Source organism: Heptranchias perlo, chromosome 9, assembly GCF_035084215.1.
Source record: "Heptranchias perlo isolate sHepPer1 chromosome 9, sHepPer1.hap1, whole genome shotgun sequence".
In the NCBI taxonomy this organism is placed as follows: Eukaryota; Metazoa; Chordata; class Chondrichthyes; order Hexanchiformes; family Hexanchidae; genus Heptranchias; species Heptranchias perlo.
The window spans coordinates 3342664-3413793 of NC_090333.1; the positions used below are offsets into that span (position 1 = coordinate 3342664).

General features: G+C 48.4%; 9 non-coding genes and 2 pseudogenes across 9 annotated transcripts; 6 read left to right on the top strand and 5 right to left on the bottom strand.

Moving 5' to 3' along the window:
• Positions 1 to 9920: 9920 nt before the first annotated feature.
• On the top strand, positions 9921 to 10084 carry LOC137326062 (U1 spliceosomal RNA). Its single transcript, XR_010964080.1, has one exon. It is a non-coding gene; the product is annotated as a U1 spliceosomal RNA (small nuclear RNA).
• A 5294-nt stretch (positions 10085 to 15378) lies between these two features.
• Positions 15379 to 15542, top strand: LOC137325839 (U1 spliceosomal RNA). Its single transcript, XR_010964034.1, has one exon. It is a non-coding gene; the product is annotated as a U1 spliceosomal RNA (small nuclear RNA).
• Positions 15543 to 17502: 1960 nt separating this feature from the next.
• LOC137325847 (U2 spliceosomal RNA) lies at positions 17503 to 17701 on the bottom strand. The gene has a single exon (XR_010964040.1). It is a non-coding gene; the product is annotated as a U2 spliceosomal RNA (small nuclear RNA).
• Positions 17702 to 22982: 5281 nt separating this feature from the next.
• LOC137325850 (U1 spliceosomal RNA) lies at positions 22983 to 23146 on the top strand. The gene has a single exon (XR_010964041.1). It is a non-coding gene; the product is annotated as a U1 spliceosomal RNA (small nuclear RNA).
• Positions 23147 to 25131: 1985 nt separating this feature from the next.
• Positions 25132 to 25322, bottom strand: LOC137325786 (U2 spliceosomal RNA). Its single transcript, XR_010964026.1, has one exon. It is a non-coding gene; the product is annotated as a U2 spliceosomal RNA (small nuclear RNA).
• A 5110-nt stretch (positions 25323 to 30432) lies between these two features.
• On the top strand, positions 30433 to 30596 carry LOC137325723 (U1 spliceosomal RNA). The gene has a single exon (XR_010963965.1). It is a non-coding gene; the product is annotated as a U1 spliceosomal RNA (small nuclear RNA).
• Positions 30597 to 32579: 1983 nt separating this feature from the next.
• Positions 32580 to 32770, bottom strand: LOC137325787 (U2 spliceosomal RNA). Its single transcript, XR_010964027.1, has one exon. It is a non-coding gene; the product is annotated as a U2 spliceosomal RNA (small nuclear RNA).
• A 5147-nt stretch (positions 32771 to 37917) lies between these two features.
• LOC137325734 (U1 spliceosomal RNA) lies at positions 37918 to 38081 on the top strand. The gene has a single exon (XR_010963976.1). It is a non-coding gene; the product is annotated as a U1 spliceosomal RNA (small nuclear RNA).
• Positions 38082 to 40028: 1947 nt separating this feature from the next.
• LOC137325833 (U2 spliceosomal RNA) lies at positions 40029 to 40232 on the bottom strand (annotated as a pseudogene).
• A 3669-nt stretch (positions 40233 to 43901) lies between these two features.
• Positions 43902 to 44075, top strand: LOC137325820 (U2 spliceosomal RNA; annotated as a pseudogene).
• Positions 44076 to 46130: 2055 nt separating this feature from the next.
• On the bottom strand, positions 46131 to 46294 carry LOC137325683 (U1 spliceosomal RNA). The gene has a single exon (XR_010963928.1). It is a non-coding gene; the product is annotated as a U1 spliceosomal RNA (small nuclear RNA).
• Between the last annotated feature and the right edge of the window lie 24836 nt (positions 46295 to 71130).

A 71130-nucleotide genomic window follows, 5' to 3' on the forward strand; every position in this document is an offset into this window, starting at 1 on the left:
CGTAGTGACACTTTGGGTTTGCGTACTGAGGGTCTATGCACAGCTTGATGCAGCCGCACACAAAGGTGGCCATCAGGATGAGGGCCACATTGGGCACGCCTTTCCCCCCTTTCTCTGGACATTTGTACATCGTGACCCTGCGGACACGGTCCATTTTTGATCTCCAGACAAAGTGGAAGATGGCTCGGGTGACTGTCGCGGCGCAGGAGCGAGGTATGGGCCAGACCTGCGCCACGTACAGCAACACCGAGAGCACCTCGCACCTGATGACCAGGTTCTTGCCCACGATCGAGAGGGATCGTTGATCCCACAGTCCCAGTTTCTGCTTAACCTTGGAGATACGCTCCTCCCAGTTTTTGGTGCACGCCCCGGCCCCCCCAAACCAGATCCCCAGCACCTTCAGGTGATCCGACCTGACGGTGAAGGGGACAAAGGATCGGTCGGTCCAGTTCCCAAAGAACATGGCCTCGCTCTTGCTACGATTTACCCTGGCCCCCGAGGCCAGTTCGAACTGGTCGCAGATGCTCATCAATCTGCGGACCGACAGCTGATCCGAGCAAAAGACGGCGACGTCATCCATGTACAGGGAGGCCTTGACCTGAGTGCCTCCGCTGCCTGGGATCGTCACCCCTCTTATGCCCGCATCCCTCCTGATGGACTCGGCAAAGGGTTCGATGCAACACACGAACAAGACGGAGGAGAGAGGACAGCCCTGCCTGACTCCAGATTTGATCGGAAAGCTTTCTGATTCCCACCCGTTGATTGAAACTGCGCTACTGATGTTTGTGTAGAGCAGTTGGATCCAATTGCGGATTCCCTCCCCAAACCCCATTTTGGAGAGCACGTCCATCATGTACGTGTGGGATATTCTGTCAAAGGCCTTCTCCTGGTCCAGGCTGATCAGGCAGGTGTTCACCCCCCTGTCCTGTACGTAGGCAATCGTATCCCTGAGTAGCGCCAGGCTATCAGAGATCTTCCTGCCGGGTACGGCGCAGGTCTGATCGGGGTGGATCACCACCTCCAGGGCTGACTTGACCCGATTGGCGATGACCTTGGACAGAATTTTGTAGTCCACGTTAAGTAGTGAGATGGGTCGCCAATTTTTGATTTCTTCCCTCTCCCCCTTCTGCTTGTAGATGAGGGTGATGATGCCTTTCCTCATGGAGTCTGACATGCTGCCTGCCAGAAGCATACCCCCGTACACTTCCAGCAGGTCTGGGCCTATCCAGTCCCACAGAGCCGAGTACAACTCCATCAGTAAGCCGTCGCTTCCGGGAGTCTTACTCTTCTTGAAGGATCGGACGGCCTTTGTCAGTTCGTCCAGAGTTAGCGGGTGATTTAGACTCTCCCGCTTGCTGTCGTCTAGAGCCTCCATGATAGACGACAAGAAGGAGTGGGAGGCCGCGCTGTCTGTGGGCTTCGCGTTGTACAGTCCGGCATAAAAGGATTTGCAGATCCTCAGTATGTCGGGCTGCGAGGACGTGACCGAGCCGTTCTCTTCCTTCAGGCTGCTGATCACAGAGCTCTCTCTCTGCACCTTTTGGAAGAAGAAGCGCGAGCAAGTCTCGTCCTGCTCCACGGAGCGGACTCTGGACCGGAAGATGATCTTGGAGGCCTCGGAGGCAAAGAGCGAGGCTTGCTGGTCCTTCACCTCTCTGAGTTCCTCCCCGACATCGATCCCCATCGACTGCAGCAGGAGAAGATTCTGCATGCTTTTCTGGAGTCGGGACGTTTCCCTCTGCCTCTCTCTCGCCTTCTGAACACCTTTGAGGATGAAGAACCTCTTGATGTTCGCCTTGATGTCTTCCCACCAGTGCACTGGGGAGTCAAAGAGGGGCTTTACGGTTCTCCAACCTTTGTAATCCCTCGTCAGTTCCTCAATGTTTCCCGGGGTCAACAGTTTCACGTTCAGCTTCCATGTCCCCATGTGATAGACACCGACAGAGGGAGATAAATAAAGGTGAGACTCAGTACAGTACTACAGAGAGACACCAGCAGAGAGGGATAATGTGTGACTGAGTACAGTGAGTAATAGAGACAAACCAACAGAGGGAGTTAGTTCAAAGTGAGACTCAGTACAGTGAGTGACACACAGAGACACCAAGAGGGGCGACAGATAAAGGTGAGACTGAGTACAGGAGGTGATAGAGGGAGATAGATAAAGGTGTGACTCAGTACAGTAATTGAAACAGACACCAACAGAGAGAGATAGATAAAGGTGTGAGTGATACAGAGGGAGATAGATCCAGTTGTGTATTGGTAAATATAAAGACACAGAAAGGGAAGAGTTTGATCACGGTCCTGACCATTCCACCTGTTTAAATGAGGGGTGATGCAGTGCAGTGAACGGATCTGCACTGTTCTGTGTGATACATGTAGAAAATGAAAGTGTTCAGTAAAAACAGGTTGAGGCACAGTGACTCCCACAGACAGACAGCGAGAGCGAGACAAACAATGCTTGAAGCACATGCTTCAAGTGCAGAGGACTTCTGCACACAGATGTCTTTGTGAATGGAAATCCGTTTCCAGTGGTGTGCCACAGGGCTCAGTGTTGGGTCCCTTGCTGTTTGTGGTACATATTAATGATTTGGACTTGAATGTAAGGGGCATGATTGGCAAATTTGCAGACGACACAAAAATTGGCCGTGTAGTTGATAGTGAAGAGGATAGCTGTAGACTCCAAGAAAATATCAATGGTTTGGTGGAGTGGGCGGAAAAGTGGCAAATGGAGTTCAACCCGGAGAAGTGTGAGGTAATGCACTTAGGGAGGGCAAACAGTAAACGGGAACACGCAGTAAACGGGAATATATTGAGAGGGGTAGAGGAAGTGAGAGATCTTGGAGTGCGTGTGCACAGGTCCCTGAAGGTGGCAGTACAGGTAGATAAGGTTGTGAAGAAGGCATATGGAATGCTCTCCATTATTAGCCGAGGTATAGAATAAAAAGCAGGGATGTAATGATGGAACTGTATAAAATGCTGGTAAGGCCACAGCTGGAGTATTGAGCGCAGTTCTGGTCACCACATTACAGGAAGGATGTAATTGCTGTGGAGAGAGTGCAAAGAAGTATTACAAGAATGTTGTCAGGGCTTGAAAATTGCAGCTGTGAGGAGAGATTGGATAGGCTGGGGTTGTTTTCCTTGGAGCAGAGGAGGCTGAGGGGCATGGTACATTGGCGAGACCATGCAGACACTGCGACAACGGATGAACGGACACCGCGCAACAATCGCCAAACAGGAGGGTTCCCTCCCAGTCGGGGAACACTTCAGCAGTCATGGACATTCATCCACCGACCTTCGGGTAAGCGTACTCCAAGGCGGCCTTCGAGACACACGACAACGCAAAATCGTCGAGCAGAAATTGATAGCCAAGTTCCGCACCCATGAGGACGGCCTCAACCGGGATCTTGGGTTCATGTCACGCTACACGTTACCCCACCAGCGAACAAATGTTATCTGTTTTTAATATAATGGGTCATTTGCTGGCTCTCTCTGCCTTCCGGATGTTTCTGCCTCTTTCTGTGTTTTTTTTCTCTGTTTTTTTTCCCTGTTTGTTTTTTTGTTGAATGTGTATTCGGGGGTTCTGCAGGTGACACCTCTCTGTCTGAACACGGTGATTGCCTTGGCAACGGGCAGTTGCAGGGGCAGTCTGTAAACACCATGTATTGTTCTATATGTATAAATGCGTAGGCTTCAAGGAGCTCTTGAAACATTTGCCTGAGGAAGGAGAAAATCTCCGAGACAAAGAAGTAGCAGGTTAAAATAAAAGAAAGGAAACTTTTGAAATCAGACAATTGAGGTGAGTTTAATGAAAAGAAGGTGTGAGCAAAGGAGCTTTGCAGGTGATTGAGGGCTCCGTTCAGTTCATTTGCTCACTGCCTGTCTGCACACAATGGTGAAAAGAGCTCTGTCCTCTCCAGGTAGCAGACCTTAGACCTGGCTCCCAGCAGGAGGTCTCACCTCACACAGCTCCGGGAAGGAACAATCTGGGTCACTGCACCAAGACAAAATGCCCTCCCCCCTCACAGACCGACTCAACTTGGACCTTTCCACAGCAGGGGGCTGTTTGAGACAGAGAAAGCAGTTAGCTGGTAGGATAGGGGCTTTGGACTGGGAGGAGAGGACTTTTGACTGACAAGCTTCTGTTATATCAGGGCAGGTAGGTGCACTGACCCCTCTCTCTCTCACTCTTTCTCCTGGGATGTGTTATTGAAGACGGACTGGTGAGTGTAAGCATGTTTAAACTCTTGGTCCCTGTCTCACTGTACAGGTAATGAAAGTGTATTGTAGGATGGTGCGTGCGGGACTCCTTGCTCTAACAGTGATTGAGTGTGTGCGAGACTCCTTGCTCTGTGGATCTTGACCGGAGATGTGTGTGTGGATTTTGACTGATGGAATCGTAGAATCTTATTGGACAGGAGGATTTAAATAACAGGTGATGCAGTGCCCTGAGGAGAAGGGATCTGCACTGTTCTGTGTGGTACAAATGGAGAATAAGAGAGTTCAATAAAAATCCTGGGATGTGCTATTGCAGGCGGGTTGGTGAGTATTAGTGTGTTTAAACTCTGATCTCGGTCTCGCTGCACAGATAATGAAAGTATATTGTAGGATGGTGTGTGCGAGACTCCTTGCTCTGTATTTTTACTGATGAATGTGGATTTTCACTGATGTGAGTGTGGAGATTTACTGATGATGTGAGTGTGGAGATTGAGCACAGAGTTTGGGAAAGGCAGAGAGTGAGCCTCGAACGGAGTGAACACATTCAACTGGGAAATTGGTGCATGTGGGAATTAGGTGCAGAGGGGGAAGGAGGTGCTAAGTGATTTAAACCCAAGAACTGCAGATGTTGACTGAGCGGAGCATAAAGGGAGACGCAGGAGGAATCAAAACAAGGCAAGGAGGCGCGCCGAGGGCAGGTCAGTCAGTATTTAGTTCATTGGTTAGTGTTTTTTAGTGGTTGGTTCGTGTTTTACTGTCTGATAAACAGTAAAGTGCCTTAAAGCTAAAGAAACAGTTTCCATGGCAGGACAGCTGGGGCCCGTCCCATGCACATCCTGTGCCATGTGGGAACTCCAGAACGCACTTTGTGTCCTGGAAAACCACATGTACAGGAAGTGCCGCCATCTGCTGGAGTTCAAGCTCAGGGCTTCTGAGTTTGAGGGGCGGCTGGCGTCACTACAGTGAATGCGGGAAGCTGAGAGTTTTGTGGATCGCACGTTTCAGGAGGTGGTCACCCCCCAGCTGCAGAGAGTTCAGGTGGAGAGGGAGTGGGTGTCCACCGGACAGACAAGAAGGAACAGGCAGGCCGTGCAGGAGTCCCCTGGGAGTGTGGCACTCACAAATTGGTATTCAGTGTTGAGTCCCAGTGAGGGTGTTGACACCATGGGGGAGTGCAGTCTGGAGCAAATCCACGGCACCGTGGGAGACTCGGCTGCACAGGGTCGGGGGGAGGGGGGGTACAAGAAATGCAGCTGTTATAGAGGATTCGAAAGTCCGGGGGATAGACAGGCATTTCTGCAACCGGCGACGTGAGTCCCACATGGTGTGTTGCCTCCCTGGTGCCAGGGTAAAGGACATCACTGAGAGGGTGCGGAACATTTTGAGGGGGGGCAGGGGAACAGCCAGAAGTCGTGGTCGATGTGGGAACCAATGACATAGGAAGGAAAGGGGTTGAGGTTCTGCAGCGTTTCAGGAGCTAGGGAGGAAGTTAAAAAGCAGGACCTCAAAGATAGTAATTTCTGGATTACTCCCAGTGTCTCGTGCTGGTGAGTGTAGGAATAGTAGGATAAGACAAGTTAATGCGTGGCTGGAGCAATGGTGCAGGAGAGAGGGCTTCAGGTTCCTGGGGCATTGGGACCAGTTCTGTCGGAGGGATCTGTTCAAGATGGACGGGTGACACCTCAACAGAACTGGGACCAGTGTCCTCATGGGGAGCTTAACTCGTGCTGTGGGGGAGGGTTAATATAATATAATTTGAATATAATGTGGGAAAATGTGAAGTCATCCACTTTGGGAGGAAAAATAAAAAAGCAAAATATTATTTGAATGGAGAAATACTACAAAATGCTGTGGTACAGTGGGATCTGGGTGTCCTCGTACATGACACACAAAAAGTCAACATACAGGTGCAGCAGGTAATCCGGAAGGCAAACGGACTATTGGCCTTTATTTCTCGGGGGATGGAGTATAAAAGCAGGGAAGTCATGCTACAACTGTACAGGGTGCTGGTGAGACCACACCTGGAGTACTGCATACAGTTCTGGTGCCCTTATTTAATGAAGGACATACTTGCATTGGAGGCAGTTCAGAGAAGGTTCACGAGGTTGATTCCGGGTATGGAAGGGTTGTCTTATGAGGAAAAATTGAACAGGTTGGGTCTATACTCATTGGAATTCAGAAGAATGAGAGGAGATCTTCTTGAAACATACAAGATTCTGAGGGGACTCGATAGGGTAGATGCTGAGAGGATGTTACCCCTCATGGGGGAATCTAAAACCAGGGGGCATAGTCTCAGAATAAGGGGTGACCGGTTTAGACTGAAATGAAGTGGAATTTCTTCTCCCAGAGGATCGTGAATCTTTGGAATTCTTTACCCCAAAAAGCTGTGGAGGCTGAGTCATTGAATACATTCAAGGCTGAGTCAGACAAATTTTTAATCAGCAAGGGAGTCAAAGGATATGGGGAAAGGGCGGGAAAGTGGAGTTGAGGTAAAAATCAGATCAGGCATGGTCTCATTAAATGGTGGAGTCGGCTCGAGGGGCCGAATGGCCTACTCCTGCTCCTATCTCGATGGTCTTATGGTGAAAACTAATTTGGCAGGGGAATGGACACCAGGAGGAAATACTTGAGGGGCGAAACAAGATGCTCAGAGGACTGGGAGGGACACGTAGCACTAGATTAAAGAATAGTTCAGAAATAGGGATCAGTCAGGGGGAAAATGCGAGGCAGTTTAAGATGAGATTGTGGGAGTACCTTCATCACACGGACTGCAGCGGTTCAAGAAGGCGGCTCACCACCACCAGCAACACCCACATTCCATGAACGAATCAGAAAAAAGATTGGAGTGCATTTGCGTAAATTCACGTAGTGTGGTAAATAAGGTTGGTGAGCTGCAGGCTCAAGTCGCCACATGGGACAATGATATCGTGGCAATAACAGAGACCTGGCTCAAAGAAGGGGAGGATTACGTACTTAATATTCCTGGCTACAAGGTATTCAGGAGAAAGAGGGAAGGATAGAAAGGAGGGGGGACTAGCAGTGTTGATCAAAGAAACTGTTATAGCACTGGAAAGGGATGATGTTGTTGAGGGGTCAAAGACAGAATCTATTTGGTTAGAATTAAGGGACAATAGAGGAACTATTATGTTACTGGGTGTACACTACAGGCCACCAAATAGTGGGGAGGAGAGAGAGGAGAACATTTGCAGGCAAATTACAGAAAGATGCAAGAACTATAGGGCAGTAATAATGGGGGACTTCAATTATCCTAATATAGATTGGGATAGTAACAGTATAAAGGGCAAAGAGGGGGAGGAATTCCTGAAATGTGTTCCAGAGAGCTTTCTGGAACAGTGTGTTTCCAGCCCAACCAGGAAGGAAACAGTGCTGGACCTAGTTCTGGGGAATGAAGTGGGGCAGGTAGAGCATGTTTCAGTGGGGGAGCATTTGGGGAACAGTGATCATAATGTCATTAGGTTTAGAATAGTAATGGAAAAGGACAAGGAACAATCAAATGTGAAAATGCTTAACTGGAGAAGGGCAAATTTCAGTCAGTTAAAAGAGATCATGCCCAGGTGGAGTGGAATCAAAAATCGGCAGGCAAAACGGTAATTGAACGATGGGAGGCCAGTAAGGAGAAGTCTGTTTGAGTGCAGAGTAGACACATCCCAATGAGGGGAAAAGGGCGTTACAAAGCTAGAGCTCCCTGAATGACTAAAGATATCGAGATTAAAATGAAACATAAAAAGGAGGCTTATGATGAATGTAAGGTTCATAATACAGTAGAGAACCAGGCTGAATAATGGAAGTACAGTGGAGACCTTGTTTAAAATAAAGGGAATAATAGGGGCAAAGAGAGAGGATGAGAATAGATTAGAGGCTAATATAAAAGGGAACCCAAAAGTCTTTCATAAACACACGAATAGTAAAAGGGTAGTCAAAGGAGATCTTCTTGTGCAGGCAGAGGATATGGCTGAGGTACTAAATGAATACTTTGCATTGGTCTTCACTGGAGAAGAGGATGCTGCCATTGTACCAGTAAAGGAGGAGGTGGTAGTGATGTTGGACAGGATAAAAATAGATAAAGAGGAGATACTTAAAAGATTGGCAGGGCTCAAAGTAGAAAAGTCACCTGGTCCAGATGGGATGCAATCCAGGTTACTGAGGGAAGTAAGGGTAGAAATTACAGAGGCTCTGGCCACAATCTTCTAATCCTCCTTCGATACGGGGATGGTGCTGGAGGATTGCAAATGTTACACCCCTGTTCAAAAAAGGGGCGAGGTATAAACCCGGCAATTCCAGGCAGTCAGCCCAACATCGGTGGTGAGGAAACTTTGAGGCAAAAATCCAGACAAAATTAATTGGCACTTGGAAGAGTATGGGCTAATAAATGAAAGTCAGCGTGGATTTGTTAAAGGAAAATCGAGTTTGACTAACTTGATTGAGTTCTTTGATGAAGTAACGGAGAGGGTTGATATTGTGTTTATGGACTTTAAAAGGCAATTGATAAAGTACCGCATAATAGACTTGTTCGCAAAATTAAAGCCCATGCGATTAAAAAGACAGTGGCAGCATGGATATAAACTTGGCTATGGGATAGAAAGCAGAGAGTACTGGTGACCGGTTATTTTTCAGACTGGAGGGAAGTATAGAGTGGTGTTCCCCAGGGGTCAGTATTCGGACCACTGCTATTTTTAATATATATTAGTGACCTGGACTTGGATCTAGAGGGTATAATTTCAAAGTTTGCAGATGACACAAAACTCGGAAAAGTAGTAAACAATGTGGAGGATAGTAACAGACTTCAGGGGGACGTAGACAGACTGGTGAAATGGGCAGACACATGGCAGTGAAATTTACTGCAGAGAAGTGTGAAGTGATGCATTTTGGTAAGAAGAATAAGGAGAGGCAATATAAACTAAATGGTACAATTTTAAAGGGGGTGCAGGAACAGAGAGAACTGGGGGTGTATATACATTAACCTTTGAAGGTGACAGGACAAGTTGAGAAGGCTCTTAATCAAGTCCAGGATCCCATATGCTTTATTAAGAGCATAGAGTACAAAAGCAAGGAAGTTAAGTTAAACCTTTATAAAACACTGGTTAGGCCTCAACTGGAGTATTGTGTTCAATTCTGGGCACCGCACTTCAGGAAGGATGGAAAGGCCTTAGGGTTCAAAAGAGATTTACTAGAATGGAACCAGGGATGAGGGACTTCAGTGATGTGGAGAGACTGAAGAAGCTTGGGTTGTTCTCCTTGGAGCAGAGAAGGCGAAGGGGAGATTTGTTAGAGGTGCTCAATATCATGAACGGTTTTGACAGAGTAAATATGAGAAACTGTTTCCAGAGGCAGAAGGGTCAGTCACGAGTGGGTACAGAGATAAAATGATTGGCAAAAGAACCAGAGGCGACATGAGGAAACATTTTTTTATGCAGCCAGTTGTAATGATCTGGAATACACTGCCTGAAAGGGTGGATGAAGCAGATTCAATTGTAACTTTCAAAAGGGAATTGGATAAATACTTGACTTGGAAAAAAATTGACAGGGCCATGGGGAAAGACCACTGCATCGCTGCAGTATTTTCTCTGAGTATGTTATCGGATACATGTTACAATACAGGAGCAAAATTAATCTCTGAGCATTAGCACATTGTGAGTGAAGAGGCAGTGAATGCTGTCAAGTGGCACTGTGTGGAGACATAAGGCATACTTACCTGGCAGGGGAGAATCTGTGATCCTGAAGGTGGATCTCCCAGGATGAGGCTAGCCCATTGCACGCGGGGTGCGCTGACGCCTGCGATGTCCCCAAATGCGGGATACTTAACTGCAAAATTTGTGGTAGTGGGGGACTGCGTTCGCGCTCTCCCCTGCATTGAAACTAAAAGTTTGATTTTCGATCCAGTCGTCCACCAATCGGATGGGAGGTGTTGTGTGTGTGTGTTGTGTGTGTGTGTGTGTGTGTGTACGTTGTGTCAGTCAGTGAGTCTCTCTCTCACTCAGAGGCTGCTGTGGAGGGAAAGCTTTTTAAAAAGAACTTTCATATTGAAAGAAAGATATGTCTCAAGCTGCTGGGCCCTGTCCATTGTCACATTAATGGCAGGGCGGGGCAGGACTGCTTTGACCAGGAGACCTGTTTTCTGGGTCGGAGGTGTGACATTCCAGTGGACCTGCTTTGTGCTGATTTCCCTCCCTCCCGTCCTTCTGAACACCTTTGCCGTTTTATCGAGGGCCAAAAGCCTGTGAAAGGGAAGGACCGGCCGGCCGTTTCCCTGCTGGTCGGTGCTGCCATTGGGGCCGGCGTGCATGTTCTCAGCCTCATGTACAGGTTCCTCAGGGAGGTCGAGGCAGGTCTAGTGGTTAGGACTGTAGGGTGCTTTGGGGTTGTTCTCACCCTATTGATCGGTGCAGATATCTGGTCCCCGGTCTAGCCAAGGAACACTTATACCTCACGGACCGGGGGTTCAGGAAGACAGGACTTTTGCTAACGCACCCGGTGATGGATCACGTAGCCGAATAGCACAGAGAACACACAAACTCGGTGTTTGAATTTAATTGGAATGTTGGTTTTATTATTCCATCTACACGAAGAAAATAACGATAAAAACGGTCCTACACAGTACATTGAGTTACACACACCCACTACAGTACCTTATCCCGCTGAACAATATGAAAGTTCTTTTTAAAAAGCTTTCCCTCCACAGCAGCCTCTGAGTGAGAGAGAGGCTGGTGGGGACCCTGGAGACACCTATCACACACACACACACACGTATGGTTGGGGCTCACCATTCCTTTGCACTCTTCGGTCTGGCTGACCGGTTCTCTCACATTGGTTTCGTTGGAAGCTGCTCTCCTCCCTGGAGAGCTCAGGTGAAAAAAAAGAGCGAGCAGGAACGAAGAGAGAGAGAGAGAGAGAGAAAGAGCTGGAAAAGGGATAAGAGCTAAGAAGCAAGAGAGCAAGAACCAGAGACAGCAAACAAGAGCATAAATCAAGAGACCAAAAGCAAGAGAGCAAACAAGAGAGAGAGAGGTTTCGAACTTCCACTAAAAGACCCTTCTCTTACAATAGTTTTCGTTGTTAAATGAGGCACTTCATGTCTGTTTAACAGTTCTTACAAAGTCGTTAAGAGTCTTTAATGGCTTTTGATGGTCTCTCATCATGTTGCAATTGCTTCTCTCGATGGGCCATTGTTCTTCGAATTCATTCCGATCGTCGAGCACTTGCCACACAAGGCTCCCTTTTCACCCCACGTCCTCGCTGTCGATTTGGTTTTGCATCAGAATCGAGGCCATGTCTGGAGCAGTTGCCTCTCTCAATGACCGACTGCCTCTCGAATTAGTGCTGATCGTTGACCACCTGCTGTAGGTTTTGCATTGAAACAGAGACTGGTGACGTCTCACCTATCCTTCCATCTTAGGATTTTGGTCAATGGCCAAAGTTTTACAAACTCGGAAGAGGAGGAATTCTCAGAATTCTTATAGGAAGCAACCTTTCAAACTCGTTGAGACCTGGGTTCGAATCCCCGTCGGGGGGAGCGACTTTCTGGTGCAGATTAATTGGCACCATCAAAGAAAGTCTCCTTTCCTGAGCGCGATGTTACTTGCCACTTATGAGCCCAAGCCTGGATGTTGTCCAGGTCTTGCTGCATGCAGGCTCGGACTGCTTCATTATTTGAGGGGTTGCGAATGGAACTGAACACTGTGCAGTCATCAGCGAACATCCCCATTTCTGACCTTATGATGGAGGGAAGGTCATTGATGAAGCAGCTGAAGATGGTTGGGCCTAGGACACTGCCCTGAGGAACTCCTGCAGCAATGCCCTGGGGCTGAGATGATTGGCCTCCAACAACCACTACCATCTTCCTTTGTGCTAGGTATGACTCCAGCCACCGGAGAGTTTTCCCCCTGATTCCCATTGACTTCAATTTTACTCGGGCTCCTTGGTGCCACACTCGGTCAAATGCTGCCTTGATGTCAAGGGCAGTCACACTCACCTCACCTCTGGAATTCAGCTCTTTTGTCCATGTTTGGACCAAGGCTGTAATGAGGTCTGGAGCCGAGTGGTCCTGGCGGAACCCTAACTGAGCATCGGTGAGCAGGTTATTGGTGAGTAAGTGCCGCTTGATAGCACTGTCGACGACACCTTCCATCACTTTGCTGATGATTGAGAGTAGACTGATGGGGCGGTAATTGGCCGGATTGGATTTGTCCTGCTTTTTGTGGACAGGACATACCTGGGCAATTTTCCACATTGTCGGGTAGATGCCAGTGTTGCAGCTGTACTGGAACAGCTTGGCTAGAGGCGCAGCTAGTTCTGGAGCACAAGACTTCAGCACGACAGCTGGGATGTTGTCGGGGCCCATAGCCTTTGCTGTATCCAGTGCACTCAGCCGTTTCTTGACATCACGTGGAGTGAATCGAATTGGCCGATGACTGGCTTTCGTGATGGTGGGGATATCGGGAGGAGGCTGAGATGGATCATCCACTCGGCACTTAGAATCATAGAAGAATCATAGAAGTTACAACATGGAAACAGGCCCTTCGGCCCAACATGTCCATGTCGCCCAGTTTATACCACTAAGCTAGTCCCAATTGCCTGAACTTGGCCCATATCCCTCTATACCCATCTTACCCATGTAACTGTCCAAAATAGAATCATAGAAGTTACAACAGAATCATAGAAGTTACAACTTCTGGCTGAAGATGGTTGCAAACGCTTCAGCCTTGTCTTTTGCACTCACGTGCTGGACTCCGCCATCATTGAGAATGGGGATGTTTGCAGAGCCTCCTCCTCCCGTTAGTTGTTTAATTGTCCACGATTGGATGTGGCAGGACTGCAGAGCTTTGATCTGATCCGTTGGTTGTGGAATCGCTTAGCTCTGTCTATAGCATGTTGCTTCCGCTGTTTAGCATGCATGTAGTCCTGAGTTGTAGCTTCACCAGGTTGGCACCTCATTTTTAGGTACGCCTGGTGCTGCTCCTGGCATGCTCTTCTACACTCCTCATTGAACCAGGGTTGATCCCCTGGCTTGTTGGTAATTGTAGAGTGAGGAATATGCCGGGCCATGAGGTTACAGATTGTGCTGGAATACAATTCTGCTGCTGCTGATGGCCCACAGCGCCTCATGGATGCCCAGTTTTGAGCTGCTAGATCTGTTCTGAATCTATCCCATTTAGCACGGTGGCAGTGCCACACAACACGTTGGATGGTGTCCTCATTGCGAAGACGGGACTTCATCTCCACGAGGACTGTGCGGTGGTCACTCCTACCAATACTGTCATGGACAGATGCATTTGCGACAGGTAGATTGGTGAGGACGAGGTCAAGTAAGTTTTTCCCTCGTGTTGGTTCGCTCACCACCTGCCGCAGGCCCAGTCTGGCAGCTATGTCCTTCAGGACTCGGCCAGCTCGGTCAGTAGTGGTGCTACCGAGCCACTCTTGGTGATGGACATTGAAGTCCCCCACCCAGAGTACATTTTGTGCCCTTGCTACCCTCAGTGCTTCCTCCAAGTGGTGCTCAACATGGAGGAGGACTGATTCATCAGCTGAGGGAGGACGGTAGGTGGTAATCAGCAGGAGGTTTCCTTGCCCATGTTTGACCTGATGCCATGAGATTTCATGGGGTCCAGAGTCAATGTTGAGGACTCCCAGGGCCACTCCCTCCTGACTGTATATCACTGTACCGCCACCTCTGGTGGGTCTGTCCTGCCGGTGGGACAGGACATACCCAGGGATGGTGATGGAAGAGTCTGGGACGTTGGCTGAAAGATATGATTCTGTGAGTATGGCTATGTCAGGCTGTTGCTTGACTAGTCTGTGGGACAGCTCTCCCAATTTTGGCACAAGTCCCCAGATGTTAGTAAGGAGGACCTTGCAGGGTCGACTGGGCTTGGTGTTTTGCCGTTGTCGTGTCCGGTGCCTAGTGGTCCGATGCCGGGTGGTCCGTCCGGTTTTATTCTTATTATGACTTTTCGTAGCGAGATTTTACAACTGAGTGGCTTGCTAGGCCATTTCAGAGGGCAATTAAGAATCAACCACATTGCTGTGGGTCTGGAGTCACATATAGGCCAGACCGGGTAAGGGCAGCAGGCTTCCAAAACCCTGGTTAGACCGCACCTGGAGTACTGTGAGCAGTTCTGGGCACCGCACCTTCGGAAGGACATATTGGCCTTGGAGGGAGTGCAGCGTAGGTTTACTAGAATGATACCCGGACTTCAAGGGTTAAGTTACGAGGAGAGATTACACAAATTGGGGTTGTATTCTCTAGAGTTTCGAAGGTTAAGGGGTGATCTGATCGAAGTTTATAAGATATTAAGGGGAACAGATAGGGTGGATAGAGAGAAACTATTTCCGCTGGTTGGGGATTGTAGGAGTAGGGGGCACAGTCTAAAAATTAGAGCCAGACCTTTCAGGAGTGAGATTAGAAAACATTTGGAACTCACTTCCCCAAACGGCAATTGATACCAGCTCAATTGCTAAATTTAAATCTGAGATAGACAGCTTTTTGGCAACCAAAGATATTAAGGGATGTGGGCCAAAGGCAGGTATATGGAGTTAGATCACAGATCAGCCATGATCTTATCAAATGGCGGAGCAGGCACGAGGGCTGAATGGCCTCCTCCTGTTCCTATGTTCCTAAACACAAGACGTGTTAAAGGCTGGTTAAACTGTTGAACGACGTTAATGTTTCAGAAGTGCATATTGTGAGTTGTGTGTCAAGCTGCTCCTGACTAGGCCCTGTCCATTGTCATGTTAATCCAAGGGCAGGGCGGGGCGGGACTGCTTTGACCAGGAGATCTGTTTTCTGGGACGCAGGCGTGACATTCCAGGCCAGGTCAGGGAGGGACCTGCCACCCACGTGTGACATTCCAGGGAGGCACCTGCTTTGTGCTGATTCGAAACTACTACTATAGCGACAACTTGCAGCTGGAGGCGGGACATTTCCCTCGAAGGGCGACACGCAAACAACGATCGCCGGCACCGCATCGCTGCAGTATTTTCTCCGAGAGTAATGCATCGGATATAGGGTCCAATATTTGAGCAGAATTAATCTCTCAGAGCATCAGCACGTTGCGAGCGAAGCGACATTTTGATTTTTAAAACCTGCCGTTGCAACCGTAAGAGGCAGTGAATGCTGTCAAGTGGCACTGTGTGGCGACATAAGGCATACTTACCTGGCAGGGAAGAATCTGTGATCCCGAAGGTGGATCTCCCAGGACGAGGCTAACCCATTGCACACGGGGTGTGCTGACACCTGCGATGTCCCCAAATGCGGGATACTCGACTGCAAAATTTGTGGTAGTGGGGGACTGCGTTCGCGCTCTCCCCTGCATTGAAACTAAAAGTTAGATTTTCGATCCAGTAGTCCACCAATCGGATGGGAGGCGTTGTTTTGTGTGTGTGTGTACGTTATGTCAGTCAGTCAGTCTCTCTCTCTCTCTCTCACTCAGAGGCTGCTGTGGAAGGAAAGGTTTTTAAAAAGAACTTGCATATTGAAAGAAAGATGTGTCTGAAGCTGCTGGGCCCTGTCCATTGTCACATTAATGGCAGGGCGGGGCAGGACTGCTTTGACCAGGAGACCTGTTTTCTGGGTCGGAGGTGTGACATTCCACTGATTTCCCACCCTCCCGTCCTTCCTTCTGAACACCTTTGCCGTTTAATCGAGGGCCAAAAGCCTGTGAAAGGGAAGGACCAGCCGGCCGGCCCCCTACTGGTCGGTGCTGCCAGTGGGGCCGGTGTGCGTGTTCTCAGCCTCATGTCCAGGTTCCTCAGGGAGGTTGAGGCAGCTCCCCTGGTGGTCTAGTGGTTAGGACTGTAGGGTGCTTTGGGGTTGTTCTCACCCTATTGATCGGTGCAGATATCTGGTCCCCGGTCTAGCCAAGGAACACTTATACCTCATGGACCGGGAGTTCAGGAAGACAGGACTTATGCTAACGCACCCGGTGATGGATCACATAGCCGAATGGCACAGAGAACACACAAACTCGGTGTTTGAATTTAATTGGAATGTTGCTTTTATTATTCCATCAACACGAAGAAAATAACGATAAAAACGGTCCTGCACAGTACATTGAGTTACACACACCCACTACAGTACCTTATCCCGCTAAACTAAGAGGCTGGTGGGGACCCTGGAGACACCTATCACACACACACACGTATGGTTGGGGCTCACCATTCCTTTACACTCTTCGGTCTGGCTGACCGGTTCTCTCACATTGGTTTCGTTGGAAGCTGCTCTCCTCCCTGGAGAGCTCGGGTGAAAAAAAAAGAGCGAGCAGGAACTAAGAGAGAGAGAGAAAGAGCTGGAAAAGAGATAAGAGCAAAGAAGCAAGAGAGCAAGAACCAGAGACAGCAAACAAGCGCAAAAAACAAGAGACCAAAAGCAAGAGAGCAAACAAGAGAGAGAGGGGTTTCGAGCTTCCACTTATATACTCCTCTCTTACAATAGTTTTCGTTGTTAAATGAGGCGCTCCATGTCTGTTTAACAGTTCTTACAAAGTTGTTAAGAGTCTTTAATGGCTTTTGATGGTCTCTCATCATGTTGCAATTGCTTCTCTCGATGGGCCATTGTTCTTCGAATTCATTCCGATCGTCGAGCACTTGCCACACAAGGCTCCCTTTTCACCCCACGTCCTCGCTGTCGATTGGTTTTGCATCAGAACCGAGGCATGGCTCCGCCATGTCTGGAGCAGTTGCCTCTCTCAATGACCGACTGCCTCTCGAATTAGTGCTGATCATTGACCACCTGCTGTAGGTTTTGCATTGAAACAGAGACTGGTGACGTCTCACCTATCCTTCCATCTTAGGATTTTGGTCAATGGCCAAAGTTTTCCAAACTCGGAAGAGGAGGAATTCCCAGAATTCTTACAGGACGCAACCTTTCAAACTCGTTGAGACCTGGGTTCGAATCCCGGTCGGGGGGAGCGACTTTCTGGTGCAGATTAATTGGCAGCATCAAAGAAAGTCTCCTTTCCTGAGCGCGATGCTCCACCCTCACCACCACCGCCTTTTCCTCTCCTTGACAGACAGACAGAGAGTTCAGGAGCACGCACACTTTAATCTCGCAGTTTTCATTTGTACGCACAAAGTCAACGACGTCAAGGTATTTTGCAGTTTGAATTATATCGCTGCGAGGGAGCGAGGGGCACTCAGCCCAGGAGAAGAAAAGAATAGCAATGAGCTGAGAAAGTAAGTGCAATATATCAGCTTTATTCTGAGTAATAATCCATACACACGTAGAGAGACACTGGGAAAGAGCTGTTTTTTCCTTTTGAATATCTCCCCAGAGGGAGGTGCACCGTTCCCAGAGACACTGCAATACTGGGTCGATGCGTGGAGTGGACGGAGCAAGCCCCTATTCCATCTCCCTGTTCCAAAAATCAATTTAATATATGGTCCCCAGATAGGGGACGTATCAGATATTAAACTGATAAGAACAGATTTTTTTTTTTTCTGACACTCTGGGGTGCCTTATTGCCTTACAGATTCATTCCAGATTCCTTGCAGTGACATTACATCAAGCCAAAGCTCTACACTCTGCCCGAGGGGATTTCTCCCTGACTGCATCCCCCCGGCATACAATGGCAGGAAGGCTCCAAATGGTTGCCTTCCCCCACTTGACCACTTGATCTTAGCCAAAAGACCGAGAAGCGATAACGCGCTCGATGTGAATTGATCTTGGGTCCTGTCTGCCCTCCCTCCTTTGACTCTGGCTGAATGTGTCTAAAGCAGTCTAGAACCACTGCCGTTCTCTCCCGCTCTCGGCACAATTTTGCCACCATTTCTAATTGCAACAGTGGATCGGCTTAAAGAAGTTGCCGTTTTTACCTTTCTCGCTCGGATTGCTTGAGAGATTTGTAAATTTGCCAGTAGTCCACCAATCAGATGGGAGAGGGTTGTGTCTCAACGGACCTCCGTCAGTCAGTCTCAGTCACTAACTAACTGCCGTGGAAGGAAACCTCTTTAAAGAAAACTAGTGACGTGATGTGACGTGTCTGACAGTGAGTGGAGTGAGTGAGATTACAACAGGCCAATTGAGAAAGAGGTGAGGTACTGACAATCAGCAGCTTGTGTTTAAACATTCGTTCCACAGCAGGCAAGACCAATGAAAAGAAAATACTGCAGATGCCGGCTTGGCTGGCTGGCTGGGTGGAAATGGGAAATAAAAACTGAGTACAACAGAGCACCGAGTGAGACAGCTGAGAGTTTGGTGAGTGTGGGAGTTTGGTGAAGTGGGGGAAGGAGGTGCTGCTTTGTCTTGCTTTTCCTAACTTTTTCCGCAGAGCGGCGGCGGACCTGAGCAGCAGAATACTGAGAGTGGGGAATAAAAGCAGCAGCAGACCTGCAACAAGAGAAAACTACTGTGCAACGTCACAGGTGAGGCAGGAGAGTCCGAGAGGTGAGCACAGTGTAAAAGGAGACAGAGAGCGGGAGGAGAGTCTGAGAGGTGAACGCAGTGTAAATCTAAGGCAAGTTATGGCAGCACAGCTCGCACCCGTGATATGTTCCTCCTGCCCCATATGGGAAGCCATGGACACTACCAGGGTCCCTGGCGACCATGTGTGCAGGAAGTGTGTCCAGCTGCAGCTACTGGCTAACCGCATTTCGGAGCTGGAGCTGCGGGTGGATTCACTGTGGAGCATCCATGATGCTGAGACTATTGTGGATAGCACGATCAGTGAGGTGGTCACACCGCAGGTAAAGATTACGCAGGCAGAAAGGAAATGGGTGACCGCCAGGCAGAATAAAAGGACTAGGCAGGTAGAGCAGGAGTCCCCTGGGGCCATCTCCCTCTCAAACAGATATACAGCTTTGGATACTGTTGGGGGAGATGGCTTATCAGGGGAAAGCAGCAAGAGCCAATTTCGTGGCACCACGGGTGGCTCTGCTGCACAGGAGGGGAGGAAGAAGAGTGGCAGGGCTATAGTGATAGGGGATCCAATTGTAAGGGGAACAGATAGGCGTTTCTGCGGCCGCAATCGTGACTCCAGGATGGTATGTTGCCTCCCTGATGCTAGGGTCAAGGAAGGTAGATCGAATCGGGCCAGGACCTACTCCGTTAATGGTAGGGCGTTGGGGAGAGTTATAGAACAAAGAGATCTAGGAGTACAGGTTCATAGCTCCTTGAAAGTGGAGTCACAGGTGGATAGGGTGGTGAAGAAGGCATTTGGCATGCTTGGTTTCATTGGTCAGAACATTGAATACAGGAGTTGGGATGTTTTGTTGAAGTTGTACAGGACATTAGTAAGGCCACACTTGGAATACTGTGTACAGTTCTGGTCACCCTATTATAGAAAGGATATTATTAAACTAGAAAGAGTGCAGAAAAGATTTACTAGGATGCTACCGAGACTTGATGGTTTGACTTATAGGGAGAGGTTGGATAGACTGGGACTTTTTTCCCTGGAGAGTAGGAGGTTAAGGGGTGATCTTATAGAAGTCTATAAAATAATGAGGGGCATAGATAAGGTAGATAGTCAAAATCTTTTCCCAAAGGTAGGGGAGTCTATAACGAGGGGACATAGATTTAAGGTGAGAGGGGAGAGATACAAAAAGGTCCAGAGGGGCAATTTTTTCACTCAAAGGGTGGTGAGTGTCTGGAACGAGCTGCCAGAGGCAGTAGTAGAGGCGGGTACAATTTTGTCTTTTAAAACGCATTTGGACAGTTACATGGGTAAGATGGGTAGAGAGGGATATGGGCCAAGTGCAGGCAATTGGGACTAGCTTAGTGGTATCAACTGGGCGACATGGACATGTTGGGCCGAAGGGCCTGTTTCCATGTTGTAAACTTCTATGACTCTATGTCGCGGAGCAGCTCCAGGACATGCTGGAGGGGGAGGGTGAACAGCCAGTAGTCGTGATCCATATTGGTACCAATGACATAGGTAAAAAAAGGGATGAGGTCCTGCAATGTGAATTTAAGGAGTTAGGAGATAAATTTAAAAAGCAGGACTTCAAAGGTAGTGATCTCAGGATTACTACCAGTGCCATGTGCTACTATTTATAGGAACAAGAGAATAGACCGGATGAATGCGTGGCTGCAGGGATGGTGTAGGAGGGAGGGATTTCGATTCCTAGTTCTGGGAAAGGTGGGACCCGTACAAGCGGGACGGGTTACACCCGAGCAGGTCCGGGACCAATGTCCTCGCGGGGGTGTTTGCGAATGCTGTTGGGGAAGGTTTAAACTAGAATGGCAGGGGGATGGGAACCTGAGCGGGGAGTCAGAAGGGAGTAAAGTTGAGAGCAGCATGAGAGGGGAAGACCCAGGGGAAATTTACAATACAAATAGTACAAACAGTTGTTCAAGAACAAGTGAAAGGGAAAAGCGTATAGCAGCAGAAACAAAGTGTACATTAGGAACTACAGATAAAGTGAAAACTAGAAGACGTAAGGAGATTAACCCAGCACCAAAGCTGAAGGTCAGGCTAGGGTGTGTGGCCCAACTAAGAGATCTATATACAAATGCACAGAGTATAAGGGATATATTAAATGAACTACAGGTTCAAATTCAAATTGGAAGGTATGACATGATAGCTATTACTGAGACATGGCTGCAGGATGGTCAGGATTGGGAACTAAATATACCAGGTTATAAAGTCTACAGGAGAGATAGGTAAAATGGAAGAGGGGGAGGAGTATCCTTCGTGATTAGAGATGAAATCACTTCAATGATAAAGGAGGATATAACGAGAGGTAAGCAGCCAACAGAGACCTTATGGGTTGAATTGAGAAATAGGAAAGGATCTAAGACTATGTGGGAGTTGCATATAGGACCCCTGGCAGCAGCTCTGAAGTGCTAGATTGTATAAATGCAGAATTAGACAAGCGTGTAACAAAGGCATAGTGGTCTTAATGGGGGAACTTCAACCTTCACATAGATTGGGAAAAGCAGACCAGCAACTGTCAGAAAGGTAGTGAATTTCTTGAGTGTGTCCGGGATAGTTTTCTACCTCGAGAATTTTCAGTTAATCAGAGAGAGCCAGCATGGATTTGTGAAAGGTAGGTCGTGCTTGACAAACCTGAATGAATTTTTTGAAGAGGTGACTAAAGTAGTGGATAGGGGAATGTCAGTGGATGTTATTTATATGGACTTCCAGAAGGCATTTGATAAGGTCTCACAGAAGAGACTGTTAGCTAAGATAGAAGCCCATGGAATCGAGGGAAAAGTACGGACTTGGTTAGGAAGTTGGCTGAGCGAAAGGCGACAGTGAGTATGGATAATGGGAAGGTACTCACATTGGCAGGGTGTGATTAGTGGAGTCCCGCAGGGATCTGTCTTGGGGCCTCAATTATTCACAATGTTTATTAACGACTTAGATGAAGGCATAGAAAGTCTCATATCTAAGTTTGCCGATGACACAAAGATTGGTGGCATTGTCAACAGTGTAGATGAAAACATAAAATTACAAAGCGATATTGATCGATTAGGTGAATGGGCAAAACTGTGGCAAATGGAATTCAATGTAGACAAATGTGAGGTCATCCACTTTGGATCAAAAAAGGATAGAACAGGATACTTTCTAAATGGTAAAAAGTTAAAAACAGTGGATGTCCAAAGGGATTGAGGGGTCCAGGTACATAGATCATTGAAGTGTCATGAACAGGTGCAGAAAATAATCAATAAGGCTAATGGAATGCTGGCCTTTATATCTAGAGGACTGGAGTACAAGGGGGCAGAAGTTATGCTGCAGCTATACAAAACCCTGGTAAGACCGCACCTGGAGTACTGTGAGCAGTTCTGGGCACCGCACCTTCGGAAGGACACATTGGCCTTGGAGGGAGTGCAGCGTAGGTTTACTAGAATGATACCTGGACTTCAAGGGTTAAGTTACGAGGAGAGATTACACAATTTGGGGTTGTATTCTCTGGAGTTTCGAAGGTTAAGGGGTGATCTGATCAAAGTTTATAAGATATTAAAGGGAACAGATAGGGTGGATAGAGAGAAACTATTTCCGCTGGTTGGGGATTGTAGGAGTAGGGGGCACAGTCTAAAAATTAGAGCCAGACCTTTCAGGAGTGAGATTAGAAAACATTTGGAACTCACTTCCCCAAACGGCAATTGATACCAGCTCAATTGCTAAATTTAAATCTGAGATAGACAGCTTTTTGGCAACCAAAGATATTAAGGGATGTGGGCCAAAGGCAGGTATATGGAGTTAGATCACAGATCAGCCATGATCTTATCAAATGGCGGAGCAGGCACGAGGGCTGAATGGCCTCCTCCTGTTCCTATGTTCCTAAACACAAGACGTGTTAAAGGCTGGTTAAACTGTTGAACGACGTTAATGTTTCAGAAGTGCATATTGTGAGTTGTGTGTCAAGCTGCTCCTGACTAGGCCCTGTCCATTGTCATGTTAATCCAAGGGCAGGGCGGGGCGGGACTGCTTTGACCAGGAGATCTGTTTTCTGGGACGCAGGCGTGACATTCCAGGCCAGGTCAGGGAGGGACCTGCCACCCACGTGTGACATTCCAGGGAGGCACCTGCTTTGTGCTGATTCGAAACTACTACTATAGCGACAACTTGCAGCTGGAGGCGGGACATTTCCCTCGAAGGGCGACACGCAAACAACGATCGCCGGCACCGCATCGCTGCAGTATTTTCTCCGAGAGTAATGCATCGGATATAGGGTCCAATATTTGAGCAGAATTAATCTCTCAGAGCATCAGCACGTTGCGAGCGAAGCGACATTTTGATTTTTAAAACCTGCCGTTGCAACCGTAAGAGGCAGTGAATGCTGTCAAGTGGCACTGTGTGGCGACATAAGGCATACTTACCTGGCAGGGAAGAATCTGTGATCCCGAAGGTGGATCTCCCAGGACGAGGCTAACCCATTGCACACGGGGTGTGCTGACACCTGCGATGTCCCCAAATGCGGGATACTCGACTGCAAAATTTGTGGTAGTGGGGGACTGCGTTCGCGCTCTCCCCTGCATTGAAACTAAAAGTTAGATTTTCGATCCAGTAGTCCACCAATCGGATGGGAGGCGTTGTTTTGTGTGTGTGTGTACGTTATGTCAGTCAGTCAGTCTCTCTCTCTCTCTCTCACTCAGAGGCTGCTGTGGAAGGAAAGGTTTTTAAAAAGAACTTGCATATTGAAAGAAAGATGTGTCTGAAGCTGCTGGGCCCTGTCCATTGTCACATTAATGGCAGGGCGGGGCAGGACTGCTTTGACCAGGAGACCTGTTTTCTGGGTCGGAGGTGTGACATTCCACTGATTTCCCACCCTCCCGTCCTTCCTTCTGAACACCTTTGCCGTTTAATCGAGGGCCAAAAGCCTGTGAAAGGGAAGGACCAGCCGGCCGGCCCCCTACTGGTCGGTGCTGCCAGTGGGGCCGGTGTGCGTGTTCTCAGCCTCATGTCCAGGTTCCTCAGGGAGGTTGAGGCAGCTCCCCTGGTGGTCTAGTGGTTAGGACTGTAGGGTGCTTTGGGGTTGTTCTCACCCTATTGATCGGTGCAGATATCTGGTCCCCGGTCTAGCCAAGGAACACTTATACCTCATGGACCGGGAGTTCAGGAAGACAGGACTTATGCTAACGCACCCGGTGATGGATCACATAGCCGAATGGCACAGAGAACACACAAACTCGGTGTTTGAATTTAATTGGAATGTTGCTTTTATTATTCCATCAACACGAAGAAAATAACGATAAAAACGGTCCTGCACAGTACATTGAGTTACACACACCCACTACAGTACCTTATCCCGCTAAACTAAGAGGCTGGTGGGGACCCTGGAGACACCTATCACACACACACACGTATGGTTGGGGCTCACCATTCCTTTACACTCTTCGGTCTGGCTGACCGGTTCTCTCACATTGGTTTCGTTGGAAGCTGCTCTCCTCCCTGGAGAGCTCGGGTGAAAAAAAAAGAGCGAGCAGGAACTAAGAGAGAGAGAGAAAGAGCTGGAAAAGAGATAAGAGCAAAGAAGCAAGAGAGCAAGAACCAGAGACAGCAAACAAGCGCAAAAAACAAGAGACCAAAAGCAAGAGAGCAAACAAGAGAGAGAGGGGTTTCGAGCTTCCACTTATATACTCCTCTCTTACAATAGTTTTTGTTGTTAAATGAGGCGCTCCATGTCTGTTTAACAGTTCTTACAAAGTTGTTAAGAGTCTTTAATGGCTTTTGATGGTCTCTCATCATGTTGCAATTGCTTCTCTCGATGGGCCATTGTTCTTCGAATTCATTCCGATCGTCGAGCACTTGCCACACAAGGCTCCCTTTTCACCCCACGTCCTCGCTGTCGATTGGTTTTGCATCAGAACCGAGGCATGGCTCCGCCATGTCTGGAGCAGTTGCCTCTCTCAATGACCGACTGCCTCTCGAATTAGTGCTGATCATTGACCACCTGCTGTAGGTTTTGCATTGAAACAGAGACTGGTGACGTCTCACCTATCCTTCCATCTTAGGATTTTGGTCAATGGCCAAAGTTTTCCAAACTCAGAAGAGGAGGAATTCCCAGAATTCTTACAGGACGCAACCTTTCAAACTCGTTGAGACCTGGGTTCGAATCCCGGTCGGGGGGAGCGACTTTCTGGTGCAGATTAATTGGCAGCATCAAAGAAAGTCTCCTTTTCTGAGTGCGATGCTCCACCCTCACCACCACCGCCTTTTCCTCTCCTTGACAGACAGACAGAGAGTTCAGGAGCACGCACACTTTAATCTCGCAGTTTTCATTTGTACGCACAAAGACACGCAGACCCTGCTCGTTTAAAGTCAACGACGTCAAGGTATTTTGCAGTTTGAATTATATCGCTGCGAGGGAGCGAGGGGCACTCAGCCCAGGAGAAGAAAAGAATAGCAATGAGCTGAGAAAGTAAGTGCAATATATCAGCTTTATTCTGAGTAATAATCCATACACACGTAGAGAGACGCTGGGAAAGAGCTGTTTTTTCCTTTTGAATATCTCCCCAGAGGGAGGTGCACCGTTCCCAGAGACACTGCAATACTGGGTCGATGCGTGGAGTGGACGGAGCAAGCCCCTGTTCCATCTCCCTGTTCCAAAAATCAATTTAATATATGGTCCCCAGATAGGGGACGTATCAGATATTAAACTGATAAGAACAGATACTACACTTGATCTTAGCCAAAAGGCCGAGAAGCGATAACGCGCTCGATGTGAATTGATCTTGGGTCCTGTCTGCCCTCCGTCCTTTGACTCTGGCTGAATGTGTCTAAAGCAGTCTAGAACCACTGCCGTTCTCTCCCGCTCTGGGCACAATTTTGCCACCATTTCTAATTGCAACAGTGGATCGGCTTAAAGAAGTTGCCGCTTTTACCTTTCTCGCTCGGATTGCTTGAGAGATTTGTAAATTTGCCAGTAGTCCACCAATCAGATGGGAGAGGGTTGTGTCTCAACGGACCTCCGTCAGTCAGTCTCAGTCACTAACTAACTGCCGTGGAAGGAAACCTCTTTAAAGAAAACTAGTGACGTGATGTGACGTGTCTGAGTGAGATTACAACAGGCCAATTGAGAAAGAGGTGAGGTGCTGACAATCAGCAGCTTGTGTTTAAACATTCGTTCCACAGCAGGCAAGACCAATCAAAAGAAAATACTGCAGATGCCGGCTTGGCTGGCTGGCTGGGTGGAAATGGGAAATAAAAACTGAGTACAACAGAGCACCGAGTGAGACAGCTGAGAGTTTGGTGAGTGTGGGAGTTTGGTGAAATGGGGGAAGGAGGTGCTGCTTTGTCTTGCTTTTCCTAACTTTTTCCGCAGAGCGGCGGCAGACCTGAGCAGCAGAAGACTGAGAGTGGGGAATAAAAGCAGCAGCAGACCTGCAACAAGAGAAAACTACTGTGCAACGTCACAGGTGAGGCAGGAGAGTCCGAGAGGTGAGCACAGTGTAAAAGGAGACAGAGAGCGGGAGGAGAGTCTGAGAGGTGAACGCAGTGTAAATCTAAGGCAAGTTATGGCAGCACAGCTCGCACCCGTGATATGTTCCTCCTGCCCCATATGGGAAGCCATGGACACTACCAGGGTCCCTGGCGACCATGTGTGCAGGAAGTGTGTCCAGCTGCAGCTACTGGCTAACCGCATTTCGGAGCTGGAGCTGCGGGTGGATTCACTGTGGAGCATCCATGATGCTGAGACTATTGTGGATAGCACGATCAGTGAGGTGGTCACACCGCAGGTAAAGATTACGCAGGCAGAAAGGAAATGGGTGACCGCCAGGCAGAATAAAAGGACTAGGCAGGTAGAGCAGGAGTCCCCTGGGGCCATCTCCCTCTCAAACAGATATACAGCTTTGGATACTGTTGGGGGAGATGGCTTATCAGGGGAAAGCAGCAAGAGCCAATTTCGTGGCACCACGGGTGGCTCTGCTGCACAGGAGGGGAGGAAGAAGAGTGGCAGGGCTATAGTGATAGGGGATCCAATTGTAAGGGGAACAGATAGGCGTTTCTGCGGCCGCAATCGTGACTCCAGGATGGTATGTTGCCTCCCTGATGCTAGGGTCAAGGAAGGTAGATCGAATCGGGCCAGGACCTACTCCGTTAATGGTAGGGCGTTGGGGAGAGTTATAGAACAAAGAGATCTAGGAGTACAGGTTCATAGCTCCTTGAAAGTGGAGTCACAGGTGGATAGGGTGGTGAAGAAGGCATTTGGCATGCTTGGTTTCATTGGTCAGAACATTGAATACAGGAGTTGGGATGTTTTGTTGAAGTTGTACAGGACATTAGTAAGGCCACACTTGGAATACTGTGTACAGTTCTGGTCACCCTATTATAGAAAGGATATTATTAAACTAGAAAGAGTGCAGAAAAGATTTACTAGGATGCTACCGAGACTTGATGGTTTGACTTATAGGGAGAGGTTGGATAGACTGGGACTTTTTTCCCTGGAGAGTAGAAGTCTATAAAATAATGAGGGGCATAGATAAGGTAGATAGTCAAAATCTTTTCCCAAAGGTAGGGGAGTCTATAACGAGGGGACATAGATTTAAGGTGAGAGGGGAGAGATACAAAAAGGTCCAGAGGGGCAATTTTTTCACTCAAAGGGTGGTGAGTGTCTGGAACGAGCTGCCAGAGGCAGTAGTAGAGGCGGGTACAATTTTGTCTTTTAAAACGCATTTGGACAGTTACATGGGTAAGATGGGTATAGAGGGATATGGGCCAAGTGCAGGCAATTGGGACTAGCTTAGTGGTATCAACTGGGCGACATGGACATGTTGGGCCGAAGGGCCTGTTTCCATGTTGTAAACTTCTATGACTCTATGTCGCGGAGCAGCTCCAGGACATTCTGGAGGGGGAGGGTGAACAGCCAGTAGTCGTGATCCATATTGGTACCAATGACATAGGTAAAAAAAGGGATGAGGTCCTGCAATGTGAATTTAAGGAGTTAGGAGATAAATTTAAAAAGCAGGACTTCAAAGGTAGTGATCTCAGGATTACTACCAGTGCCATGTGCTACTATTTATAGGAACAAGAGAATAGACCGGATGAATGCGTGGCTGCAGGGATGGTGTAGGAGGGAGGGATTTCGATTCCTAGTTCTGGGAAAGGTGGGACCCGTACAAGCGGGACGGGTTACACCCGAGCAGGTCCGGGACCAATGTCCTCGCGGGGGTGTTTGCGAATGCTGTTGGGGAAGGTTTAAACTAGAATGGCAGGGGGATGGGAACCTGAGCGGGGAGTCAGAAGGGAGTAAAGTTGAGAGCAGCATGAGAGGGGAAGACCCAGGGGAAATTTACAATACAAATAGTACAAACAGTTGTTCAAGAACAAGTGAAAGGGAAAAGCGTATAGCAGCAGAAACAAAGTGTACATTAGGAACTACAGATAAAGTGAAAACTAGAAGACGTAAGGAGATTAACCCAGCACCAAAGCTGAAGGTCAGGCTAGGGTGTGTGGCCCAACTAAGAGATCTATATACAAATGCACAGAGTATATTAAATGAACTACAGGTTCAAATTCAAATTGGAAGGTATGACATGATAGCTATTACTGAGACATGGCTGCAGGATGGTCAGGATTGGGAACTAAATATACCAGGTTATAAAGTCTACAGGAGAGATAGGTAAAATGGAAGAGGGGGAGGAGTATCCTTAGTGATTAGAGATGAAATCACTTCAATGATAAAGGAGGATATAACGAGAGGTAAGCAGCCAACAGAGACCTTATGGGTTGAATTGAGAAATAGGAAAGGATCTAAGACTATGTGGGAGTTGCATATAGGACCCCTGGCAGCAGCTCTGAAGTGCTAGATTGTATAAATGCAGAATGAGACAAGCGTGTAACAAAGGCATAGTGGTCTTAATGGGGGAACTTCAACCTTCACATAGATTGGGAAAAGCAGACCAGCAACTGTCAGAAAGGTAGTGAATTTCTTGAGTGTGTCCGGGATAGTTTTCTACCTCGAGAATTTTCAGTTAATCAGAGAGAGCCAGCATGGATTTGTGAAAGGTAGGTCGTGCTTGACAAACCTGAATGAATTTTTTGAAGAGGTGACTAAAGTAGTGGATAGGGGAATGTCAATGGATGTTATTTATATGGACTTCCAGAAGGCATTTGATAAGGTCTCACAGAAGAGACTGTTAGCTAAGATAGAAGCCCATGGAATCGAGGGAAAAGTACGGACTTGGTTAGGAAGTTGGCTGAGCGAAAGGCGACAGTGAGTATGGATAATGGGAAGGTACTCACATTGGCAGGGTGTGATTAGTGGAGTCCCGCAGGGATCTGTCTTGGGGCCTCAATTATTCACAATGTTTATTAACGACTTAGATGAAGGCATAGAAAGTCTCATATCTAAGTTTGCCGATGACACAAAGATTGGTGGCATTGTCAACAGTGTAGATGAAAACATAAAATTACAAAGCGATATTGATCGATTAGGTGAATGGGCAAAACTGTGGCAAATGGAATTCAATGTAGACAAATGTGAGGTCATCCACTTTGGATCAAAAAAGGATAGAACAGGATACTTTCTAAATGGTAAAAAGTTAAAAACAGTGGATGTCCAAAGGGATTGAGGGGTCCAGGTACATAGATCATTGAAGTGTCATGAACAGGTGCAGAAAATAATCAATAAGGCTAATGGAATGCTGGCCTTTATATCTAGAGGACTGGAGTACAATGGGGCAGAAGTTATGCTGCAGCTATACAAAACCCTGGTAAGACCGCACCTGGAGTACTGTGAGCAGTTCTGGGCACCGCACCTTCGGAAGGACACATTGGCCTTGGAGGGAGTGCAGCGTAGGTTTACTAGAATGATACCTGGACTTCAAGGGTTAAGTTACGAGGAGAGATTACACAATTTGGGGTTGTATTCTCTGGAGTTTCGAAGGTTAAGGGGTGATCTGATCAAAGTTTATAAGATATTAAAGGGAACAGATAGGGTGGATAGAGAGAAACTATTTCCGCTGGTTGGGGATTGTAGGAGTAGGGGGCACAGTCTAAAAATTAGAGCCAGACCTTTCAGGAGTGAGATTAGAAAACATTTGGAACTCACTTCCCCAAACGGCAATTGATACCAGCTCAATTGCTAAATTTAAATCTGAGATAGACAGCTTTTTGGCAACCAAAGATATTAAGGGATGTGGGCCAAAGGCAGGTATATGGAGTTAGATCACAGGTCAGCCATGATCTTATCAAATGGCGGAGCAGGCACGAGGGCTGAATGGCCTCCTCCTGTTCCTATGTTCCTAAAACACAAGACGTGTTAAAGGCTGGTTAAACTGTTGAACGACGTTAATGTTTCAGAAGTGCATATTGTGAGTTGTGTGTCAAGCTGCTCCTGACTAGGCCCTGTCCATTGTCATGTTAATCCCAGGGCGGGGCGGGACTGCTTTGACCAGGAGACCTGTTTTCTGGGACGCAGGCGTGACATTCCAGGCCAGGTCAGGGAGGGACCTGCCACCCACGTGTGACATTCCAGGGAGGCACCTGCTTTGTGCTGATTCGAAACTACTACTATAGCGACAACTTGCAGTTCAATATTCCTACAACAGCGCGCGTGTATATATTACAACAACAACAACTGGAGGCGGGACATTTCCCTCGAAGGGCGACACGCAAACAACCATCGCCGGCACCGCATTGCTGCAGTATTTTCTCCGAGAGTATATCATCGGATATAGGGTCCAATATTTGAGCAGAATTAATCTCTCAGAGCATCAGCACGTTGCGAGCGAAGGGACATTCTGATTTTTAAAACCTGCCGTTGCAACCGTAAGAGGCAGTGAATGCTGTCAAGTGGCACTGTGTGGCGACATAAGGCATACTTACCTGGCAGGGGAGAATCTGTGATCCCGAAGGTGGATCTCCCAGGACGAGGCTAGCCCATTGCACACGGGGTGTGCTGACACCTGCGATGTCCCCAAATGCGGGATACTCGACTGCAAAATTTGTGGTAGTGGGGGACTGCGTTCGCGCTCTCCCCTGCATTGAAACTAAAAGTTAGATTTTCGATCCAGTAGTCCACCAATCGGATGGGAGGCGTTGTTTTGTGTGTGTGTCTGTACGTTATGTCAGTCAGTCAGTCTCTCTCTCTCACTCAGAGGCTGCTGTGGAAGGAAAGGTTTTTAAAAAGAACTTGCATATTGAAAGAAAGATGTGTCTGAAGCTGCTGGGCCCTGTCCATTGTCACATTAATGGCAGGGCGGGGCAGGACTGCTTTGACCAGGAGACCTGTTTTCTGGGTCGGAGGTGTGACATTCCACTGATTTCCCACCCTCCCGTCCTTCCTTCTGAACACCTTTGCCGTTTAATCGAGGGCCAAAAGCCTGTGAAAGGGAAGGACCAGCCGGCCGGCCCCCTGCTGGTCGGTGCTGCCAGTGGGGCCGGTGTGCGTGTTCTCAGCCTCATGTCCAGGTTCCTCAGGGAGGTTGAGGCAGCTCCCCTGGTGGTCTAGTGGTTAGGACTGTAGGGTGCTTTGGGGTTGTTCTCACCCTATTGATCGGTGCAGATATCTGGTCCCCGGTCTAGCCAAGGAACACTTATACCTCACGGACCGGGAGTTCAGGAAGACAGGACTTTTGCTAACGCACCCGGTGATGGATCACATAGCCGAATGGCACAGAGAACACACAAACTCGGTGTTTGAATTTAATTGGAATGTTGCTTTTATTATTCCATCAACACGAAGAAAATAACGATAAAAACGGTCCTGCACAGTACATTGAGTTACACACACCCACTACAGTACCTTATCCCGCTAAACTAAGAGGCTGGTGGGGACCCTGGAGACACCTATCACACACACACACACGTATGGTTGGGGCTCACCATTCCTTTACACTCTTCGGTCTGGCTGACCGGTTCTCTCACATTGGTTTCGTTGGAAGCTGCTCTCCTCCCTGGAGAGCTCGGGTGAAAAAAAAAGAGCGAGCAGGAACTAAGAGAGAGAGAGAAAGAGCTGGAAAAGAGATAAGAGCAAAGAAGCAAGAGAGCAAGAACCAGAGACAGCAAACAAGCGCAAAAAACAAGAGACCAAAAGCAAGAGAGCAAACAAGAGAGAGAGGGGTTTCGAGCTTCCACTTATATACTCCTCTCTTACAATAGTTTTCGTTGTTAAATGAGGCACTCCATGTCTGTTTAACAGTTCTTACAAAGTTGTTAAGAGTCTTTAATGGCTTTTGATGGTCTCTCATCATGTTGCAATTGCTTCTCTCGATGGGCCATTGTTCTTCGAATTCATTCCGATCGTCGAGCACTTGCCACACAAGGCTCCCTTTTCACCCCACGTCCTCGCTGTCGATTGGTTTTGCATCAGAACCGAGGCATGGCTCCGCCATGTCTGGAGCAGTTGCCTCTCTCAATGACCGACTGCCTCTCGAATTAGTGCTGATCATTGACCACCTGCTGTTGGTTTTGCATTGAAACAGAGACTGGTGACGTCTCACCTATCCTTCCATCTTAGGATTTTGGTCAATGGCCAAAGTTTTCCAAACTCAGAAGAGGAGGAATTCCCAGAATTCTTACAGGACGCAACCTTTCAAACTCGTTGAGACCTGGGTTCGAATCCCGGTCGGGGGGAGCGACTTTCTGGTGCAGATTAATTGGCAGCATCAAAGAAAGTCTCCTTTTCTGAGTGCGATGCTCCACCCTCACCACCACCGCCTTTTCCTCTCCTTGACAGACAGACAGAGAGTTCAGGAGCACGCACACTTTAATCTCGCAGTTTTCATTTGTACGCACAAAGACACGCAGACCCTGCTCGTTTAAAGTCAACGACGTCAAGGTATTTTGCAGTTTGAATTATATCGCTGCGAGGGAGCGAGGGGCACTCAGCCCAGGAGAAGAAAAGAATAGCAATGAGCTGAGAAAGTAAGTGCAATATATCAGCTTTATTCTGAGTAATAATCCATACACACGTAGAGAGACGCTGGGAAAGAGCTGTTTTTTCCTTTTGAATATCTCCCCAGAGGGAGGTGCACCGTTCCCAGAGACACTGCAATACTGGGTCGATGCGTGGAGTGGACGGAGCAAGCCCCTATTCCATCTCCCTGTTCCAAAAATCAATTTAATATGTGGTCCCCAGATAGGGGACGTATCAGATATTAAACTGATAAGAACAGATACTACACTTGATCTTAGCCAAAAGGCCGAGAAGCGATAACGCGCTCGATGTGAATTGATCTTGGGTCCTGTCTGCCCTCCGTCCTTTGACTCTGGCTGAATGTGTCTAAAGCAGTCTAGAACCACTGCCGTTCTCTCCCGCTCTGGGCACAATTTTGCCACCATTTCTAATTGCAACAGTGGATCGGCTTAAAGAAGTTGCCGCTTTTACCTTTCTCGCTCGGATTGCTTGAGAGATTTGTAAATTTGCCAGTAGTCCACCAATCAGATGGGAGAGGGTTGTGTCTCAACGGACCTCCGTCAGTCAGTCTCAGTCACTAACTAACTGCCGTGGAAGGAAACCTCTTTAAAGAAAACTAGTGACGTGATGTGACGTGTCTGAGTGAGATTACAACAGGCCAATTGAGAAAGAGGTGAGGTGCTGACAATCAGCAGCTTGTGTTTAAACATTCGTTCCACAGCAGGCAAGACCAATCAAAAGAAAATACTGCAGATGCCGGCTTGGCTGGCTGGCTGGGTGGAAATGGGAAATAAAAACTGAGTACAACAGAGCACCGAGTGAGACAGCTGAGAGTTTGGTGAGTGTGGGAGTTTGGTGAAGTGGGGGAAGGAGGTGCTGCTTTGTCTTGCTTTTCCTAACTTTTTCCGCAGAGCGGCGGCAGACCTGAGCAGCAGAAGACTGAGAGTGGGGAATAAAAGCAGCAGCAGACCTGCAACAAGAGAAAACTACTGTGCAACGTCACAGGTGAGGCAGGAGAGTCCGAGAGGTGAGCACAGTGTAAAAGGAGACAGAGAGCGGGAGGAGAGTCTGAGAGGTGAACGCAGTGTAAATCTAAGGCAAGTTATGGCAGCACAGCTCGCACCCGTGATATGTTCCTCCTGCCCCATATGGGAAGCCATGGACACTACCAGGGTCCCTGGCGACCATGTGTGCAGGAAGTGTGTCCAGCTGCAGCTACTGGCTAACCGCATTTCGGAGCTGGAGCTGCGGGTGGATTCACTGTGGAGCATCCATGATGCTGAGACTATTGTGGATAGCACGATCAGTGAGGTGGTCACACCGCAGGTAAAGATTACGCAGGCAGAAAGGAAATGGGTGACCGCCAGGCAGAATAAAAGGACTAGGCAGGTAGAGCAGGAGTCCCCTGGGGCCATCTCCCTCTCAAACAGATATACAGCTTTGGATACTGTTGGGGGAGATGGCTTATCAGGGGAAAGCAGCAAGAGCCAATTTCGTGGCACCACGGGTGGCTCTGCTGCACAGGAGGGGAGGAAGAAGAGTGGCAGGGCTATAGTGATAGGGGATCCAATTGTAAGGGGAACAGATAGGCGTTTCTGCGGCCGCAATCGTGACTCCAGGATGGTATGTTGCCTCCCTGATGCTAGGGTCAAGGAAGGTAGATCGAATCGGGCCAGGACCTACTCCGTTAATGGTAGGGCGTTGGGGAGAGTTATAGAACAAAGAGATCTAGGAGTACAGGTTCATAGCTCCTTGAAAGTGGAGTCACAGGTGGATAGGGTGGTGAAGAAGGCATTTGGCATGCTTGGTTTCATTGGTCAGAACATTGAATACAGGAGTTGGGATGTTTTGTTGAAGTTGTACAGGACATTAGTAAGGCCACACTTGGAATACTGTGTACAGTTCTGGTCACCCTATTATAGAAAGGATATTATTAAACTAGAAAGAGTGCAGAAAAGATTTACTAGGATGCTACCGAGACTTGATGGTTTGACTTATAGGGAGAGGTTGGATAGACTGGGACTTTTTTCCCTGGAGAGTAGGAGGTTAAGGGGTGATCTTATAGAAGTCTATAAAATAATGAGGGGCATAGATAAGGTAGATAGTCAAAATCTTTTCCCAAAGGTAGGGGAGTCTATAACGAGGGGACATAGATTTAAGGTGAGAGGGGAGAGATACAAAAAGGTCCAGAGGGGCAATTTTTTCACTCAAAGGGTGGTGAATGTCTGGAACGAGCTGCCAGAGGCAGTAGTAGAGGCGGGTACAATTTTGTCTTTTAAAACGCATTTGGACAGTTACATGGGTAAGATGGGTATAGAGGGATATGGGCCAAGTGCAGGCAATTGGGACTAGCTTAGTGGTATCAACTGGGCGACATGGACATGTTGGGCCGAAGGGCCTGTTTCCATGTTGTAAACTTCTATGACTCTATGTCGCGGAGCAGCTCCAGGACATTCTGGAGGGGGAGGGTGAACAGCCAGTAGTCGTGATCCATATTGGTACCAATGACATAGGTAAAAAAAGGGATGAGGTCCTGCAATGTGAATTTAAGGAGTTAGGAGATAAATTTAAAAAGCAGGACTTCAAAGGTAGTGATCTCAGGATTACTACCAGTGCCATGTGCTACTATTTATAGGAACAAGAGAATAGACCGGATGAATGCGTGGCTGCAGGGATGGTGTAGGAGGGAGGGATTTCGATTCCTAGTTCTGGGAAAGGTGGGACCCGTACAAGCGGGACGGGTTACACCCGAGCAGGTCCGGGACCAATGTCCTCGCGGGGGTGTTTGCGAATGCTGTTGGGGAAGGTTTAAACTAGAATGGCAGGGGGATGGGAACCTGAGCGGGGAGTCAGAAAGGAGTAAAGTTGAGAGCAGCATGAGAGGGGAAGACCCAGGGGAAATTTACAATACAAATAGTACAAACAGTTGTTCAAGAACAAGTGAAAGGGAAAAGCGTATAGCAGCAGAAACAAAGTGTACATTAGGAACTACAGATAAAGTGAAAACTAGAAGACGTAAGGAGATTAACCCAGCACCAAAGCTGAAGGTCAGGCTAGGGTGTGTGGCCCAACTAAGAGATCTATATACAAATGCACAGAGTATAAGGGATATATTAAATGAACTACAGGTTCAAATTCAAATTGGAAGGTATGACATGATAGCTATTACTGAGACATGGCTGCAGGATGGTCAGGATTGGGAACTAAATATACCAGGTTATAAAGTCTACAGGAGAGATAGGTAAAATGGAAGAGGGGGAGGAGTATCCTTTGTGATTAGAGATGAAATCACTTCAATGATAAAGGAGGATATAACGAGAGGTAAGCAGCCAACAGAGACCTTATGGGTTGAATTGAGAAATAGGAAAGGATCTAAGACTATGTGGGAGTTGCATATAGGACCCCTGGCAGCAGCTCTGAAGTGCTAGATTGTATAAATGCAGAATGAGACAAGCGTGTAACAAAGGCATAGTGGTCTTAATGGGGGAACTTCAACCTTCACATAGATTGGGAAAAGCAGACCAGCAACTGTCAGAAAGGTAGTGAATTTCTTGAGTGTGTCCGGGATAGTTTTCTACCTCAAGAATTTTCAGTTAATCAGAGAGAGCCAGCATGGATTTGTGAAAGGTAGGTCGTGCTTGACAAACCTGAATGAATTTTTTGAAGAGGTGACTAAAGTAGTGGATAGGGGAATGTCAATGGATGTTATTTATATGGACTTCCAGAAGGCATTTGATAAGGTCTCACAGAAGAGACTGTTAGCTAAGATAGAAGCCCATGGAATCGAGGGAAAAGTACGGACTTGGTTAGGAAGTTGGCTGAGCGAAAGGCGACAGTGAGTATGGATAATGGGAAGGTACTCACATTGGCAGGGTGTGATTAGTGGAGTCCCGCAGGGATCTGTCTTGGGGCCTCAATTATTCACAATGTTTATTAACGACTTAGATGAAGGCATAGAAAGTCTCATATCTAAGTTTGCCGATGACACAAAGATTGGTGGCATTGTCAACAGTGTAGATGAAAACATAAAATTACAAAGCGATATTGATCGATTAGGTGAATGGGCAAAACTGTGGCAAATGGAATTCAATGTAGACAAATGTGAGGTCATCCACTTTGGATCAAAAAAGGATAGAACAGGATACTTTCTAAATGGTAAAAAGTTAAAAACAGTGGATGTCCAAAGGGATTGAGGGGTCCAGGTACATAGATCATTGAAGTGTCATGAACAGGTGCAGAAAATAATCAATAAGGCTAATGGAATGCTGGCCTTTATATCTAGAGGACTGGAGTACAATGGGGCAGAAGTTATGCTGCAGCTATACAAAACCCTGGTAAGACCGCACCTGGAGTACTGTGAGCAGTTCTGGGCACCGCACCTTCGGAAGGACACATTGGCCTTGGAGGGAGTGCAGCGTAGGTTTACTAGAATGATACCTGGACTTCAAGGGTTAAGTTACGAGGAGAGATTACACAATTTGGGGTTGTATTCTCTGGAGTTTCGAAGGTTAAGGGGTGATCTGATCAAAGTTTATAAGATATTAAAGGGAACAGATAGGGTGGATAGAGAGAAACTATTTCCGCTGGTTGGGGATTGTAGGAGTAGGGGGCACAGTCTAAAAATTAGAGCCAGACCTTTCAGGAGTGAGATTAGAAAACATTTGGAACTCACTTCCCCAAACGGCAATTGATACCAGCTCAATTGCTAAATTTAAATCTGAGATAGACAGCTTTTTGGCAACCAAAGATATTAAGGGATGTGGGCCAAAGGCAGGTATATGGAGTTAGATCACAGATCAGCCATGATCTTATCAAATGGCGGAGCAGGCACGAGGGCTGAATGGCCTCCTCCTGTTCCTATGTTCCTAAAACACAAGACGTGTTAAAGGCTGGTTAAACTGTTGAACGACGTTAATGTTTCAGAAGTGCATATTGTGAGTTGTGTGTCAAGCTGCTCCTGACTAGGCCCTGTCCATTGTCATGTTAATCCCAGGGCAGGGCGGGGCGGGACTGCTTTGACCAGGAGATCTGTTTTCTGGGACGCAGGCGTGACATTCCAGGCCAGGTCAGGGAGGGACCTGCCACCCACGTGTGACATTCCAGGGAGGCACCTGCTTTGTGCTGATTCGAAACTACTACTATAGCGACAACTTGCAGTTCAATATTCCTACAACAGCGCGCGTGTATATATTACAACAACAACAACTGGAGGCGGGACATTTCCCTCGAAGGGCGACACGCAAACAACCATCGCCGGCACCGCATTGCTGCAGTATTTTCTCCGAGAGTATATCATCGGATATAGGGTCCAATATTTGAGCAGAATTAATCTCTCAGAGCATCAGCACGTTGCGAGCGAAGGGACATTCTGATTTTTAAAACCTGCCGTTGCAACCGTAAGAGGCAGTGAATGCTGTCAAGTGGCACTGTGTGGCGACATAAGGCATACTTACCTGGCAGGGGAGAATCTGTGATCCCGAAGGTGGATCTCCCAGGACGAGGCTAGCCCATTGCACACGGGGTGTGCTGACACCTGCGATGTCCCCAAATGCGGGATACTCGACTGCAAAATTTGTGGTAGTGGGGGACTGCGTTCGCGCTCTCCCCTGCATTGAAACTAAAAGTTAGATTTTCGATCCAGTAGTCCACCAATCGGATGGGAGGCGTTGTTTTGTGTGTGTGTGTACGTTATGTCAGTCAGTCTCTCTCTCTCTCTCACTCAGAGGCTGCTGTGGAAGGAAAGGTTTTTTAAAAAGAACTTGCATATTGAAAGAAAGATGTGTCTGAAGCTGCTGGGCCCTGTCCATTGTCACATTAATGGCAGGGCGGGGCAGGACTGCTTTGACCAGGAGACCTGTTTTCTGGGTCGGAGGTGTGACATTCCACTGATTTCCCACCCTCCCGTCCTTCCTTCTGAACACCTTTGCCGTTTAATCGAGGGCCAAAAGCCTGTGAAAGGGAAGGACCAGCCGGCCGGCCCCCTGCTGGTCGGTGCTGCCAGTGGGGCCGGTGTGCGTGTTCTCAGCCTCATGTCCAGGTTCCTCAGGGAGGTTGAGGCAGCTCCCCTGGTGGTCTAGTGGTTAGGACTGTAGGGTGCTTTGGGGTTGTTCTCACCCTATTGATCGGTGCAGATATCTGGTCCCCGGTCTAGCCAAGGAACACTTATACCTCATGGACCGGGAGTTCAGGAAGACAAGACTTTTGCTAACGCACCCGGTGATGGATCACATAGCCGAATGGCACAGAGAACACACAAACTCGGTGTTTGAATTTAATTGGAATGTTGCTTTTATTATTCCATCAACACGAAGAAAATAACGATAAAAACGGTCCTGCACAGTACATTGAGTTACACACACCCACTACAGTACCTTATCCCGCTAAACTAAGAGGCTGGTGGGGACCCTGGAGACACCTATCACACACACACACGTATGGTTGGGGCTCACCATTCCTTTACACTCTTCGGTCTGGCTGACCGGTTCTCTCACATTGGTTTCGTTGGAAGCTGCTCTCCTCCCTGGAGAGCTCGGGTGAAAAAAAAAGAGCGAGCAGGAACTAAGAGAGAGAGAGAAAGAGCTGGAAAAGAGATAAGAGCAAAGAAGCAAGAGAGCAAGAACCAGAGACAGCAAACAAGCGCAAAAAACAAGAGACCAAAAGCAAGAGAGCAAACAAGAGAGAGAGGGGTTTCGAGCTTCCACTTATATACTCCTCTCTTACAATAGTTTTCGTTGTTAAATGAGGCGCTCCATGTCTGTTTAACAGTTCTTACAAAGTTGTTAAGAGTCTTTAATGGCTTTTGATGGTCTCTCATCATGTTGCAATTGCTTCTCTCGATGGGCCATTGTTCTTCGAATTCATTCCGATCGTCGAGCACTTGCCACACAAGGCTCCCTTTTCACCCCACGTCCTCGCTGTCGATTGGTTTTGCATCAGAACCGAGGCATGGCTCCGCCATGTCTGGAGCAGTTGCCTCTCTCAATGACCGACTGCCTCTCGAATTAGTGCTGATCATTGACCACCTGCTGTTGGTTTTGCATTGAAACAGAGACTGGTGACGTCTCACCTATCCTTCCATCTTAGGATTTTGGTCAATGGCCAAAGTTTTCCAAACTCGGAAGAGGAGGAATTCCCAGAATTCTTACAGGACGCAACCTTTCAAACTCGTTGAGACCTGGGTTCGAATCCCGGTCGGGGGGAGCGACTTTCTGGTGCAGATTAATTGGCAGCATCAAAGAAAGTCTCCTTTCCTGAGCGCGATGCTCCACCCTCACCACCACCGCCTTTTCCTCTCCTTGACAGACAGACAGAGAGTTCAGGAGCACGCACACTTTAATCTCGCAGTTTTCATTTGTACGCACAAAGTCAACGACGTCAAGGTATTTTGCAGTTTGAATTATATCGCTGCGAGGGGCACTCAGCCCAGGAGAAGAAAAGAATAGCAATGAGCTGAGAAAGTAAGTGCAATATATCAGCTTTATTCTGAGTAATAATCCATACACACGTAGAGAGACACTGGGAAAGAGCTGTTTTTTCCTTTTGAATATCTCCCCAGAGGGAGGTGCACCGTTCCCAGAGACACTGCAATACTGGGTCGATGCGTGGAGTGGACGGAGCAAGCCCCTATTCCATCTCCCTGTTCCAAAAATCAATTTAATATATGGTCCCCAGATAGGGGACGTATCAGATATTAAACTGATAAGAACAGATTTTTCTTTTTTTTTTCCTGACACTCTGGGGTGCCTTATTGCCTTACAGATTCATTCCAGATTCCTTGCAGTGACATTACATCAAGCCAAAGCTCTACAAGCCAAAGCTCTACACTCTGCCCGAGGGGATTTCTCCCTGACTGCATCCCCCCGGCATACAATGGCAGGAAGGCTCCAAATGGTTGCCTTCCCCCACTTGACCACTTGATCTCAGCCAAAAGACCGAGAAGCGATAACGCGCTCGATGTGAATTGATCTTGGGTCCTGTCTGCCCTCCCTCCTTTGACTCTGGCTGAATGTGTCTAAAGCAGTCTAGAACCACTGCCGTTCTCTCCCGCTCTCGGCACAATTTTGCCACCATTTCTAATTGCAACAGTGGATCGGCTTAAAGAAGTTGCCGTTTTTACCTTTCTCGCTCGGATTGCTTGAGAGATTTGTAAATTTGCCAGTAGTCCACCAATCAGATGGGAGAGGGTTGTGTCTCAACGGACCTCCGTCAGTCAGTCTCAGTCACTAACTAACTGCCGTGGAAGGAAACCTCTTTAAAGAAAACTAGTGACGTGATGTGACGTGTCTGACAGTGAGTGGAGTGAGTGAGATTACAACAGGCCAATTGAGAAAGAGGTGAGGTGCTGACAATCAGCAGCTTGTGTTTAAACATTCGTTCCACAGCAGGCAAGACCAATGAAAAGAAAATACTGCAGATGCCGGCTTGGCTGGCTGGCTGGGTGGAAATGGGAAATAAAAACTGAGTACAACAGAGCACCGAGTGAGACAGCTGAGAGTTTGGTGAGTGTGGGAGTTTGGTGAAGTGGGGGAAGGAGGTGCTGCTTTGTCTTGCTTTTCCTAACTTTTTCCGCAGAGCGGCGGCGGACCTGAGCAGCAGAATACTGAGAGTGGGGAATAAAAGCAGCAGCAGACCTGCAACAAGAGAAAACTACTGTGCAACGTCACAGGTGAGGCAGGAGAGTCCGAGAGGTGAGCACAGTGTAAAAGGAGACAGAGAGCGGGAGGAGAGTCTGAGAGGTGAACGCAGTGTAAATCTAAGGCAAGTTATGGCAGCACAGCTCGCACCCGTGATATGTTCCTCCTGCCCCATATGGGAAGCCATGGACACTACCAGGGTCCCTGGCGACCATGTGTGCAGGAAGTGTGTCCAGCTGCAGCTACTGGCTAACCGCATTTCGGAGCTGGAGCTGCGGGTGGATTCACTGTGGAGCATCCATGATGCTGAGACTATTGTGGATAGCACGATCAGTGAGGTGGTCACACCGCAGGTAAAGATTACGCAGGCAGAAAGGAAATGGGTGACCGCCAGGCAGAATAAAAGGACTAGGCAGGTAGAGCAGGAGTCCCCTGGGGCCATCTCCCTCTCAAACAGATATACAGCTTTGGATACTGTTGGGGGAGATGGCTTATCAGGGGAAAGCAGCAAGAGCCAATTTCGTGGCACCACGGGTGGCTCTGCTGCACAGGAGGGGAGGAAGAAGAGTGGCAGGGCTATAGTGATAGGGGATCCAATTGTAAGGGGAACAGATAGGCGTTTCTGCGGCCGCAATCGTGACTCCAGGATGGTATGTTGCCTCCCTGATGCTAGGGTCAAGGAAGGTAGATCGAATCGGGCCAGGACCTACTCCGTTAATGGTAGGGCGTTGGGGAGAGTTATAGAACAAAGAGATCTAGGAGTACAGGTTCATAGCTCCTTGAAAGTGGAGTCACAGGTGGATAGGGTGGTGAAGAAGGCATTTGGCATGCTTGGTTTCATTGGTCAGAACATTGAATACAGGAGTTGGGATGTTTTGTTGAAGTTGTACAGGACATTAGTAAGGCCACACTTGGAATACTGTGTACAGTTCTGATAGAAAGGATATTATTAAACTAGAAAGAGTGCAGAAAAGATTTACTAGGATGCTACCGAGACTTGATGGTTTGACTTATAGGGAGAGGTTGGATAGACTGGGACTTTTTTCCCTGGAGAGTAGGAGGTTAAGGGGTGATCTTATAGAAGTCTATAAAATAATGAGGGGCATAGATAAGGTAGATAGTCAAAATCTTTTCCCAAAGGTAGGGGAGTCTATAACGAGGGGACATAGATTTAAGGTGAGAGGGGAGAGATACAAAAAGGTCCAGAGGGGCAATTTTTTCACTCAAAGGGTGGTGAGTGTCTGGAACGAGCTGCCAGAGGCAGTAGTAGAGGCGGGTACAATTTTGTCTTTTAAAACGCATTTGGACAGTTACATGGGTAAGATGGGTATAGAGGGATATGGGCCAAGTGCAGGCAATTGGGACTAGCTTAGTGGTATCAACTGGGCGACATGGACATGTTGGGCCGAAGGGCCTGTTTCCATGTTGTAAACTTCTATGACTCTAGATCCCTCTCGATCGTGGGCAAGAACCTGGTCATCAGGTGCGAGGTGCTCTCGGTGTTGCTGTACGTGGCGCAGGTCTGGCCCATACCTCGCTCCTGCGCCGCGACAGTCACCCGAGCCATCTTCCACTTTGTCTGGAGATCAAAAATGGACCGTGTCCGCAGGGTCACGATGTACAAATCTCCAGAGAAAGGGGGGAAAGGCGTGCCCAACGTGGCCCTCATCCTGATGGCCACCTTTGTGTGCGGCTGCATCAAGCTGTGCATAGACCCTCAGTACGCAAACACAAAGTGTCACTACGTGCTGAGGTTCTACCTGTCCCCGGTGTTGAGAAGGATGGGCCTGGCCACGCTGCCACGGAACGCTCCGTCCAGTTGGACCGTTCCGCCCCACCTGTCCTGCGTGGAAAGGTTTGTGCAGGAAAACACCTTTGACCACAAGGCAATCAGCAAGTGGTCCGCACGGAACGTCCTCGAGACCCTGCGGGAAAAGGAGATGGTGGATCCTGTCGGTTGGTTCCCCGAGCAGACTGTCAATGTCATTTGGCAGAACGCCTCATCGCCAGAGCTTTCAAACAAGCACCAAGACCTAGCTTGACTGGTGGTGAGAATGGCCCTTCCCGTCAGATCCTTCATGCACTCCCGGGCTCTCAGCGCCACCGCGCGCTGTCCCAGAGGAGGCTGCGGTGGAGACGAGACCGTCACCCATCTCCTTCTGGAATGTGCCTTTGCAAAGAGGGGCTGGAGAGAGATGCAGTGGTATCTGTCCAGGTTCGTCCCGAGCAGTTCCGTAACACAGGTTTCTGTGCTCCACGGGCTGTTCCCGGGGACGCACACTGAGACGGACATCAGCTGCTGCTGGAAGACCATCAACTCGGTGAAAGACGCCCTTTGGTCTGCCCGAAACTTGCTGGTCTTCCAGCACAAGGAGCTGTCCTCGACCGAGTGTTGCAGACTGGCACATTCCAAGGTCCAGGACTACGTGCTGAGGGACGCACTGAGGATGGGTGCGGCCGCCGCAAAGGCCCTGTGGGGAAAGGCAACCGTTTAGAGCCTTCCCGCCATTGTAAACCGAGGGGCTGCAATCAGGGAAAAACCCCCTCGGGCAGAATGTAAAATTCAAATTGCTGTAATATACCTGCAATGAATCTGAAATGAATCTGCAAGCAATAATCTGTGTTGAGTATGATGCAATGAGACACCGTAGAGTGTCATGAACTGTAATTATGTCCAATGTGTTCATTGAACTGTACTTGACGTAACCTGCAAATTGTATAATCTGTATTGTGTACGTTTGGAAAGTGATATGACAACTGTATTGTATGTACTGCTGCAAATTTTATGAATAAAGTATATTTTTGGAATAAAAAAAATCTGTTCTTATCAGTTTAATATCTGATACGTCCCCTATCTGGGGACCATATATTAAATTGATTTTTGGAACAGGGAGATGGAACAGGGGCTTGCTCCGTCCACTCCACGCATCGACCCAGTATTGCAGTGTCTCTGGGAACGGTGCACCTCCCTCTGGGGAGATATTCAAAAGGAAAAAACAGCTCTTTCCCAGTGTCTCTCTACGTGAGTATGGATTATTACTCAGAATAAAGCTGATATATTGCACTTACTTTCTCAGCTCATTGCTATTCTTTTCTTCTCCTGGGCTGAGTGCCCCTCGCTCCCTCGCAGCGATATAATTCAAACTGCAAAATACCTTGACGTCGTTGACTTTAAACGAGCAGGGTCTGCGTGTCTTTGTGCGTACAAATGAAAACTGCGAGATTAAAGTGTGCGTGCTCCTGAACTCTCTGTCTGTCTGTCAAGGAGAGGAAAAGGCGGTGGTGGTGAGGGTGGAGCATCGCGCTCAGGAAAGGAGACTTTCTTTGATGGTGCCAATTAATCTGCACCAGAAAGTCGCTCCCCCCGACTGGGATTCGAACCCAGGTCTCAACGAGTTTGAAAGGTTGCCTCCTATAAGAATTCTGAGAATTCCTCCTCTTCCGAGTTTGTAAAACTTTGGCCATTGACCAAAATCCTAAGGTGGAAGGATAGGTGAGACGTCACCAGTCTCTGTTTCAATGCAAAACCTACAGCAGGTGGTCAATGATCAGCACTAATTCGAGAGGCAGTCGGTCATTGAGAGAGGCAACTGCTCCAGACATGGCCTCGGTTCTGATGCAAAACCAATCGACAGCGAGGACGTGGGGTGAAAAGGGAGCCTTGTGTGGCAAGTGCTCGACGATCGGAATGAATTCGAAGAACAATGGCCCATCGAGAGAAGCAATTGCAACATGATGAGAGACCATCAAAAACCATTAAAGACTCTTAACGACTTTGTAAGAACTGTTAAACAGACATGAAGTGCCTCATTTAACAACGAAAACTATTGTAAGAGAAGGGTCTTTTAGTGGAAGTTCGAAACCTCTCTCTCTCTTGTTTGCTCTCTTGCTTTTGGTCTCTTGATTTATGCTCTTGTTTGCTGTCTCTGGTTCTTGCTCTCTTGCTTCTTAGCTCTTATCCCTTTTCCAGCTCTTTCTCTCTCTCTCTCTCTCTCTCTCTCTTAGTTCCTGCTCGCTCTTTTTTTTCACCTGAGCTCTCCAGGGAGGAGAGCAGCTTCCAACGAAACCAATGTGAGAGAACCGGTCAGCCAGACCGAACAGTGCAAAGGAATGGTGAGCCCCAACCATACGTGTGTGTGTGTGTGTGATAGGTGTCTCCAGGGTCCCCACCAGCCTCTCTCTCACTCAGAGGCTGCTGTGGAGGGAAAGCTTTTTAAAAAGAACTTTCATATTGTTCAGCGGGATAAGGTCCTGTAGTGGGTGTGTGTAACTCAATGTACTGTGTAGGACCGTTTTTATCGTTATTTTCTTCGTGTTGATGGAATAATAAAACCAACATTCCAATTAAATTCAAACACCGAGTTTGTGTGTTCTCTGTGCTATTCGGCTACGTGATCCATCACCGGGTGCGTTAGCAAAAGTCCTGTCTTCCTGAACCCCCGGTCCGTGAGGTATAAGTGTTCCTTGGCTAGACCGGGGACCAGATATCTGCACCGATCAATAGGGTGAGAACAACCCCAAAGCACCCTACAGTCCTAACCACTAGACCTGCCTCAACCTCCCTGAGGAACCTGTACATGAGGCTGAGAACATGCACGCCGGCCCCACTGGCAGCACCGACCAGCAGGGAAACGGCCGGCCGGTCCTTCCCTTTCACAGGCTTTTGGCCCTCGATAAAACGGCAAAGGTGTTCAGAAGGACGGGAGGGAGGGAAATCAGCACAAAGCAGGTCCACTGGAATGTCACACCTCCGACCCAGAAAACAGGTCTCCTGGTCAAAGCAGTCCTGCCCCGCCCTGCCATTAATGTGACAATGGACAGGGCCCAGCAGCTTGAGACATATCTTTCTTTCAATATGAAAGTTCTTTTTAAAAAGCTTTCCCTCCACAGCAGCCACTGAGTGAGAGAGAGACTCACTGACTGACACAACGTACACACACACACACACACACACACACACACAAACAACACCTCCCATCCGATTGGTGGACTACTGGATCGAAAATCTAACTTTTAGTTTCAATGCAGGGGAGAGCCCGAACGCAGTCCCCCACTACCACAAATTTTGCAGTTAAGTATCCCGCATTTGGGGACATCGCAGGCGTCAGCGCACCGCGCGTTCAATGGGCTGGCCTCATCCTGGGAGATCCACCTTCAGGATCACAGATTCTCCCCTGCCAGGTAAGTATGCCTTATGTCTCCACACAGTGCCACTTGACAGCATTCACTACCTCTTCACTCACAATGTGCTAATGCTCAGAGATTAATTTTGCTCCTGTATTGTAACATGTATCCGATAACATACTCAGAGAAAATACTGCAGCGATGCAGTGGTCTTTCCCCATGGCCCTGTCAATTTTTTTCCAAGTCAAGTATTTATCCAATTCCCTTTTGAAAGTTACAATTGAATCTGCTTCATCCACCCTTTCAGGCAGTGTATTCCAGATCATTACAACTGGCTGCATAAAAAAATGTTTCCTCATGTCGCCTCTGGTTCTTTTGCCAATCATTTTATCTCTGTACCCACTCGTGACTGACCCTTCTGCCTCTGGAAACAGTTTCTCATATTTACTCTGTCAAAACCGTTCATGATATTGAGCACCTCTAACAAATCTCCCCTTCGCCTTCTCTGCTCCAAGGAGAACAACCCAAGCTTCTTCAGTCTCTCCACATCACTGAAGTCCCTCATCCCTGGTTCCATTCTAGTAAATCTCTTTTGAACCCTAAGGCCTTTCCATCCTTCCTGAAGTGCGGTGCCCAGAATTGAACACAATACTCCAGTTGAGGCCTAACCAGTGTTTTATAAAGGTTTAACTTAACTTCCTTGCTTTTGTACTCTATGCTCTTAATAAAGCATATGGGATCCTGGACTTGATTAAGAGCCTTCTCAACTTGTCCTGTCACCTTCAAAGGTTAATGTATATACACCCCCAGTTCTCTCTGTTCCTGCACCCCCTTTAAAATTGTACCATTTAGTTTATATTGCCTCTCCTTATTCTTCTTACCAAAATGCATCACTTCACACTTCTCTGCAGTAAATTTCACTGCCATGTGTCTGCCCATTTCACCAGTCTGTTACTATCCTCCACATTGTTTACTACTTTTCCGAGTTTTGTGTCATCTGCAAACTTTGAAATTATACCCTCCAGATCCAAGTCCAGGTCACTAATATATATTAAAAATAGCAGTGGTCCTAATACTGACCCCTGGGGAACACCACTCTATACTTCCCTCCAGTCTGAAAAATAACCGGTCACCAGTACTCTCTGCTTTCTATCCCATAGCCAAGTTTATATCCATGCTGCCACTGTCGTTTTAATCGCATGGGCTTTAATTTTGCTAACAAGTCAATTATGCGGTACTTTATCAATTGCCTTTTAAAGTCCATAAACACAATATCAACCCTCTCCGTTACTTCATCAAAGAACTCAATCAAGTTAGTCAAACTCGATTTTCCTTTAACAAATCCATGCTGACTTTCATTTATTAGCCCATACTCTTCCAAGTGCCAATTTATTTTGTCTGGATTTTTGCCTCAAAGTTTCCTCACCACCGATGTTGGGCTGACTGCCTGGAATTGCCGGGTTTATACCTCGCCCCTTTTTTGAACAGGGGTGTAACATTTGCAATCCTCCAGCACCATCCCCGTATCGAAGGAGGATTAGAAGATTGTGGCCAGAGCCTCTGTAATTTCTACCCTTACTTCCCTCAGTAACCTGGATTGCATCCCATCTGGACCAGGTGACATTTCTACTTTGAGCCCTGCCAATCTTTTAAGTATCTCCTCTTTATCTATTTTTATCCTGTCCAACATCACTACCACCTCCTCCTTTACTGGTACAATGGCAGCATCCTCTTCTCTAGTGAAGACCGATGCAAAGTATTCATTTAGTACCTCAGCCATATCCTCTGCCTGCACAAGAAGATCTCCTTTGACTACCCTTTTACTATTCGTGTGTTTATGAAAGACTTTTGGGTTCCCTTTTATATTAGCCTCTAATCTATTCTCATCCTCTCTCTTTGCCCCTATTATTCCCTTTATTTTAAACAACGTCTCCACTGTACTTCCATTATTCAGCCTGGTTCTCTACTGTATTATGAACCTTACATTCATCATAAGCCTCCTTTTTATGTTTCATTTTAATCTCGATATCTTTAGTCATTCAGGGAGCTCTAGCTTTGTAACGCCCTTTTCCCCTCATTGGGATGTGTCTACTCTGCACTCGAACAGACTTCTCCTTACTGGCCTCCCATCGTTCAATTACCGTTTTGCCTGCCGATTTTTGATTCCACTCCACCTGGGCATGATCTCTTTTAACTGACTGAAATTTGCCCTTCTCCAGTTAAGCATTTTCACATTTGATTGTTCCTTGTCCTTTTCCATTACTATTCTAAACCTAATGACATTATGATCACTGTTCCCCAAATGCTCCCCCACTGAAACATGCTCTACCTGCCCCACTTCATTCCCCAGAACTAGGTCCAGCACTGTTTCCTTCCTGGTTGGGCTGGAAACACACTGTTCCAGAAAGCTCTCTGGAACACATTTCAGGAATTCCTCCCCCTCTTTGCCCTTTATACTGTTACTATCCCAATCTATATTAGGATAATTGAAGTCCCCCATTATTACTGCCCTATAGTTCTTGCATCTTTCTGTAATTTGCCTGCAAATGTTCTCCTCTCTCTCCTCCCCACTATTTGGTGGCCTGCAATGTACACCCAGTAACATAATAGTTCCTCTATTGTCCCTTAATTCTAACCAAATAGATTCTGTCTTTGACCCCTCAACAACATCATCCCTTTCCAGTGCTATAACAGTTTCTTTGATCAACACTGCTAGTCCCCCCTCCTTTCTATCCTTCCCTCTTTCTCCTGAATACCTTGTAGCCAGGAATATTAAGTACGTAATCCTCCCCTTCTTTGAGCCAGGTCTCTGTTATTGCCACTATATCATTGTCCCATGTGGCGACTTGAGCCTGCAGCTCACCAACCTTATTTACCACACTACGTGCATTTACGCAAATGCACTCCAATCTTTTTTCTGATTCGTTCATGGAATGTGGGTGTTGCTGGTGGTGGTGAGCCGCCTTCTTGAACCGCTGCAGTCCGTGTGATGAAGGTACTCCCACAATCTCATCTTAAACTGCCTCGCATTTTCCCCCTGACTGATCCCTATTTCTGAACAATTCTTTAATCGAGTGCTACTTGTCCCTCCCAGTCCTCTGTGCATCTTGTTTCTCCTCTCAAATATTTCCTCCTGGTGCCCATTCCCCTGCCAAATTAGTTTTCACCATAAGACCATCGAGATAGGAGCAGGAGTAGGCCATTCGGCCCCTCGAGCCGACTCCACCATTTAATGAGACCATGCCTGATCTGATTTTTACCTCAACTCCACTTTCCCGCCCTTTCCCCATATCCTTTGACTCCCTTGCTGATTAAAAATTTGTCTGACTCAGCCTTGAATGTATTCAATGACTCAGCCTCCACAGCTTTTTGGGGTAAAGAATTCCAAAGATTCACGATCCTCTGGGAGAAGAAATTCCACTTGATTTCAGTCTAAACCGGTCACCCCTTATTCTGAGACTATGCCCCCTGGTTTTAGATTCCCCCATGAGGGGTAACATCCTCTCAGCATCTACCCTATCGAGTCCCCTCAGAATCTTGTATGTTTCAAGAAGATCTCCTCACATTCTTCTGAATTCCAATGAGTATAGACCCAACCTGTTCAATTTTTCCTCATAAGACAACCCTTCCATACCCGGAATCAACCTCGTGAACCTTCTCTGAACTGCCTCCAATGCAAGTATGTCCTTCCTTAAATAAGGGCACCAGAACTGTACGCAGTACTCCAGGTGTGGTCTCACCAGCACCCTGTACAGTTGTAGCATGACTTCCCTGCTTTTATACTCCATCCCCCGAGAAATAAAGGCCAATAGTCCGTTTGCCTTCCGGATTACCTGCTGCACCTGTATGTTGACTTTTTGTGTGTCATGTACGAGGACACCCAGATCCCACTGTACCACAGCATTTTGTAGTATTTCTCCATTCAAATAATATTTTGCTTTTTTATTTTTCCTCCCAAAGTGGATGACTTCACATTTTCCCACATTATATTCCAATTATATTATATTAAACCTCCCCCACAGCACGAGTTAAGCTCCCCATGAGGACACTGGTCCCAGTTCTGTTGAGGTGTCACCCGTCCATCTTGAACAGATCCCTCCTACAGAACTGGTCCCAATGCCCCAGGAACCTGAAGCCCTCTCTCCTGCACCATTGCTCCAGCCACGCATTAACTTGTCTTATCCTACTATTCCTACACTCACCAGCACGAGACACTGGGAGTAATCCAGAAATTACTATCTTTGAGGTCCTGCTTTTTAACTTCCTCCCTAGCTCCTGAAACGCTGCAGAACCTCAACCCTTTTCCTTCCTATGTCATTGGTTCCCACATCGACCACGACTTCTGGCTGTTCCCCTGCCCCCCCTCAAAATGTTCCGCACCCTCTCAGTGATGTCCTTTACCCTGGCACCAGGGAGGCAACACACCATGTGGGACTCACGTCGCCGGTTGCAGAAATGCCTGTCTATCCCCCGGACTTTCGAATCCTCTATAACAGCTGCATTTCTTGTGCCCCCCCTCCCCCCGACCCTGTGCAGCCGAGTCTCCCACGGTGCCGTGGATTTGCTCCAGACTGCACTCCCCCATGGTGTCAACACCCTCACTGGGACTCAACACTGAATACCAATTTGTGAGTGCCACACTCCCAGGGGACTCCTGCACGGCCTGCCTGTTCCTTCTTGTCTGTCCGGTGGACACCCACTCCCTCTCCACCTGAACTCTCTGCAGCTGGGGGGTGACCACCTCCTGAAACGTGCGATCCACAAAACTCTCAGCTTCCCGCATGCACTGTAGTGACGCCAGCCGCCCCTCAAACTCAGAAGCCCTGAGCTTGAACTCCAGCAGATGGCGGCACTTCCTGTACATGTGGTTTTCCAGGACACAAAGTGCGTTCTGGAGTTCCCACATGGCACAGGATGTGCATGGGACGGGCCCCAGCTGTCCTGCCACGTAAACTGTTTCTTTAGCTTTAAGGCACTTTACTGTTTATCTGACAGTAAAACACTAACCAATGAACTAAATACTTACTGACCTGCCCTCGGCGCGCCTCCTTGCCTTGTTTTGATTCCTCCTGCGTCTCCCTTTATGCTCCGCTCAGTCTAAGTCTACAGTTCTTGGGTTTAAATCACTTAGCACCTCCTTCCCCCTCTGCACCTAATTCCCACATGCACCAAATTCCCAGTTGAATGTGTTCACTCCGTTCGAGGCTCACTCTCTGTCTTTCCCAAACTCTGTGCTCAATCTCCACACTCACATCATCAGTAAATCTCCACACTCACATCAGTGAAAATCCACATTCATCAGTAAAAATACAGAGCAAGGAGTCTCGCACACACCATCCTACAATATACTTTCATTATCTGTGCAGCGAGACCGAGATCAGAGTTTAAACACACTAATACTCACCAACCTCCCTGCAATAGCACATCCCAGGATTTTTATTGAACTCTCTTATTCTCCATTTGTACCACACAGAACAGTGCAGATCCCTTCTCCTCAGGGCACTGCATCACCTGTTATTTAAATCCTCCTGTCCTATAAGATTCTACGATTCCATCAGTCAAAATCCACACACACAACTCCGGTCAAGATCCACAGAGCAAGGAGTCTCGCACACACTCAATCACTGTTAGAGCAAGGAGTCCCGCACGCACCATCCTACAATACACTTTCATTACCTGTACAGTGAGACAGGGACCAAGAGTTTAAACATGCTTACACTCACCAGTCCGTCTTCAATAACACATCCCAGGAGAAAGAGTGAGAGAGAGAGGGGTCAGTGCACCTACCTGCCCTGATATAACAGAAGCTTGTCAGTCAAAAGTCCTCTCCTCCCAGTCCAAAGCCCCTATCCTACCAGCTAACTGCTTTCTCTGTCTCAAACAGCCCCCTGCTGTGGAAAGGTCCAAGTTGAGTCTGTCTGTGAGGGGGGAGGGCATTTTGTCTTGGTGCAGTGACCCAGATTGTTCCTTCCCGGGGCTGTGTGAGGTGAGACCTCCTGCTGGGAGCCTGGTCTAAGGTCTGCTACCTGGAGAGGACAGAGCTCTTTTCACCATTGTGTGCAGACAGGCAGTGAGCAAATGAACTGAACGGAGCCCTCAATCACCTGCAAAGCTCCTTTGCTCACACCTTCCTTTCATTAAACTCACCTCAATTGTCTGATTTCAAAAGTTTCCTTTCTTTTATTTTAACCTGCTACTTCTTTGTCTGTTATCCATCTGCTTTTTGATTGCTTTTTCCCTCTTCCCTATCGGTCATAGAATCAAACAGCACAGAAGGAGGCCATTGGGCTGACTCTTTGAAAGATCTATCCAATTAGTCCCACTCCCTGCTAATTCCCTGTAGCCCTGCAAATTTTTCCTTTCGAAGTATACATCCACTTTCTGCTTTTCCCTCTGCTCTTTTTCTCCGTCTCCCCCCGTTCCCTTTATAATCACGACATTTGCTTCCATTTCCCCCTGTGACACTGTGCAGTCCGTGTGTACAGGTCTCTGTGTCTGTGCTTCAAGCAATGTTTGTCTCTCTCACTGTCTCTGTCTGTGGTAGTCACTGTACCTCAGCCTGTTTTTACTACGTTAATTACTTTGCGTCAGTATTTACAGTAGAGGAAGAGGATAGCATGCTGGACATCCCAAGGAAACTAATTTTGAATCAGGGATGGGGACTCACTGTAATCATAAATCATCAGGTGGCACGAATGTTACGTGCTGCCTGCATCGCAAACAACAGGCGAAGGTTAATCACCGACCGCGATCCCAGCACCTGTTTTCAGGAGTTAACAAATTTAACCCAAGAGTTTAAAGATAGAAAGACACTTGCACTGTCCTACAATATACTTTCATTACTTGTACAGGCACCACTTGTCATTTAAATCTTTCTGTGCTGTAAGGTTCTATGATTCCATCAGTAAAAATCCACATTCAAAACATCAGTAAAAATCCACAGAGCAAGAGGTCTCCCACACACCATCCTCCAATACACTTTCATTACCTGTGCAGCAAGACAGAGATCAAGAGTAATACTCACCAACCTGCCTACAGTAGCACATCCCAGGAGTAAGAGAGAGAGGGGCCAGTGCATCTGCCTCCCCTGATGGAGCAGAAGCTTGTCAGTCAAAAGTCTTCTCCTCCCAGTCCAAAGCCCCCAACCTACCAGGTAACTGCTTTCTCTGTCTCAAACCCAGCCCCCTTCTGTGGAAGGGTCCAAGGTGAGTCTGTCTGTGAGGGGGGAGGGCCTTCTGTCCTGGTGCAGTGACCCAGGTGGTTCCTTCCTGGGCCTGTCTGAGGTGAGACCTCCTGCTGGGAGCCAGGAATAAGGCCTACTACCTGTGGAGGCCAGGGCCCTGTTAACCATTGTGCACAGAGTCAGTGAGCTGAAACTGAGGGGAGCCCTCACTCACCTCCAAAGCTCCATTGCTCACTGGAGCATTAATGAAAAGAAGGATCTTCCTTTCATTACAATCACCTCAATTGTCTCATTTCAATGTTCCTTGCTTTATTTTAACCTGCTGCTTCTTTGTCTGTTACCCGTCTGCTTTTTGGTTGCTCTTTCCCTGTTTCCCATCTGTTATAGAATCAGAATCAAACAGCACAGAAGGAGCCCATTGGGCCCATCGAGCCGGTGCCGGCTCTTTGAAAGAGCTGTCCAATTAGTCCCACTCCCCAGCTAATTCACCGTAGCCAAATTTTTCCTTTGAAGTATCCATCCACTTTCTGCTTTTCCCTCTGCTCTTGTCTCTCCATCTCCCCCTGTTCCCTTTGTAGTATAGTAGATACAGCACAGGAGGTGGCCATTCGGCCCCTCATGCCTGTGCTGGCTCTTTGAAAGAACTATCCAATTAATCCCACTCCCTCTGCTCTTTCCCCACAGCCCTGTAAGTTATTTCCCTTCAAGTGTTTATCTAATTCTCTGTTGAAAGTTACTATTGAATCTGCTTCCACCACCCTTTCAGGCAGTGCATTCCAGATCATTACAACTCACTGCATTAAAAAATGTTTCCTCTCGTCACCTCTGGCTCTTCTGCTGATTCATTTTGTCCCGGATTGTTGTCCCTAAAAGTTTCCCCACCACCGACGTTAGGCTGACTGCAATTGCTGGGTTTATCCCTCTCCCCTTTTTTGAACAGGGGTATAACATTTGCAATCCTCCAGTCCTCCGGCACCATCCCCATATCTAAAGGAGGATTGGAAGATTGTGGCCAGACCCAACGCAATTTCCACCCTAACTTCCCTCAATAACCGAGGATGCATCCCATCTGGACCGGGTGACTTTTCTACTTTGAGCATTGCCAATCTTTTAAGCACCTCCTCCTCCTGTAATCCTGACATCCCCAGCCATTTCCCATTGTGACATCAATAGAACCATGGAAAAGATACAGCACAGAAGGGGCCATTCGGCCCATCGTGTCCGCACCGGCTCGAAGAACAACCAGGTGCCCATTCTAATCCCACCTTCCAGCATCCGGTCTGTAGCCCTGCAGCTTACAGCACTTTAGGTGCAGGTCCAGGTACTTTTTAAAAGAGTTGAGGGTCCCTGCCTCTACCACCAATTCAGGCAGTGAATTCCATACACCCACCACCCTCTGGGTAAAAAAGTTTTTCCTCATGTCCCCTCTAATCCTTCCGCCAATCATCTTAAATCAATGTCCTCTCGTTCTTGAACTCTCCGCTAGGGGAAACAGGTACTTCCTGTCTACTCTATCTAGGCCCCACATAATTTTGTACACCTCAATCAAATCTCCCCTCAGCCTCCTCTGCTCCAAGGAAAACAACCCCAGCCTATCCAATCTCTCCTCGTAGCTGCAATTTTCAAGCCCTGACAACATTCTTGTAATACTTCTTTGCACTCTCTCCACAGCAATTACATCCTTCCTGTAATGTGGTGACCAGAACTGCGCTCAATACTCCAGCTGTGGCCTTACCAGCATTTTATACAGTTCCATCATTACATCCCTGCTTTTTATTCTATACCTCGGCTAATAATGGAGAGCATTCCATATGCCTTCTTCACAACCTTATCAACCTGGACTGCCACCTTCAGGGACCTGTGCACACGCACTCCAAGATCTCTCACTTCCTCTACCCCTCTCAATATATTCCCGTTTACTGCGTATTCCCTTTTACTGTTTGCCCTCCCTAAGTGCATTACCTCACACTTCTCCGGGTTGAACTCCATTTGCCATTTTTCCGCCCACTCCACCAAACCATTGATATTTTCTTGGAGTCTACAGCTATCCTCTTCACTATCGACTACACGGCCAATTTTTGTGTCGTCTGCAAATTTGCCAATCATGCCCCTTACATTCAAGTCCAAATCATTAATATGTACCACAAACAGCAAGGGACCCAACACTGAGCCCTGTGGCACACCACTGGAAACGGATTTCCATTCACAAAGACATCTGTGTGCAGAAGTCCTCTGCACTTGAAGCATGTGCTTCAAGCATTGTTTGTCTCGCTCTCGCTGTCCGTCTGTGGGAGTCACTGTGCCTCAACCTGTTTTTACTGAACACTTTCATTTTTTACATGTATCACACAGAACAGTGCAGAACCGTTCACTGCACTGCATCACCCCTCATTTAAACAGGTGGAATGGTCAGGACCTTGATCAAACTCTTCCCTTTCTGTGTCTTTATATTTACCAATACACAACTGGATCTATCTCCCTCTGTATCACTCACACCTTTATCTATCTCTCTCTGTTGGTGTCTGTTTCAATTACTGTACTGAGTCACACCTTTATCTATCTCCCTCTATCACCTCCTGCACTCAGTCTCACCTTTATCTGTCGCCCCTCTTGGTGTCTCCATGTATCACTCACTGTACTGAGTCTCACTTTTAACTACCTCCCTCTGTTGGATTCTCTTTGTATCACTCACTATACTGAGTCTCACTTTTAACTAACTCCCTCTGTTGGTTTGTCTCTATTACTCACTGTACTCAGTCACACATTATCCCTCTCTGCTGGTGTCTCTCTGTCGTACTGTACTGAGTCTCACCTTTATTTATCTCCCTCTGTCGGTGTCTATCACATGGGGACATGGAAGCTGAACGTGAAACTGTTGACCCCGGGAAACATTGAGGAACTGACGAGGGATTACAAAGGTTGGAGAACCGTAAAGCCCCTCTTTGATTCCCCAGTGCACTGGTGGGAAGCCATCAAGGCGAACATCAAGAGGTTCTTCATCCTCAAAGGTGTTCAGAAGGCGAGAGAGGCAGAGGGAAACGTCCCGACTCCAGAAAAGCATGCAGAATCTTCTCCTGCTGCAGTCGATGGGGATCGATGTCGGGGAGGAACTCAGAGAGGTGAAGGACCAGCAAGCCTCGCTCTTTGCCTCCGAGGCCTCCAAGATCATCTTCCGGTCCAGAGTCCGCTCCGTGGAGCAGGACGAGACTTGCTCGCGCTTCTTCTTCCAAAAGGTGCACAGAGAGAGCTCTGTGATCAGCAGCCTGAAGGAAGAGAACGGCTCAGTCACGTCCTCGCAGCCCGACATACTGAGGATCTGCAAATCCTTTTATGCCGGACTGTACGACGCGAAGCCCACAGACAGCGCGGCCTCCCACTCCTTCTTGTCGTCTATCACGGAGGTTCTAGACGACAGCAAGCGGGAGAGTCTGGATCACCCGCTAACTCTGGACGAACTGACAAAGGCCGTCCGATCCTTCGAGAAGAGTAAGACTCCCGGAAGCGACGGCTTACCGGTGGAGTTGTACTCGGCTCTGTGGGACTGCATAGGCCCAGACCTGCTGGAAGTGTACGGGGGTATGCTCCTGGCAGGCAGCATGTCAGACTCCATGAGGAAAGGCATCATCACCCTCATCTACAAGCAGAAGGGGGAGAGGGAAGAAATCAAAAATTGGCGACCCATCTCACTACTTAACGTGGACTACAAAATTCTGTCCAAGGTCATCGCCAATCGGGTCAAGTCAGCCCTGGAGGTGGTGATCCACCCCGATCAGACCTGCGCCGTACCCGGCAGGAAGATCTCTGATAGCCTGGCGCTACTCAGGGATACGATTGCCTACGTACAGGACAGGGGGGTGAACACCTGCCTGATCAGCCTGGACCAGGAGAAGGCCTTTGACAGAATATCCCACACGTAGGACCAAGAGAAGGACGACGTAGACATAGAAATACGGCAGGGGGACTGTGATATACTCGAACATATTAACATCGAGCGGGAGGAGGTATTGCCGGTTTTAGCAGGCCTAAAAATGGATAAATCCCCAGGCCCGGACGAAATGTATCCCAGGCTACTGTGTGAGGCAAAGGAGGAGATTGCGGGGGCTCTAACACATATATTCAGAACCTCTCTGGCCACAGGGGATGTGCCAGAGGACTGGAGAACCGCTAATGTAGTACCATTATTCAAGAAGGGGAGTAGGGAAAAACCGGGGAACTACAGGCCAGTGAGCCTAACATCAGTGGTAGGAAAATTATTGGAAAAAATTCTGAAGGACAAAATTAGTCTCCACTTGGAGAAGCAAGGATTAATCAGGGATAGTCAACATGGCTTTGTCAAGGGAAGATCATATCTGACTAATTTGATTGAATTTTTTGAGGGGGTGACTAGGCATGTGGATGAGGGTAACGCAGTGGATGTGGTATACATGGATTTCAGTAAGGCCTTCGATAAAGTCCTGCACAGGAGACTGGTCAAGAAGGTACGAGCCCATGGAGTCCAGGGTGCCTTGGCACTTTGGATACAAAACTGGCTTAGTGGCAGAAGGCAGAGGGTAATGGTCGAAGGTTGGTTTTGTGACTGGAAGCCTGTGGCCAGTGGGGTACCACAGGGATCTGTGCTGGGTCCCTTGCTGTTTGTGGTCTACATTAACGACTTGGATATGAATGTAAAAGGTATGATCAGTAAGTTCGCTGATGATACAAAAATTGGTAGGGTGGTAAATAGCGAGGAGGATAGCCTCAGTCTGCAGGACGATATAGATGGGTTGGTCAGATGGGCGGAACAGTGGCAAATGGAATTTAACCCGGAAAAGTGCGAGGTGATGCACTTTGGAGGGACTAACAAGGCAAGGGAATACACAATGAATGGGAGGACCCTAGGCAAGACAGAGGGTCAGAGGGATCTTGGTGTGCAAGTTCACAGATCCCTGAAGGCGGCGGAACAGGTAGATAAGGTGGTAAAGAAGGCATATGGGATACTTGCCTTTATTAGCCGAGGCATAGAATATAAGAGCAAGGAGGTTATGATGGAGCTGTATAAAACACTGGTTAGGCCACAGCTGGAGTACTGTGTGCAGTTCTGGTCGCCGCACTACAGGAAGGATGTGATCGCTTTGGAGAGGGTGCAGAGGAGATTCACCAGGATGTTACCAGGGCTGGAGCGCTTCAGCTATGAAGAGAGACTGGGAAGATTGGGTTTGTTTTCCTTGGAGCAGAGGAGGCTGAGGGGGGACATGATTGAGGTGTACAAAATTATGAGGGGCATAGATAGGATGGATACTAAGGAGCTTTTTCCCTTCGTTGAGGGTTCTATAACAAGGGGGCATAGATTCAAGGTAAAAGGCGGGAGGTTTAGAGGGGATTTGAGAAAGAACTTTTTCACCCAGAGAGTGGTTGGAGTCTGGAACTCACTGCCTGAGAGGGTTGTGGAGGCAGGAACCCTCACAACATTCAAGAAGCATTTGGATGAGCACTTGAAATGCCATAGCATACAAGGCTACGGACCAAATGCTGGAATATGGGATTAGATTAGACTGGGCTTGATGGCCGGCGCGGACACAATGGGCCGAAGGGCCTCTATCCGTGCTGTATAACTCTATGACTCTATGACTCTACATGATGGACGTGCTCTCCAAATTGGGGTTTGGGGAGGGAATCCGCAATTGGATCCAACTGCTCTACACAAACATCAGTAGCGCAGTTTCAATCAACGGGTGGGAATCAGAAAGCTTTCCGATCAAATCTGGAGTCAGGCAGGGCTGTCCTCTCTCCTCCGTCTTGTTCGTGTGTTGCATCGAACCCTTTGCCGAGTCCATCAGGAGGGATGCGGGCATAAGAGGGGTGACGATCCCAGGCGGCGGAGGCACTCAGGTCAAGGCCTCCCTGTACACGGATGACATCGTCGTCTTTTGCCCGGATCAGCTCTCGGTCCGCAGATTGATGAGCATCTGCGACCAGTTCGAACTGGCCTCGGGGACCAGGGTAAATCGTAGCAAGAGCGAGGCCATGTTCTTTTGGAACTGGACCGACCGATCCTTTGTCCCCTTCACCGTCAGGTCGGATTACCTGAAGGTGCTGGGGATCTGGTTCGGGGGGGCCGGGGCGTGCACCAAAAACTGGGAGGAGCGTATCTCCAAGGTTAAGCAGAAACTGGGACTGTGGGATCAACGATCCCTCTCAATCGTGGGCAAGAACCTGGTCATCAGGTGCGAGGTGCTCTCGGTGTTGCTGTACGTGGCGCAGGTCTGGCCCATACCTCGCTCCTGCGCCGCGACAGTCACCCGAGCCATCTTCCACTTTGTCTGGAGATCAAAAATGGACCGTGTCCGCAGGGTCACGATGTACAAATCTCCAGAGAAAGGGGGGAAAGGCGTGCCCAACGTGGCCCTCATCCTGATGGCCACCTTTGTGTGCGGCTGCATCAAGCTGTGCATCGACCCTTGGTACGCAAACACAAAGTGTCACTACGTGCTGAGGTTCTACCTGTCCCCGGTGTTGAAAAGGATGGGCCTGGCCACGCTGCCACGGAACGCTCCGTCCAGTTGGACCGTTCCGCCCCACCCGTCCTTCGTGGAAAGGTTTGTGCAGGAAAACACTTTTGACCACAAGGCGATCAGCAAGTGGTCCGCACGTAACGTCCTCGAGACCCTGCGGGAAAAGGAGATGGTGGATCCTGTCGGTTGGTTCCCCGAGCAGACTGCCAATGTCATTTGGCAGAACGCCTCATCGCCAGAGCTTTCAAACAAGCACCAAGACCTAGCTTGGCTGGTGGTGAGAAAGGCCCTTCCCGTCAGATCCTTCATGCACTCCCGGACTCAGCGCCACCGTGCGCTGTCCCAGAGGAGGCTGCGGTGGAGACGAGACCGTCACCCATCTCCTTCTGGAATGTGCCTTTGCAAAGAAGGTCTGGAGAGAGATGCAGTGGTATCTGTCCAGGTTCGTCCCGAGCAGTTCCGTAACACAGGATTCTGTGCTCTATGGGCTGTTCCCGGGGACGCACACTGAGACGGACATCAGCTGCTGGTGGAAGACCATCAACTCGGTGAAAGACGCCCTTTGGTCTGCCCGAAACTTGCTGGTCTTCCAGCACAAGGAGCTGTCCTCGACCGAGTGTTGCAGACTGGCACATTCCAAGGTCCAGGACTACGTGCTGAGGGACGCACTGAGGATGGGTGCGGCCGCCGCAAAGGCTATGTGGGGAAAGGCAACCGTTTAGAGCCTTCCCGCCATTGTAAACCGAGGGACTGCAATCAGGGAAAAACCCCCTCGGGCAGAATGTAAAATTCAAATTGATGTAATGTAACTGTAATGAATCTGTAATGAACCTGTAAAGAATCTGTAACGTACCTGTTATCAAAAATGTGCATTGAGTGTAATGCAATGAGGCACCCTCGAGTGTCATGAACTGTAATTATGTCCAATGTGTTTCATTGAACTGTACTTGATGTAACCTGCAGGTGAAACAGTGATTTACTTGTACTTCTTTCAATTTACTATACTGTATCCGCTGCACACATGCGGTCTCCTCTACACTGGGGAGACCAAACGCAGACTGGGTGATCGCTTTGCTGAACACCTCCGCTCTGTCCACAAGTGTGACCCTGACCTGCCGGTCACTTGCCATTTTAATTCCCCGTCCCACACCTACTCTGACCTCTCTGTCCTCGGCCTCTTACACTGTTCCAATGAAGCTCAACTGAAGCTCGAGGAACAGCTCCTCATCTTTCGTTTAGGCACTTTACAACCTTCTGGACTCAACCATGATTTCAATAACTTCAGATCATAACCACTGCTCCCATTGTATCGGACAGCGAGTGCTGGTAATCGTTCCGCTGTTACCATTTACAGCTCCTCTGGACCATCTTTTGTTTCTTTCATTGTCCCGTTATCACCCTCCTTGCCTTGCACCATCATCTCTTTTGTCATTTAATCACTCCTGCCCACCACCCTATCACAGGCCTTTCCCTCCCTCCCCTTCCTACCGCCCATTCCCTGGCTCTGTACTTGCTTAAAAACTGTTAAATCTTTAGCTTCTTCCAGTTCTGATGAAAGGTCTTTGACCTGAAACATTAACTCTGTTTCTTTCTCCAGAGATGCTGCCTGACTTGATGAATATTTCCAGCATTTTCTCTTTTTATTTCAGATTTCCAGCATCCGCAGTATTTTCATCGAATCTTAGATTGGCTACAACACAGGAGGAGGCCATTCAGCCCATCGAGCCCGTGCTGGCTCTTTGAAAGAGCTATCCAATTAATCCCACTCCCCTGCTCTTTCCACATAGCCCTGTAACTTTTTCCCTTCAAGTATTTATCCAATTCCCTTTTGAAAGTTACCATTGAATCTGCTTCCACCGCCCTTTCAGGCAGTGTATTCCAGATCATCACAACTCGCTGCGTAAAAAAAAATGTTTCCTCATGTCGCCTCTGGCTCTTTTGCCGATCAACTTAAATCTGTGTCCTCTGGTTACCGACCCTTCTGCCACTGGAAACAGTTTCTCCTTATTTACTCTATCAAAACAGTTCATGATTTTGAACACCTCTATCAAATCTCGCCTTAACCTTCTCTGCTCGAAGGAGAACAATCCCAGCTGTCCCAGTCTCTCCAAATAATTGAAGTCCTTCATCCCTGGTACCATTCCAGTAAATCTCTTCTGCACCCTCTCTCAGACCGTGACATCCTTCCCAAAGTGTGGTGCCCAGAATTGGACACAATACTCCAGCTGAGGCCTAACCAGTGTTTTATAAAGGTTTAGCATAACTTTCTTGCTTTTGTACTCTATGCCTCTATTTATATAGCTCAGGATCCCATATGCTTAATTAACAGCGTTCTCAACTTGTCCTGCTACCTTCAAAGATTTGTGTATGTGCACCCCCAAGTCTCTCTGTTCCTGTACCCCTTTAAAATTGTGCCATTTTGTTTATCACCCCTCCTCATTCTTCCTACCAAAGTACATCACTTCATACTTCTCTGCGGTAAATTCCATCTGCCTTGTGTCTGCCCATTTCAACAGTCTGCCTTTGTCCTCCTGAAGGCTGTTATTATCCTCCACATTTTTTACTACATTTCTAAGTTTCGTGTCATCTGCAAACTTTGAAATTATACCCTTGATACCGGAGCCCAGGTCATTAATATTTATCAAAAAGAGCAGTGGTCTTAATACTGACCCTTGGAGACCACCACTGTGTCCTTCCCTCCAGTCTGAAAAACAACCGTTCACCACTACTCTCTGCTTTCTATCCCATAGCCAATTTTGTATCCACGCTACCACTGTCCCTTTAATTTCATGGGCTTCAATTTTGTTAACAAGCCTATTATGTGGTACTTTATCAAATGCCTTTTGAAAGTTCATATACACAACATCAACCGCACTACCCTCATCAACCCTCTCCGTTACTTCATCAAAGAACTCAATCAAGTTCGTCAAATATGATTTTCCTTCAACAAATCCGTGCTGACTTTCATTTACTAGCCCATACTTTTCCAAGTGCCAATTAATTTTGTCGGGATTATTGTCTCCATAAGTTTCCCCACCACTGATGTTTGGCTGACTGGCCTGTAATTGCCGGGTTTATCTCTCACCCCCACTTTGTGAACAGGAGTGTAACATTTGAAATCCTCCAGTCCTCCGGCACCGTCCCCATATCTAAGGAGGATTGGAAGTTTGTGGCCAGAGCCTCCGTAATTTCTACCCTAACTTCCCTCGGTAACCGAGGATATATCCCATCAGGACGAGGTGACTTTTCTACTTTGAGACCTGCCAATCTTTCAAGTGCCTCCGCTCAGGACTACATGCATGTTAAACAGCGGAAGCAACATGCTATGGACAGAGCTAAGCGATTCCACAACCAACGGATCAGATCAAAGCTCTGCAGTCCTGCCACATCCAGTCGTGAATGGTGGTGGACAATTAAACAACTAACGGGAGGAGGAGGCTCTGTAAACATCCCCATTCTCAATGATGGCGGAGTCCAGCACGTGAGTGCAAAAGACAAGGCTGAAGCGTTTGCAACCATCTTCAGCCAGAAGTGCCGAGTGGATAATCCATCTCAGCCTCCTCCCGATATCCCCACCATCACGGAAGCCAGTCTTCGGCCAATTCGATTCACTCCACGTGATATCAAGAAACGGCTGAGTGCACTGGATACAGCAAAGGCTATGGGCCCCGACAACATCCCAGCTGTAGTGCTGAAGACTTGTGCTCCAGAACTAGCTGCGCCTCTATCCAAGCTGTTCCAGTACAGCTACAACACTGGCATCCACCCGACAATGTGGAAAATTGCCCAGGTATGTCCTGTCCACAAAAAGCAGGACAAATCCAATCCGGCCAATTACTGCCCCATCAGTTCACTCTCAATCATCAGCAAAGTGATGGAAGGTGTCGTCGACAGTGCTATCAAGCAGCACTTACTCACCAATAACCTGCTCACCGATGCTCAGTTTGGGTTCCGCCAGGACCACTCGGCTCCAGACCTCATTACAGCCTTGGTCCAAACATGGACAAAAGAGCTGAATTCCAGAGGTGAGGTGAGAGTGACTGCCCTTGACATCAAGGCAGCATTTGACCGAGTGTGGCACCAAGGAGCCCTAGTAAAATTGAAGTCAATGGGAATCAGGGGGAAAACTCTCCAGTGGCTGGAGTCATACTGAGCACAAAGGAAGATGGTAGTGGTTGTTGGAGGCCAATCATCTCAGCCCCAGGGCATTGCTGCAGGAGTTCCGCAGGGCAGTGTCCTAGGCCCAACCATCTTCAGCTGCTTCATCAATGACCTTCCCTCCATCATAAGGTCAGAAATGGGGATGTTCGCTGATGACTGCACAGTGTTCAGTTCCATTCGCAACCCCTCAAATAATGAAGCAGTCCGAGCCTGCATGCAGCAAGACCTGGACAACATCCAGGCTTGGGCTCATAAGTGGCAAGTAACATTCGCGCCAGATAAGTGCCAGGCAATGACCATCTCCAACAAGAGAGCGTCTAACCACCTCCCCTTGACATTCAACGGCATTACCATCGCCGAATCCTCCACCATCAACATCCTGGAGGTCACCAGTGACCAGAAACTTAACTGGACCAGCCATATAAATACTGTGGCTACGAGAGCAGGTCAGAGGCTGGGTATTCTGCGGCGAGTGACTCACCTCCTGACTCCCCAAAGCCTTTCCACCATCTACAAGGCACAAGTCAGGAGTGTGATGGAATACTCTCCACTTGCCTGGATGAGTGCAGCTCCAACAACACTCAAGAAGCTCGACACCATCCAAGATAAAGCAGCCCGCTTGATTGGCACACCAACCACCACCCTAAACATTCACTCCCTTCACCACCGGCGCACTGTGGCTGCAGTGTGCACCATCCACAGGATGCACTGCAGCAACTCGCCAAGGCTTCTTCGACAGCACCTCCCAAACCCGCGACCTCTACCACCTAGAAGGACAAGAGCAGCAGGCGCATGGGAACAATACCACCTGCACGTTCCCCTCCAAGTCACACACCATCCCGACTTGGAAATATATCGCCGTTCCTTCATTGTCGCTGGGTCAAAATCCTGGAACTCCCTTCCTAACAGCACTGTGGGAGAACCTTCACCACACGGACTGCAGCGGTTCAAGAAGGCGGCTCACCACCACCTTCTCAAGGGCAATTAGGGATGGGCAATAAATGCCGGCCTCGCCAGCGACGCCCACATCCCGTGAACGAATAAAAAAAAGGTTGGAGACCTCCCTCTGTTGGATTCTCTTTGTATCACTCACTATACTGAGTCTCACTTTTAACTAACTCCCTCTGTTGGTTTGTCTCTATTACTCACTGTACTCAGTCACACGTTATCCCCCTCTGCTGGTGTCTCTCTGTCGTACTGTACTGAGTCTCACCTTTATTTATCTCTCTCTGTCGGTGTCTATCACATGGGGACATGGAAGCTGAACGTGAAACTGTTGACCCCGGGAAACATTGAGGAACTGACGAGGGATTACAAAGGTTGGAGAACCGTAAAGCCCCTCTTTGACTCCCCAGTGCACTGGTGGGAAGCCATCAAGGCGAACATCAAGAGGTTCTTCATCCTCAAAGGTGTTCAGAAGGCGAGAGAGAGGCAGAGGGAAACGTCCCGACTCCAGAAAAGCATGCAGAATCTTCTCCTGCTGCAGTCGATGGGGATCGATGTCGGGGAGGAACTCAGAGAGGTGAAGGACCAGCAAGCCTCGCTCTTTGCCTCCGAGGCCTCCAAGATCATCTTCCGGTCCAGAGTCCGCTCCGTGGAGCAGGACGAGACTTGCTCGCGCTTCTTCTTCCAAAAGGTGCACAGAGAGAACGGCTCGGTCACATCCTCGCAGCCCGACATACTGAGGATCTGCAAATCCTTTTATGCCGGACTGTACGACGCGAAGCCCACAGACAGCGCGGCCTCCCACTCCTTCTTGTCGTCTATCACGGAGGTTCTAGACGACAGCAAGCGGGAGAGTCTGGATCACCCGCTAACTCTGGACGAACTGACAAAGGCCGTCCGTTCCTTGGAGAAGAGTAAGACTCCCGGAAGCGACGGCTTACCGATGGAGTTGTACTCGGCTCTGTGGGACTGGATAGGCCCAGACCTGCTGGAAGTGTACGGGGGTATGCTCCTGGCAGGCAGCATGTCAGACTCCATGAGGAAAGGCATCATCACCCTCATCTACAAGCAGAAGGGGGAGAGGGAAGAAATCAAAAATTGGCGACCCATCTCACTACTTAACGTGGACTACAAAATTCTGTCCAAGGTCATCGCCAATCGGGTCAAGTCAGCCCTGGAGGTGGTGATCCACCCCGATCAGACCTGCGCCGTACCCGGCAGGAAGATCTCTGATAGCCTGGCGCTACTCAGGGATACGATTGCCTACGTACAGGACAGGGGGGTGAACACCTGCCTGATCAGCCTGGACCAGGAGAAGGCCTTTGACAGAATATCCCACACGTAGGACCAAGAGAAGGACGACGCAGACATAGAAATACGGCAGGGGGACTGTGATATACTCGAACATATTAACATCGAGCGGGAGGAGGTATTGGCGGTTTTAGCAGGCCTAAAAATGGATAAATCCCCAGGCCCGGACGAAATGTATCCCAGGCTACTGTGTGAGGCAAAGGAGGAGATTGCGGGGGCTCTAACACATATATTCAGAACTTCTCTGGCCACAGGGGATGTGCCAGAGGACTGGAGAACCGCTAATGTAGTACCATTATTCAAGAAGGGGAGTCGGGAAAAACCGGGGAACTACAGGCCAGTGAGCCTAACATCACTGGTAGGAAAATTATTGGAAAAAATTCTGAAGGACAAAATTAGTCTCCACTTGGAGAAGCAAGGATTAATCAGGGATAGTCAACATGGCTTTGTCAAGGGAAGATCATGTCTGACTAATTTGATTGAATTTTTTGAGGGGGTGACCAGGCGTGTGGATGAGGGTAACGCAGTGGATGTGGTATACATGGATTTCAGTAAGGCCTTCGATAAAGTCCCGCACAGGAGACTGGTCAAGAAGGTACGAGCCCATGGAGTCCAGGGTGCCTTGGCACTTTGGATACAAAACTGGCTTAGTGGCAGAAGGCAGAGGGTGATGGTCGAAGGTTGTTTTTGTGACTGGAAGCCTGTGGCCAGTGGGGTACCACAGGGATCTGTGCTGGGTCCCTTGCTGTTTGTGGTCTACATTAACGACTTGGATATGAATGTAAAAGGTATGATCAGTAAGTTCGCTGATGATACAAAAATTGGTAGGGTGGTAAATAGCGAGGAGGATAGCCTCAGTCTGCAGGACGATATAGATGGGTTGGTCAGATGGGCGGAACAGTGGCAAATGGAATTTAACCCGGAAAAGTGCGAGGTGATGCACTTTGGAGGGACTAACAAGGCAAGGGAATACACAATGAATGGGAGGACCCTAGGCAAGACAGAGGGTCAGAGGGATCTTGGTGTGCAAGTTCACAGATCCCTGAAGGCGGCGGAACAGGTAGATAAGGTGGTAAAGAAGGCATATGGGATACTTGCCTTTATTAGCCGAGGCATAGAATATAAGAGCAAGGAGGTTATGATGGAGCTGTATAAAACACTGGTTAGGCCACAGCTGGAGTACTGTGTGCAGTTCTGGTCGCCGCACTACAGGAAGGATGTGATCGCTTTGGAGAGGGTGCAGAGGAGATTCACCAGGATGTTACCAGGGCTGGAGCGCTTCAGCTATGAAGAGAGACTGGGAAGATTGGGTTTGTTTTCCTTGGAGCAGAGGAGGCTGAGGGGGGACATGATTGAGGTGTACAAAATTATGAGGGGCATAGATAGGATGGATACTAAGGAGCTTTTTCCCTTCGTTGAGGGTTCTATAACAAGGGGGCATAGATTCAAGGTAAAAGGCGGGAGGTTTAGAGGGGATTTGAGAAAGAACTTTTTCACCCAGAGAGTGGTTGGAGTCTGGAACTCACTGCCTGAGAGGGTTGTGGAGGCAGGAACCCTCACAACATTCAAGAAGCATTTGGATGAGCACTTGAAATGCCATAGCATACAAGGCTACGGACCAAATGCTGGAATATAGGATTAGATTAGACTGGGCTTGATGGCCGGCGCCGACACAATGGGCCGAAGGGCCTCTATCCGTGCTGTATAACTCCATGACTCTATGACTCTACATGATGGACGTGCTCTCCAAATTGGGGTTTGGGGAGGGAATCCGCAATTGGATCCAACTGCTCTACACAAACATCAGTAGCGCAGTTTCAATCAACGGGTGGGAATCAGAAAGCTTTCCGATCAAATCTGGAGTCAGGCAGGGCTGTCCTCTCTCCTCCGTCTTGTTCGTGTGTTGCATCGAACCCTTTGCCGAGTCCATCAGGAGGGATGCGGGCATAAGAGGGGTGACGATCCCAGGCGGCGGAGGCACTCAGGTCAAGGCCTCCCTGTACACGGATGACGTCGTCGTCTTTTGCTCGGATCAGCTGTCGGTCCGCAGATTGATGAGCATCTGCGACCAGTTCGAACTGGCCTCGGGGGCCAGGGTAAATCGTAGCAAGAGCGAGGCCATGTTCTTTGGGAACTGGACCGACCGATCCTTTGTCCCCTTCACCGTCAGGTCGGATTACCTGAAGATGCTGGGGATCTGGTTCGGGGGGGCCGGGGCGTGCACCAAAAACTGGGAGGAGCGTATCTCCAAGGTTAAGCAGAAACTGGGACTGTGGGATCAACGATCCCTCTCGATCGTGGGCAAGAACCTGGTCATCAGGTGCGAGGTGCTCTCGGTGTTGCTGTACGTGGCGCAGGTCTGGCCCATACCTCGCTCCTGCGCCGCGACAGTCACCCGAGCCATCTTCCACTTTGTCTGGAGATCAAAAATGGACCGTGTCCGCAGGGTCACGATGTACAAATCTCCAGAGGAAGGGGGGAAAGGCGTGCCCAACGTGGCCCTCATCCTGACGGCCACCTTTGTGTGCAGCTGCATCAAGCTGTGCATAGACCCTCAGTACGCAAACACAAAGTGTCACTACGTGCTGAGGTTCTACCTGTCCCCGGTGTTGAGAAGGATGGGCCTGGCCACGCTGCCACGGAACGCTCCGTCCAGTTGGACCGTTCCGCCCCACCTGTCCTTCGTGGAAAGGTTTGTGCAGGAAAACACTTTTGACCACAAGGCGATCAGCAAGTGGTCCGCACGTAACGTCCTCGAGACCCTGCGGGAAAAGGAGATGGTGGATCCTGTCGGTTGGTTCCCCGAGCAGACTGTCAATGTCATTTGGCAGAACGCCTCATCGCCAGAGCTTTCAAACAAGCACCAAGACCGAGCTTGGCTGGTGGTGAGAAGGGCCCTTCCCGTCAGATCCTTCATGCACTCCCGGACTCAGCGCCACCGCGCGCTGTCCCAGAGGAGGCTGCGGCGGAGACGAGACCGTCACCCATCTCCTTCTGGAATGTGCCTTTGCAAAGAAGGTCTGGAGAGAGATGCAGTGGTATCTGTCCAGGTTCGTCCCGAGCAGTTCCGTAACACAGGATTCTGTGCTCTACGGGCTGTTCCCGGGGACGCACACTGAGACGGACATCAGCTGCTACTGGAAGACCATCAACTCGGTGAAAGACGCCCTTTGGTCTGCCCGAAACTTGCTGGTCTTCCAGCACAAGGAGCTGTCCTCGACCGAGTGTTGCAGACTGGCACATTCCAAGGTCCAGGACTACGTGCTGAGGGACGCACTGAGGATGGGTGCGGCCGCCGCAAAGGCTCTGTGGGGAAAGGCAACCGTTTAGAGCCTTCCCGCCATTGTATACCGAGGGGCTACAATCAGGGAAAAAACCCCTCGGGCAGAATGTAAAATTCAAATTGATGTAATGTAACTGTAATGAATCTGTAATGAACCTGTAAAGAATCTGTAACGTACCTGTTATCAAAAATGTGTATTGAGTGTAATGCAATGAGGCACCCTCGAGTGTCATGAACTGTAATTATGTCCAATGTGTTTCATTGAACTGTACTTGATGTAACCTGCAGGTGAAACAGTGATTTACTTGTACTTCTTTCAATTTACTATACTGTATCCGCTGCACACATGCGGTCTCCTCTACACTGGGGAGACCAAACGCAGACTGGGTGATCGCTTTGCTGAACACCTCCGCTCTGTCCACAAGTGTGACCCTGACCTGCCGGTCACTTGCCATTTTAATTCCCCGTCCCACACCTACTCTGACCTCTCTGTCCTCGGCCTCTTACACTGTTCCAATGAAGCTCAACTGAAGCTCGAGGAACAGCTCCTCATCTTTCGTTTAGGCACTTTACAACCTTCTGGACTCAACCATGATTTCAATAACTTCAGATCATAACCACTGCTCCCATTGTATCGGACAGCGAGTGCTGGTAATCGTTCCGCTGTTACCATTTACAGCTCCTCTGGACCATCTTTTGTTTCTTTCATTGTCCCGTTATCACCCTCCTTGCCTTGCACCATCATCTCTTTTGTCATTTAATCACTCCTGCCCACCACCCTATCACAGGCCTTTCCCTCCCTCCCCTTCCTACCGCCCATTCCCTGGCTCTGTACTTGCTTAAAAACTGTTAAATCTTTAGCTTCTTCCAGTTCTGATGAAAGGTCTTTGACCTGAAACATTAACTCTGTTTCTTTCTCCAGAGATGCTGCCTGACTTGATGAATATTTCCAGCATTTTCTCTTTTTATTTCAGATTTCCAGCATCCGCAGTATTTTCATCGAATCTTAGATTGGCTACAACACAGGAGGAGGCCATTCAGCCCATCGAGCCCGTGCTGGCTCTTTGAAAGAGCTATCCAATTAATCCCACTCCCCTGCTCTTTCCACATAGCCCTGTAACTTTTTCCCTTCAAGTATTTATCCAATTCCCTTTTGAAAGTTACCATTGAATCTGCTTCCACCGCCCTTTCAGGCAGTGTATTCCAGATCATCACAACTCGCTGCGTAAAAAAAAATGTTTCCTCATGTCGCCTCTGGCTCTTTTGCCGATCAACTTAAATCTGTGTCCTCTGGTTACCGACCCTTCTGCCACTGGAAACAGTTTCTCCTTATTTACTCTATCAAAACAGTTCATGATTTTGAACACCTCTATCAAATCTCGCCTTAACCTTCTCTGCTCTAAGGAGAACAATCCCAGCTGTCCCAGTCTCTCCAAATAATTGAAGTCCCTCATCCCTGGTACCATTCCAGTAAATCTCTTCTGCACCCTCTCTCAGACCGTGACATCCTTCCCAAAGTGTGGTGCC